General features: G+C 37.4%; 1 protein-coding gene across 1 annotated transcript; it reads right to left on the reverse strand.

Moving 5' to 3' along the window:
- Positions 1-418: 418 nt before the first annotated feature.
- Positions 419-58,947, reverse strand: LOC132550604 (uncharacterized). The gene is made up of 10 exons (XM_060214694.1): positions 58,790-58,947; positions 18,158-18,955; positions 16,813-16,891; positions 15,479-15,620; positions 13,027-13,139; positions 10,588-10,690; positions 9,714-9,824; positions 5,099-5,244; positions 2,883-3,023; positions 419-586 (listed from the first exon to the last, which is right to left on the reverse strand). The coding sequence occupies exons 1-10, from the start codon at positions 58,945-58,947 to the stop codon at positions 419-421; spliced, it is 1,959 nt and encodes a 652-aa protein (XP_060070677.1).
- Between the last annotated feature and the right edge of the window lie 13,142 nt (positions 58,948-72,089).

A 72,089-nucleotide genomic window follows, 5' to 3' on the forward strand; every position in this document is an offset into this window, starting at 1 on the left:
ATTATAAATGTATAGAGAATTGACCGTACACTGTCTATCCTGGTATTATGACCTTACACTGTCTTCACAGGCTGTAGGTGTTCAGTTTTCGTGTTTCTATCCAGATTTCCTGACAGGCTGTAGGTGTTCAGTTTTCGTGTTTCTATCCAGATTTCCTGACAGGCTGAAGGTGTTCAGTTTTCGTGTTTCTATCCAGATTTCCTGACAGGCTGTAGGTGTTCAGTTTTCGTGTTTCTATCCAGATTTCCTGACAGGCTGTAGGTGTTCAGTTTTCGTGTTTCTATCCAGATTTCCTGACAGGCTGTAGGTGTTCAGTTTTCGTGTTTCTATCCAGATTTCCTGACAGGCTGTAGGTGTTCAGTTTTCGTGTTTCTATCCAGATTTCCTGACAGGCTGTAGGTGTTCAGTTTTCATGTTTCTATCCAGATTTCTTGACAGGCTGTAGGTGTTCAGTTTTCATGTTTTTCAGGCGTAGCTTGTTGAGGATTTGAGCAGTGATCATGGCAGCTTGTTTGTCTCCTGCTTGTTGTTGTGCTTGTTGGAGATACAACCAGAATGGCATCATGTCTGGCTGTAATTCTGTACCCTGTCAAAAATACAAAACACAGAACATCATGTCTGGCTGTAATTCTGTACCTTGTCAACAATACAAAATACAGAACATCATGTCTGGCTGTAATTCTGTACCCTGTCAAAAATACAAAACACAGAACATTATGTCTGGCTGTAATTCTGTACCCTGTCAACGATACAAAAACACAGAACATCATGTCTGGCTGTAATTCTGTACCCTGTCAACGATACAAAATACAGAATATCATGTCTGGCTGTAATTCTGTACCCTGTCAAAAATACAAAACACAGAACATTATGTCTGACTGTAATTCTGTACCTTGTCAAAAATACAAAACACAGAACATTATGTCTGGCTGTAATTCTGTACCCTGTCAACGATATAAAACACAGAACATCATGTCTGGCTGTAATTCTGTACCTTGTCAAAAATACAAAACACAGAACATTATGTCTGGCTGTAATTCTGTACCTTGTCAAAAATACAAAACACAGAACATTATGTCTGGCTGTAATTCTGTACCTTGTCAAAAATACAAAACACAGAACATTATGTCTGGCTGTAATTCTGTACCTTGTCAAAAATACAAAACACAGAACATTATGTCTGGCTGTAATTCTGTACCTTGTCAAAAATACAAAACACAGAACATTATGTCTGGCCGTAATTCTGTACCCTGTCAACAATACATCACATCATGTCTGGCTGTAATTCTGTACCCTGTCAGCAATACATAACACAGAATATCATGTCTGGCTGTAATTCTGTACCTTGTCAACAATACATAACACAGAACATCATGTCTGGCTGTAATTCTGTACCCTGTCAAAAATACAAAACACAGAACATTATGTCTGGCTGTAATTCTGTACCCTGTCAACGATACAAAAACACAGAACATCATGTCTGGCTGTAATTCTGTACCCTGTCAACGATACAAAATACAGAATATCATGTCTGGCTGTAATTCTGTACCCTGTCAAAAATACAAAACACAGAACATTATGTCTGGCTGTAATTCTGTACCTTGTCAAAAATACAAAACACAGAACATTATGTCTGGCTGTAATTCTGTACCCTGTCAACGATACAAAATACAGAATATCATGTCTGGCTGTAATTCTGTACCCTGTCAAAAATACAAAACACAGAACATTATGTCTGGCTGTAATTCTGTACCTTGTCAAAAATACAAAACACAGAACATTATGTCTGGCTGTAATTCTGTACCCTGTCAACAATACAAAATACAGAACATCATGTCTGGCTGTAATTCTGTACCCTGTCAAAAATACAAAACACAGAACATTATGTCTGGCTGTAATTCTGTACCTTGTCAAAAATACAAAACACAGAACATTATGTCTGGCTGTAATTCTGTACCCTGTCAAAAATACAAAACACAGAACATCATGTCTGGCTGTAATTCTGTACCTTGTCAACAATACAAAATACAGAACATCATGTCTGGCTGTAATTCTGTACCCTGTCAAAAATACAAAACACAGAACATTATGTCTGGCTGTAATTCTGTACCCTGTCAAAAATACAAAACACAGAATATCATGTTTGGCTGTAATTCTGTACCCTGTCAACGATATAAAACACAGAACATTATGTCTGGCTGTAATTCTGTACCCTGTCAAAAATACAAAACACAGAACATTATGTCTGGCTGTAATTCTGTACCCTGTCAACAATACATAACACAGAACATCATGTCTGGCTGTAATTCTGTACCTTGTCAAAAATACAAAACACAGAACATTATGTCTGGCTGTAATTCTGTACCCTGTCAAAAATACAAAACACAGAACATTATGTCTGGCTGTAATTCTGTACCCTGTCAACAATACATAACACAGAACATCATGTCTGGCTGTAATTCTGTACCTTGTCAAAAATACAAAACACAGAACATTATGTCTGGCTGTAATTCTGTACCCTGTCAAAAATACAAAACACAGAACATTATGTCTGGCTGTAATTTGTTATGCCCAAAGTTTTATTTTATGTCATCTACTTTTGTAACTTTTATCCTTCGAAAAAAAAAAGCGACAAAAAAAAAAGAAAAAAAATAAATTCTTGAAATAATTGGTTTAAAACCTCTCGAATCTTTACCATGATTCTTAAAGCTGTCACATATATGATGAACAATTGAAGGCAAATTCTAAAGACATTCCAGTATCATCATTGTGTCCCATTACCTGAAGAAATGATTGAGCCATGAAGTGATGATCCCTAATATTTAAGATATCTGAAGGTATCTCCTCAAGGAAGTCATAGTATCAGACTAAATATATGTTACCCTTTTGAAGTGTGGAACAGCTTCGGCAGGGCGGCCATTTTGCAGGAAAAAGTCTCCCATGGCAGCATGGATATCCCAGAGGTCAGGGTTCAAAGCCAAGGCCTTTTTGTAGGCCGCTTCAGCCTCTTTGTTTTTCTTCAGCTATAAAATGAACAAATCAGAAATGCTGACAATGACAACAATCAAATATCAATACCATAACATGAAGGTCAATACAATAATGATAGGCTAACTAACAGCTACAAAGGTCATAAGTCAAAGGTCAAATGCAAAGGAAACAGGGCAATATAAAGGTCAACTAACAACCAAAGGTCAAATAAGAACATAGTCATCCTGATCCCTCGCCCATGTTCATTTGTAAAATATATACATTTAAAGTGAGAAACATGGAAAAATTGAAAAAATATCGGCCAATCAGGTCATAGCAGCCTCATTAAATATTCGCAAAATTAGACGATAATCAAACTTGAACAAGGGGTTAAGGTAACAAGTCTACCAAGCAAGTGTCAGCATAATTCATTTGTTCCTTCAAATGAAAAAGTGAGGAAAGCATTCTGTTAGAGTTCAGAAAGATATCAGCCAATCAGGTCACATAAAATATTCATAGAATGAACAAGGAATTAAGATATAAAGTCTCTACAAAGCAAGCTTCCTAAAAATCTTATGAATTCTTCATAAGATAATGTGCAGAAAGATTTCCCATAGAGTGATTAAAGAAATCCATTGACCAGTCCTTCAAACGATAACATGCAGAAAGAAGCAGCCGAGAGTGATTAAAGAAATCAGCCAATCAGGTCAGAGCAACTTGATTAAATATGTGTGAAAATTGCTGTTAATCAAAATTGAGCAAATAATTAAGGTAATGTAAGAGTTTAAACAGATTGATTTACATACAATACACATAAACAATCAATGAGGGTCCCTGTTACCAAACTACCGCTCACGAAGACCCGGAAGATTGGCCAAATGCTCAGATTTGACACACAAGTTTGTTGGTTAATAGATTTCACATCTGTACCGTTCGCTGGCTTGGGTCAAAAGAGGAAGATCATACCTCTCCCAGTAAGAGAGTCACAATCAGGAGCAGTAACTCTGACTGATAATCCAAACAGTAACACATATACCAACAATGTTTCACTTGAATCTGACAAGTCCTTCAAAAGATATCATGTGGAAAGCAAGCATCCGCAAGAAGGACAGAAGGATTGACAGACGGATCGAATGGCTGACAGACGGATGGAATGGCTGACAGACCAAAGAAACCAAAGAAAGGTCAACCAGTAAACAACAACAGAAAGGTCAACCAGTAAACAACAACAGAAAGGTCAACAAATAAACAACCAAAGAAAGGTCAACCAGTAAACAACCAAAGAAAGGTCAACCAGTAAACAACAATAGAAAGGTCAACCAGTAAACAACAACAGAAAGGTCAACCAGTAAACAACAACAGAAAGGTCAACCAGTAAACAACCAAAGAAAGACCAACCAGTAAACAACAACAGAAAGGTCAACCAGTAAACAACAACAGAAAGGTTAACCAGTAAACAACAACAGAAAGGTTAACCAGTAAACAACAACAGAAAGGTCAACAAGTAAACAACAACAAAAAGGTCAACCAGTAAACAACAACAGAAAGGTCAACCAGTAAACAAGCAAAGAAAGGTCAACCAGTAAACAACTAAAGAAAGGTCAACCAGTAAATAACAACAAAAAGGTCAACCAGTAAACAACAACAAAAAGGTCAACCAGTAAACAACAGAAAGGTCAACCAGTAAACAACAACAGAAAGGTCAACCAGTAAACAACCAAAGAAAGGTCAACCAGTAAGCAACAACAGAAAGGTCAACCAGTAAACAACCAAAGAAAGGTCAACCAGTAAACAACAGAAAGGTCAACCAGTAAACAACAACAGAAAGGTCAACCAGTAAACAAATTATCAACAATGACCAAATAGATAAAACTGGAAATCAACTATTTGTCATTTTGTCTACTTGTACAAGGTACAGAAACAATGTATAACATACTGATACTGCCCAACACAAGTGTGTCATTCATTGTTAAAAACAAAATTTCTAATTTCAGCTATGTCATATTTTTGTATCTTAGAGCAGTAACTAAAATTAACAATCAATCTAGCAAAAAGTTGACATTGAGAAGTTAAAAAAAGTTAATCTGTGTATTCCTTTCACTAACTGAGAGAAAGAATTATTCCATACCTGTGTAAGTATTTTGCCTTTGTTAAGATGAGCGATGACAAAATTAGGGTCAAGGTCAATAGCTTTCTGTGTATTTTCCAATCCATCCCGAAATCGCTGTAAATCAAAATACATCTGTCCTTGTTTCATCTTCACCTCAGCATTATCTGTAGAGTATAATAATGTCATCTATTGAAATTCTATCTCAGCCAAGTAGATCTCCACCACTACTGTGTCTCTCTCAGGTAGATCTCCACCACTACTGTGTCTGTGTCAGGTAGATCTCAACTACTACTGTGTCTGTGTCAGGTAGATCTCAACTACTACTGTGTCTCTGTTAGGTAGATCTCAACCACTACTGTGTCTCTGTCAGGTAGATCTCAACCACTACTGTCTGTGTCAGGTATATCTCAACTACTACTGTGTCTGTGTCATGTAGATCTCAACTACTACTGTGTCTCTGTCAGGTAGATCTCAACCACTACTGTGTCTGTGTCAGGTAGATCTCCACCACTACTGTGTCTCTGTCAGGTAGATCTTCACCACTACTGTGTCTCTGTCAGGTAGATCTCCACCACAACTGTGTCTGTCAGGTAGATCTCAACCACTACTGTGTCTCTGTCAGGTAGATCTCAACTACTACTGTGTCTGTGTCAGGTAGATCTCCACCACTACTGTGTCTCTGTCAGGTAGATCTCAACCACTACTGTGTCTGTGTCAGGTAGATCTCAACTACTACTGTTTCTGTGTCAGGTAGATCTCCACCACTACTGTGTCTCTGTCAGGTAGATCTCCACCACAACTGTGTCTGTCAGGTAGATCTCAACCACTACTGTGTCTCTCTCAGGTAGATCTCCACCACTACTGTGTCTGTGTCAGGTAGATCTCAACTACTACTGTGTCTGTGTCAGGTAGATCTCAACTACTACTGTGTCTCTGTTAGGTAGATCTCCACCACTACTGTGTCTCTGTCAGGTAGATCTCAACCACTACTGTGTCAGGTAGATCTCAACTACTACTGTTTCTGTGTCAGGTAGATCTCCACTACAACTGTGTCTGTCAGGTAGATCTCAACCACTACTGTGTCTCTGTCAGGTAGATCTCAACTACTACTGTGTCTGTGTCAGGTAGATCTCCACCACTACTGTGTCTCTGTCAGGTAGATCTCAACCACTACTGTGTCTGTGTCAGGTAGATCTCAACTACTACTGTGTCTGTGTCAGGTAGATATCCACCACAACTGTGTCTGTGTCAGGTAGATCTCAACCACTACTGTGTCTCTGTCAGGTAGATCTCCACCACTACTGTGTCAGTGTCAGGTAGATCTCAACTACTACTGTGTCTCTGTCAGGTAGATATCCACCACAACTGTGTCTGTGTCAGGTACTGTGTCTGTCAGGTAGATCTCCACCACTACTGTGTCTGTCAGGTAGATCTCCACCACTACTGTGTCTGTGTCAGGTAGATCTCAACAACTACTGTGTCTCTGTCAGGTAGATCTCAACCACTACTGTGTCTGTGTCAGGTAGATCTCTGTGATACTTCCCACCACTACTGTGTCTGTGTAACACTACTGTGTCTGTGTCAGGTAGATCCACCACTACTGTGTCTGTGTCAGGTAGATCTCAACCACTACTGTGTCTGTGTGTGTCTCAACCACTGTCAGGTACTGATCTGTCAGGTAGATCTCAACCACTACTGTGTCTCTGTCAGGTAGATCTCAACCACTACTGTGTCTGTGTCAGGTAGATCTCAACAACTACTGTGTCTGTGTCAGGTAGATCTCAACCACTACTGTGTCTCTGTCAGGTAGATCTCAACTACTACTGTGTCTGTGTCAGGTAGATCTCAACCACTACTGTGTCTGTCAGGTAGATCTCCACCACTACTGTGTCTCTGTCAGGTATATCTCAACTACTACTGTGTCTGTGTCAGGTAGATCTCAACCACTACTGTGTCTCTGTCAGGTAGATCTCAACCACTACTATGTCTGTGTCAGGTAGATCTCCACCACTACTGTGTCTCTGTCTGTCAGGTAGATCTCCACCACTACTGTGTGTCAGGTAGATCTCAACCACTACTGTGTCTGTCAGGTAGATCTCAACAACTACTGTGTCTGTGTCAGGTAGATCTCAACCACTACTGTGTCTCTGTCAGGTAGATCTCAACCACTACTGTGTCTGTGTCAGGTAGATCTCAACCACTACTGTGTCTCTGTCAGGTAGATCTCAACCACTACTGTGTCTCTGTCAGGTAGATCTCAACCACTACTGTGTCTGTGTCAGGTAGATCTCCACCACTACTGTGTCTGTGTCAGGTAGATCTCCACCACTACTGTGTCTGTGTCAGGTAGATCTCCTGAACAACTCGAACACTACTGTGTCTGTGTCAGGTAGATCTCAACCACTACTGTGTCTCTGTCAGGTAGATCTCCACCACAACTGTGTCTCTGTCAGGTAGATCTCAACCACTACTGTGTCTCTGTCAGGTCGATCTCCGGTAGATCTCCACCACTACTGTGTCTGTGTCAGGTAGATCTCCACCACTACTGTGTCTCTGTCAGGTAGATCTCCACCACTACTGTGTCTGTGTCAGGTAGATCTCAACCACTACTGTGTCTCTGTCAGGTAGATCTCAACCACTACTATGTCTGTGTCAGGTAGATCTCCACCACTACTGTGTCTCTGTCAGGTAGATCTCCACCACTACTGTGTCTCTGTCAGGTAGATCTCCACCACTACTGTGTCTCTGTCAGGTAGATCTCCACCACTACTGTGTCTGTGTCAGGTAGATCTCAACCACTACTGTGTCTCTGTCAGGTAGATCTCAACCACTACTGTGTCTGTCAGGTAGATCTCCACCACTACTGTGTCTGTGTCAGGTAGATCTCCACCACTACTGTGTCTGTGTCAGGTAGATCTCCACCACTACTGTGTCTGTGTCAGGTAGATCTCCGGTAGATCTCCACCACTACTGTGTCTGTGTCAGGTAGATCTCCACCACTACTGTGTCTCTGTCAGGTAGATCTCCACCACTACTGTGTCTGTGTCAGGTAGATCTCAACCACTACTGTGTCTCTGTCAGGTAGATCTCAACCACTACTGTGTCTGTGTCAGGTAGATCTCCACCACTACTGTGTCTCTGTCAGGTAGATCTCACTACCACTACTACTGTGTCTCTGTCAGGTAGATCTCCACCACTACTGTGTCTGTGTCAGGTAGATCTGTGTCTCTGTCACCACCACTACTGTGTCTCTGTCAGGTAGATCTCAACCACTACTGTGTCTGTGTCAGGTGTCTACTGTGTGTCAGGTAGATCTCAACTACTACTGTGTCTCTGTCAGGTAGATATCCACCACAACTGTGTCTGTGTCAGGTAGATCTCAACTACTACTGTGTCTCTGTTAGGTAGATCTCAACCACTACTGTGTCTCTGTAAGGTAGATCTCAACTACTACTGTGTCTCTGTTAGGTAGATCTCAACCACTACTGTGTCTCTGTCAGGTAGATCTCAACCACTACTGTGTCTGTGTCAGGTAGATCTCCACCACTACTGTGTCTGTGTCAGGTAGATCTCCACCACTACTGTGTCTCTGTCAGGTAGATCTCAACCACTACTGTGTCTGTGTCAGGTAGATCTCCACCACTACTGTGTCTGTGTCAGGTAGATCTCCACCACTACTGTGTCTGTGTCAGGTAGATCTCAACCACTACTGTGTCTCTGTCAGGTAGATCTCAACCACTACTGTGTCTGTGTCAGGTAGATCTCCACCACTACTGTGTCTGTGTCAGGTAGATCTCAACTACTACTGTGTCTCTGTCAGGTAGATCTCAACCACTACTGTGTCTGTGTCAGGTAGATCTCCACCACTACTGTGTCTGTGTCAGGTAGATCTCCACCACTACTGTGTCTCTGTCAGGTAGATCTCCACCACAACTGTGTCTGTCAGGTAGATCTCAACCACTACTGTGTCTCTGTCAGGTAGATCTCAACTACTACTGTGTCTGTGTCAGGTAGATCTCCACCACTACTGTGTCTCTGTCAGGTAGATCTCAACCACTACTGTGTCTGTGTCAGGTAGATCTCAACTACTACTGTTTCTGTGTCAGGTAGATCTCCACCACAACTGTGTCTGTGTCAGGTAGATCTCAACTACTACTGTGTCTCTGTCATGTAGATCTCAACCACTACTGTGTCTGTGTCAGGTAGATCTCAACCACTACTGTGTCTCTGTCAGGTAGATCTCCACCACTACTGTGTCTGTCAGGTAGATCTCCACCACTACTGTGTCTGTCAGGTAGATCTCCACCACAACTGTGTCTGTCAGGTAGATCTCAACCACTACTGTGTCTGTCAGGTAGATCTCAACCACTACTGTGTCTGTGTCAGGTAGAACTCAACCACTACTGTGTCTGTGTCAGGTAGATCTCCACCACTACCTTGTCTCTGTCAGGTAGATCTCAACCACTACTGTGTCTGTCAGGTAGATCTCCACCACTACTGTGTCTCTGTCAGGTAGATCTCAACCACTACTGTGTCTCTGTCAGGTAGATCTGTTTTATAAAACCTGTTAACATAAATACAGCCGGTGCAGTAATGAGTCTGACTAGCAGGAAAGATAAACAGCAAGACTTACCTGGTAGTAACTGTGCAAGTTTGCTGTAAATCTGAATTTTTCTTGACTCCAATTTCTTTTTTTTCTCATCTGAACTGGAAGTACCACCTAGTTCATTGGAGACTGCTAGTTCTGTGCCAAAATAAATCAATAATCAAAATGTTGAGAAGATGTGAACCTGTCTGTACAGGAAATCTTCAGTGTGGTATAGAAGAGACTATCTCTAGGGACATCATTGTATGTTATGTGATGAACAGAACAAGTGTCTGTAAATATAGGTCAAACATTCACATCATGTAACATCAGGTGTCAGTCAAGTCAGGTGACAGTTAAGTCAGGTGTCAGTCAGGTCAGTTGTCAGTCAGGTCAGGTGTCAGTCAAATCAGGTGTCAGTCAAGTCAGGTGTCAGTAAAGTCAGGTGTCAGTCAAATAAGGTGTCAGTCAAATCAGGTGTCAGTAAAGTCAGGTGTCAGTCAAATCAGGTGTCAGTCAAATCAGGTGTCAGTAAAGTCAGGTGTCAGTCAAATCAGGTGTCAGTCAAGTCAATTATCAGTAAAGTCAGGTGTCAGTCAGGTCAGGTGTCAGTCAAATCAGGTGTCAGTAAAGTCAGGTGTCAGTCAAATCAGGTGTCAGTCAAATCGGTGTCAGTCAAATCAGGTGTCAGTCAAATCAGGTGTCAGTAAAGTCAGGTGTCAGTCAAATCAGGTGTCAGTAAAGTCAGGTGTCAGTCAAGTCAATTATCAGTAAAGTCAGGTGTCAGTCAGGTCAGGTGTCAGTAAAGTCAGGTATCAGTCGAGTCAGGTTGCCTACAGTCAGATATAATAAATTTGAAGTAAGATGAAATCTTGTTGTGATGTTTACTGTTACATGTATGTTTGCTAGCCCAGTCTCTTACCCTCATAGAACAGACGCTCCTCCTTGGTTCTGGCTCGTTTCTTCTGTATACCTACAGCCACAGTGTCCCCCAAATTTATCGTACCATGATATGTTCCTTCCGGCTGATAATGAACAAATACTTCAATTATTGATAAAACATTAGTACCTTTAGTTTACATTACAAACAGAATAGCATTATGATATCAACACAGATAAAACTTCCTGGGGCAGAATTTCCTGTAAATCTTACTGAAATAAATGTATTTATAATAATTTGTAAATGTCAATTAGGACCAATTGAAACAAAAGATTCTGTGGCTCTAATTATTAATCACTTTCATGATTTTAAGTCCATGCAAATAAAAAATTGAAATCTGCAGCTTCTGAAATAAGGATTTATCTTGATACGGTGAAAAGACATTTGGTGTTTCCTTAATTTACCTGTACCTGACTGGCTCACATCCAGCCTATGATTGTGATGTCCCCAAGTTGTATCTGATTTACCAGGTAAGTTATTTCTTCTTGCCTGGGTAGCTGTTTACCTGTATGACTTACCAGGTAGACTATTTCTTCTTGCCTGGGTAGCTGTTTACCTGTATGACTTACCAGGTAGACTATTTCTTCTTGCCTGGGTAGCTGTTTACCTGTATGACTTACCAGGTAGACTATTTCTCCTGTCTGTGTAGCTGTTTACCTGTATGACTTACCAGGTAGACTATTTCTTCTTGCCTGGGTAGCTGTTTACCTGTATGACTTACCAGGTAGACTATTTCTTCTTGCCTGGGTAGCTGTTTACCTGTATGACTTACCAGGTAGACTATTTCTCCTGTCTGTGTAGCTGTTTACCTGTATGACTTACCAGGTAGACTATTTCTTCTTGCCTGGGTAGCTGTTTACCTGTATGACTTACCTGACAGACTATTTCTCCTGTCTGTGTAACTGTTTACCTGTATGACTTACCTGACAGACTATTTCTCCTGTCTGTGTAGCTGTTTACCTGTATGACTTACCAGGTAGACTATTTCTTCTTGCCTGGGTAGCTGTTTACCTGTATGACTTAACAGGTAGACTATTTCTTCTTGCGTGGGTAGCTGTTTACCTGTATGACTTACCTGACAGACTATTTCTCCTGTCTTTGTAGCTGTTTACCTGTATGACTTACCAGGTAGACTATTTCTTCTTGCCTGGGTAGCTGTTTACCTGTATGACTTACCAGGTATACTATTTCTTCTTGCCTGGGTAGCTGTTTACCTGTATGACTTACCAGGTAGACTATTTCTCCTGTCTGTGTAGCTGTTTACCTGTATGACTTACCAGGTAGACTATTTCTTCTTGCCTGGGTAGCTGTTTACCTGTATGACTTACCTGACAGACTATTTCTCCTGTCTGTGTAACTGTTTACCTGTATGACTTACCTGACAGACTATTTCTCCTGTCTGTGTAGCTGTTTACCTGTATGACTTACCAGGTAGACTATTTCTTCTTGCCTGGGTAGCTGTTTACCTGTATGACTTAACAGGTAGACTATTTCTTCTTGCGTGGGTAGCTGTTTACCTGTATGACTTACCTGACAGACTATTTCTCCTGTCTTTGTAGCTGTTTACCTGTATGACTTACCTGACAGACTATTTCTGTTTGTGTAGCTGTTTACCTGTATGACTTACCAGTTAGACTATTTCTCCTGTCTGTGTAGCTGTTTACCTGTATGACTTACCTGACAGACTATTTCTAATGTCTGTGAAGCTGTTTACCTGTATGACTTACCTGACAGACTATTTCTCCTGTCTGTGTAGCTGTTTACCTGTATGACTTACCAGGTAGACTATTTCTCCTGTCTGTGTAGCTGTTTACCTGTATGACTTACCTGACAGACTATTTCTCCTGTCTGTGTAGCTGTTTACCTGTGTGACTTACCAGGTAGACTATTTCTCCTGTCTGTGTAGCTGTTTACCTGTATGACTTACCTGACAGACTATTTCTGTTTGTGTAGCTGTTTACCTGTATGACTTACCAGTTAGACTATTTCTCCTGTCTGTGTAGCTGTTTACCTGTATGACTTACCTGACAGACTATTTCTAATGTCTGTGAAGCTGTTTACCTGTATGACTTACCTGACAGACTATTTCTCCTGTCTGTGTAGCTGTTTACCTGTATGACTTACCAGGTAGACTATTTCTCCTGTCTGTGTAGCTGTTTACCTGTATGACTTACCTGACAGACTATTTCTGTTTGTGTAGCTGTTTACCTGTATGACTTACCAGTTAGACTATTTCTCCTGTCTGTGTAGCTGTTTACCTGTATGACTTACCTGACAGACTATTTCTAATGTCTGTGAAGCTGTTTGCCTGTATGACTTACCTGACAGACTATTTCTCCTGTCTGTGTAGCTGTTTACCTGTGTGACTTACCAGGTAGTCTATTTCTCCTGTCTGTGTAGCTGTTTATCTGTATGACTTACCAAGTAGAGTATTTCCCCTGCCTCCTGTACACACTCCTGTGGTTTGAGAGCGTCATCCAGGTAAGGGTAAAGTTTTTTGTACCATTCATTTTGTGTAAACCCGGGGTACACACCTGTATCACAAAATAAACTGAGAACAGTATGCTCCAAGCACTGAATGCTCTAACTAAGCACAGAATGGTCTAACTAAGCACAGAATACTCTAAATTAGTACAGAATGGTCTAACTGAGTACAGAATGATCTAACTGAGTACAGAATGGTCTAACTGAGTACAGAATGATCTAACTGAGTACAGAATGGTCTAACTGAGTACAGAATGGTCTTACTGAGTACAGATTGGTTTAACTACGCACAGAATGGTCTAACTGAGTACAGAATACTCTAAGTTAGCACAGAATGGTCTAACTGAGTACAGAATGGTCTAATTGAATACAGAATACTCTAAGTTAGTACAGAATGGTCTGAGTACAGAATACTCTAAGTTAGTACAGAATGGTCTAACTGAGTACAGAATGATCTAACTGAGTACAGAATGGTCTAACTGAGTACAGAATACTCTAAGTTAGTACAGAATGATCTAACTGTACACAGAATAATCTAAGTGAGTACAGAATGGTCTAACTGAGTACAGAATGATCTCAGTACAGAATGATCTAATTGAGTACAGAATGGTCTAACTGAGTACAGAATGGTCTTACTGAGTACAGAATGATCTAACTGAGTACAGAATGATCTAACTGAGTACAGAATGGTCTTACTGAGTACAAATTGGTCTAACTGCGCACAGAATGGTCTAACTGAGTACAGAATGGTCTAACTGAGTACAGATTGGTCTAACTGAGTACATAATGGTCTTACTGAGTACAGATTGGTCTAACTAAGCACAGAATGGTCTAACTGAGTACAGAATACTCTAAGTTAGCACAGAATGGTCTAACTGAGTACAGAATACTCTAACTGTACTCAGAATGGTCTAACGGAGTACAGAATGGTCTAACTGAGTACAGAATACTCTAACTGTACACAGAATGTTCTGAGTACAGAATGGTCTAATGGAGTACAGAATGATCTCAGTACAGAATGGTCTAACTGAGTACAGAATATTCTAACTGGACACAGAGTACTCTAACTGGACACAGAATACTTTAACTGAACACAGAATGGACACAGAATACTCTAACTGGACACAGAATACTCTAACTGAATTGATCTAAAGTACACAGACTTCAGCTAACATTATACACTATATAAAGGTATATTATGGCTTTGATGTATTAACTACCACAACAAATCTATATTCAAACATATTCTAGAAACTGACATACACAAAGAAAGGTGTGTTATTATTTAAGAATTGACAAATTTGATGAATTTGACAAAGAAATCTTCAGCCCTCTCAAACTTTATGATGACTCATGATTAGGAGGTGGGGCAGAGGTGGGACAGAGGTGGGACAGAGGTGGGGCAGATGCGGGGCAGAGGCGAGGCAGAGGTGGGGCAGAGGCAGGGCAGAGGTGGGGCAGAGGTGGGGCAGAGGCGGGGCAGATGCGGGGCAGAGGCGAGGCACAGGTGGGGCAGAGGTGGGGCAGAGGTGGGGCATGTGTGGTATCACATCTAAAATATCACTAAGTACATTTTTATATCAGGGAAATTAATTAATTTATGACACATTTAATGTTTTCTATAGGGGTTTAAAAATGTTCAAACTGTGCATTAAAATATATTATAACAATATCAATATTTTGTTAGAAAAAATTTAATATTGATTTAACATTGTAAAAAAATATGTTCAGACAGTCTGTATCTCGACTCAAATACAGCAACAGAATCATAAAAATAAAAACACTCATTTTCATTCTTTAATGAAAGTTAGATTGACACCGTTAAAAGAATCAATATTTTGTCAGCCAGATAAAACAGCTGGAAATGTATAACTACAAGGAAAAATCCCTTCAGGCTAAATTGTCACTTTAAACAACATAGAAAAACTATGAATATTTCATTCTTCTTATCGACAGGTTGATGTAAGGCAAAATTACAGAGAAAAAGATGAAAGGAAAGATGTTTTAGTTCAATAAATGCTACACAAGCCGAGATTGTTTTAAGATCTCGTCAAATCACTCTCAATAACATTTCACTTCTCAGGGTTTTACTGAAGTGTTGTTCAAACACCTTGTGAGCACTTTCATCATATTGCCTTGAAAATGCTACAAAGTACATACAGCTGATGACAGATCCAACAGATGATCAAACTGATTTATAATAGACATCCTGTCTAATTCACAACCTGTTCATTCTGTTCCAAGCACAAAGATCATTTCAGCATTTATTTTTCTGGATCAAAATAAATTATGTACTTAGAAATAAATTTCCTATATTTTCTGTATATGTTCTACCTTACATAAACACATCAATTTCAAATTTTGAAATATAAATCATTTTCTTCTTTACCTCCTGGTGGTGTTTGATGAATGTCATACAAGAACCATCTCTTTCGGCCAAAGATAACACCATTCCAGGCATCAGCATGTTTGTGGAAACTAACACCACTGCTGGATGCTCCCATGAAAAATATACTGTCATCTACACCATCCTGGAGATTGAGGAAGAAAACCATATATGTATTTATAAGTCATTAAGGGGAGGTAACTCCATAAAACATATAAATAATCTATATAATTCATGGGGAGAAAACCATAAATTTATGCAAGTAATTAAAGGGAGATATTTACACACATAAGCCTAAGGTCTCACTATATACATTTCTATATAACCCTGTATAATCTGGGCACCTCTATAAACCAGACCTACACCTAGGTCCCTTTTGTAGACATTTCTATGTAACCCTGTTTAAACTGGACACCTTCATATAACAGAGCATAATTTTTATGATCACCCAGTATATACATGTTATCTTAAACAATAATAAAACAATTTTAACATAAGATGATCTCTGATAATCAGAAACTTAGACAACCTCAATAGAAATCTTAGTCAACGTGATGCTTGGCTTGGACAGACTTCAGTGCAACGTGACATTCCATTCAAGAGTCTTAAGGCATCTCCATCACATTTTATCTGCCTGCACTTGTACATGATACTTAAAATCTTATCTTAAGATCAGAATTTTAGCCAAGAACACCTTTAACTCAGAGAACTCTGAAGCTTAAAATGTATCAAAAATTCATAAAGCCAGCAGAATTTTACAGATGTACTACTACAGGAAACATGTTTCTTTTATCATAAACTTTCTCTTTGCCTGTACTTTGTAAATCAAGTTATTATGGAGGTTAAACCATGGCTATTTTCCAAACTTTATCAAATATTCATCCTAGATCTTTGACTCGCTACCTCAGTCTGAACAGTACATTTGGAGTTCAAAAAAGCTAAATTGTTACATATGAATGATTCATTTTCATAAAGTTTGGTAAAAAAAAAATTATATTTTGAAATTCCTGAAAATTACAAAATGGCTTAATTGATTTATCATGAAATAACTACAATAGTAAAAGATATCAATCCAACTTTTTGAATCTATTCCATGTGAATTATTATCTCCCACTTTGGAAACTTTGTACAGTAGTATAGCATAGCGCTTCAAAAAACAGGACCTCACAAATGTTTCTGATACCAGAGATGTTTGTAAGCCACTTCAAAAATACTCTGAAAACTTCTAGAAGGTGAAGTTTAATCTGCTTTATATATCGTGTAAATTTGTATCATAAGGTTGTAGATTCAACTTGTTTTCTGACAAAACATCTATAATGCTATATACACATCCTCACCTTGATTTCGAAATATTTTGGCGGTTTTAAAGTTTTCGGCAGAGTTGAATCATTGTAGAAACTTCGGTCAAAGATGTAGCTAAAAATAGATCAAAATTTATACTAATACAAAATCATAAGAGTAATTCATTCTAAAGTATGACAGAAATAACTGTCTTAATCTGCAGAACAATATTGTACCAAAGCATGCAGCTGTAGTATTGAATTGATTGTCTAGAATTACACATATGACAACATTCAGGATTTAACACATTAAACATAGATATGTATTGAACAAATTAGGAGAAATTTCAAGGTAAATTTTGATAAGATTTTTATCTCAATCAACACTTTTTACCCTAAATACTCAGAATGGCAGGCGATGGACCTCTGGTATGTTGTTCAGTGACGTAGCCATCAGCTACATTTACAACAAGGAAATCCTATCTCAAAATGATCCTGGCTGTTCACAGAGTGACAAACCCAGCCAACTGACAATCCATTGAGTCAGCCATTCAGTCATTTTCTAATTCACTACAATAATCTTTGTGACCCTGAGAAACTTTCCACATAATCATCACGGCTCTCTCAGATGATAGATACCAGTGGATGTAATCCATCACAGATGTAATTACACATATTTATAAAACAACACCAGATTTATTTCTATCTAAACACTTACATATTTGATCCATGCAACAGGGTCATTTTCTATGGTTTAGAGGACAAGAGACAAAACACACGTCAGTATTAAATGTTTGTAATGTCAGCGACCGATGTTGCCTGTCCAAGTGGAACATTCTACGGTTTTATTTTTGTATTTCTATCAATATAACTACTCTACTTACTGTGATTGTAGATCATCTGCTGACATATCTCTAGTACATTAGTTAGTGTCTGTCCTAAATACAGCAAAAAATGACTTGTTTTTTTTTAAACAAAAATTTAAAAGTCTAGAAAGTCTAGACAGTAAATCAAAAATTCAAAGTAAAAATTAGCTATTTTTCCAGGATTTTATATAAAAGACCACTATTTGTAAATTTTTAGGATTTTTTTTCTATCTATGCATATCTTTCTATCAATTTGCTAGGCTGGAATGAACTGTTTCACAGTTAATAGATAAAACTGTTTCAATATTCCTGTGAAACTTTTGCTTTTAAATTTTGACAAAATTTCCAGATATTTCAAGTTATCTTTTTTTTTTTTTATAATGTCACTTTCCTCAAACATAACTAAAAATAAAACACCTTGTAAAAAATCAATGTTTATCATATTTCTGAATTAAAGTTTCAAAAATAATCAAAATATTTGTAAATATGTTGACAGTGAATACTTAATCTACCTGCTGTTGGTATTTAATACTTACAAGGGATCTCCCATAGCATCTCTGTCCTTCATCAGCTTATCTACATAATCAGTAAACGAGGTAGTCATGTGACCATTTCCTCCCCTTCGTACTATTTCTAGTGAGTTTCCATACAGAACTGACCACTTGCCATACTCGCGTTTGAGACTCTTCACTGACCACCGGTCAGGCTGTGTCCAGTCCTTGGCTCCATTAGGAAAGGTCACTATTACAGGTTTCTTATATCTATAACTTCTCTCAAACTGCTCACTAGTAAGATCAAGAGCCGAAAGTCGGTCAATAGTACAAAGCGTGGAATCAAACTGACGATTGGTTTCATCGCTTGCCAACTGCCATCCACCTGTAGACTTGGATTTACCCGATGGTTTGTCAGACGATTTATCTGAGGAGTTCTGAGCACTTTTTTTTGTATGCGATGATGATGACTCTGTGGAGGGTTTTGATGATGACGCCGATGTTTTTTGTTGTGACGATGATTCAGGTGATGACCTTGATGATGATTTTGACTGTTGTGAGTGTTTAGAGTCTGGTGTAAAATGAGGCACTTCGGAGCTTTTTAGGTCTCCAGGAATTAAAGAAGTTAAGTATGATTCTGGGACATACAAAAACACAAGATAAGCGCCCACCGCAGCCACCAAGACACCTACTGTGGCTATCTGAAGATATTGTGGAACACCATTTGATGACTTTTTGTGTTTGGCCCGTGATGGACTCGGAGGTTTGGCAACATAGTCTTGGTTTCCATTGGTGCCATTAGACACTGGGCGATTCTTCTTTCCCATAGATAACAGGTTACATCTACAAATACAAATGTTCAGTCAGTGATAATGTCTAACATCATCAACAAGAAAAACATCAACATCATGACATCCTTGTGGAACACTTGTTTCAACAAAAAGATTTTCCGCAGTAATAATGACACCAGTCTTGAGTTTCAACCCCTAAATGTGAAAGCTTTCATAATTTCATTCAACTTTATACATGGAGGCCTTGTGTTTTTTGTTCTCGTTGATGAGGAACAGCTTCAACACCAGGTGTTGTGTGAGTCCTATTTAACAATTAACCAGAAATAACACTATTCCTACAGTGTTAGAAGATTTCACAGCTGTTGACCATTGGTTAGTACAAATGTACTGTTCATATAGACATATTGTAATATTATCTTCCAAAAGTTTGTAATTCCAATGTCTCCTCAGCAAATATAATGTTAGCCTGTAGAAACACTTTCTTTGATGTACAGAACAAGGTGTTCAAATGTTTATCACCCTGTCATGTCATTGTAGCGTGATAACATAACATCATTAACAAAATGAATTTCAAGTCTTTGAAAAAAAAGGAAGTGATTAAAATTTGGAATGAAAAAATATCTATTTAGAAAACTTGCTAAAAATGATGTCAAGTATTGATAAATTTAATTAACAGGTTGTTTATATCTGAAATAATTTTTTAAGCTCACAAGACAAAAACCTAGAACAAAATTACTAAGATGTAGATTTGCAGGTTTTTAAGATGAAGCCATTTAATTGTATCCATTTAGTAGAGTATACCTCAGTTTTCATTGGTTGGTATCAAAATCTCAGCTAGTCCTGTTATAACACATCAAAAAGGGGTGGGTAGCATTTTAACTGGAACATGATCAACCTCTGACCCATTGTGTTGTATAAAACCCACAGTAGAATGGAAATAAAGAGCTTATATCTTTCTCAAATAGAATAACACTCCAAACATTCTACATGGTTAAGTATACCATTCAAGTACTAAGCTGATCAGGTCACAATAAACACAATATTTCACTCTCTTAAACAGTCAGGCAGTATAATTCTATTATGAAAAAAAAACAGCTGACATTTCATTTCTCGTACCTAATATATCACTTATAGTAACACAGTGGTTATTTATGTATAAACATCTGGATATCAAAACACAAAATATATGTTCTATTATTATTTCACTGCTAAACTATTGCTGTCAAATTCTCCTAATTAATTACAGAATTTTAATAACTTTGTATAATAATATCTATAACAAAATTATTATTGTTACACACATGTAATATGCCATAGCTGGCCTGTGATTGGCTGATGGTTTCTGTGGTTTCCATGGTGATGTCATTGGATTTCTGTTTTTTTATTATACCAATTTCAACAATTTTGGCAATACAAACAAATTTAGACTTTAGAAAAGAAGTTCATATAGCATAAACAGTAGAAAATTGGAGTGTGACATTTCAATGACTAAATGGCAATCCTGATCGCTTTTTAGGCTAAACGTACTCAGTACGTAATAGCCTATTGCGACGGACTTTCAGACAAAATTTTTCTACCTTAGTGTACCTAGGACTACAGTAGTAGGTCGGTGTATGTCAGTTCTAGTCCACACCACACTGGTCATTTGTCTGATGAAGTTGACCGTGTAGATCTTGTACACTACGTACGTCAGTGCTAGTACACTCCACACTGGTCATTTGTCTGATGAAGTTGACCGTGTAGATCTTGTACACTACGTACATCAGTGTTAGTACGCTTCACACTGGTCATTTGTCTGATGAAGGTGACCGTGTAGATCTTGTACACTATGTACGTCAGTGTTAGTACACTCCACACTGGTCATTTGTCTGATGAAGTTGACCGTGTAGATCTTGCACACTATGTACGTCAGTGCTAGTACACTCCACACTAGTCATTTGTCTGATGAAGTTGACCGTGTAGATCTTGTACACTATGTACGTCAGTGTTAGTACGCTCCACACTGGTCATTTGTCTGATGAAGGTGACCGTATAGATCTTGTACACTATGTACGTCAGTGCTAGTACGCTCCACACTGGTCATTTGATTGATGAAGGTGACCGTGTAGATCTTGTACACTATGTACGTCAGTGCTAGTACGCTCCACACTGGTCATTTGTCTGATGAAGGTGACCGTGTAGATCTTGTACACTACGTACGTCAGTGCTAGTACGCTCCACACTGGTCATTTGTCTGATGAAGTTGACCGTGTAGATCTCGTACACTACGTACGTCAGTGCTAGTACGCTCCACACTGGTCATTTGTCTGATGAAGGTGACCGTGTAGATCTCGTACACTACGTACGTCAGTGCTAGTACACTCCACACTGGTCATTTGTCTGATGAAGGTGACCGTGTAGATCTCGTACACTATGTACGTCAGTGCTAGTACACTCCACACTGGTCATTTGTCTGATGAAGGTGACTGTGTAGATCTTGTACACTATGTACGTCAGTGCTAGTACGCTCCACACTGGTCATTTGTCTGATGAAGGTGACCGTGTAGATCTCGTACACTACGTACGTCAGTGCTAGTACACTCCACACTGGTCATTTGTCTGATGAAGGTGACCGTGTAGATCTCGTACACTATGTACGTCAGTGCTAGTACACTCCACACTGGTCATTTGTCTGATGAAGGTGACCGTGTAGATCTTGTACACTATGTACGTCAGTGCTAGTACACTCCACACTGGTCATTTGTCTGATGAAGGTGACTGTGTAGATCTTGTACACTATGTACGTCAGTGCTAGTACACTCCACACTGGTCATTTGTCTGATGAAGTTGACTGTGTAGTCATTGAAACATCACACTAAAATTGTCAACTGGTTGAGTTATGAGAACTTCTATTCTATTGACTTTACCAATCTCTTCTTAGACTTGTTTCATAAATCTGAATAAATATGAAATGAGAATTATCTCTTCTGTATAGATCACTTTAAAAGATTGCTCTGTTTAGATCTCTTAATGGTCTCCTCTGTCTAGATCTCTTAATGGTCTCCTCTGTCTAGATCTCTTAATGACCTCCTCTGTCTAAATCTCTTAATGGTCTCCTCTGTCTAGATCTCTTTATGGTCTCCTCTGTCTTGATCTCTTAATGATCTCCTCTGTCTAGATCTCTTAATGATCTCCTCTGTCTAGATCTCTTAATGGTCTCCTCTGTCTAAATCTCTTAATGATCTCCTCTGTCTAGATCTCTTAATGATCTCCTCTGTCTATATATCTTAATGGTCTCCTCTGTCTAGATATCTTAATGATCTCCTCTGTCTATATATCTTAATGGTCTCCTCTGTCTATACATCTTAATGGTCTCCTGTCTAGATCTCTTAATGGTCTCCTGTCTAGATCTCTTAATGGTCTCCTCTGTCTAGATCTCTTAATGATCTTCTCTGTCTAGATATCTTAATGGTCTCCTCTGTCTAGATATCTTAATGATCTCCTCTGTCTAAATCTCTTAATGGTCTCCTCTGTCTAGATATGTTAATGGTCTCCTCTGTCTAGATATGTTAATGGTCTCCTCTGTCTAGATATCTTAATGATCTCCTCTGTCTAGATATGTTAATGGTCTCCTCTGTCTAGATCTCTTAATGGTCTCCTCTGTCTAGATATCTTAATGATCTCCTCTGTCTAGATATGTTAATGATCTCCTCTGTCTAGATATGTTAATGATCTCCTCTGTCTAGATATGTTAATGATCTCCTCTGTCTAGATATGTTAATGATCTCCTCTGTCTAGATATCTTAATGATCTCCTCTGTCTAGATATGTTAATGATCTCCTCTGTCTAGATATGTTAATGATCTCCTCTGTCTAGATATGTTAATGGTCTCCTCTGTCTAGATCTCTTAATGATCTTCTCTGTCTAGATATCTTAATGGTCTCCTCTGTCTAGATATCTTAATGATCTCCTCTGTCTAAATCTCTTAATGGTCTCCTCTGTCTAGATATGTTAATGGTCTCCTCTGTCTAGATATGTTAATGGTCTCCTCTGTCTAGATATCTTAATGATCTCCTCTGTCTAGATATCTTAATGGTCTCCTCTGTCTAGATATGTTAATGGTCTCCTCTGTCTAGATATCTTAATGATCTCCTCTGTCTAGATATCTTAATGGTCTCCTCTGTCTAGATATGTTAATGGTCTCCTCTGTCTAGATATGTTAATGATCTCCTCTGTCTAGATATGTTAATGGTCTCCTCTGTCTAGATATGTTAATGGTCTCCTCTGTCTAGATATCTTAATGATCTCCTCTGTCTAGATATCGTAATGGTCTCCTCTGTCTAGATCTCTTAATGATCTCCTCTGTCTAGATATCTTAATGGTCTCCTCTGTCTAGATATCTTAATGGTCTCCTCTGTCTAGATATCTTAATGGTCTCCTCTGTCTAGATATGTTAATGATCTCCTCTGTCTAGATATGTTAATGGTCTCCTCTGTCTAGATATGTTAATGATCTCCTCTGTCTAGATATGTTAATGGTCTGTCTTGATCTCTTATTGATATCAGTTTACCACACATACCTTTTAACTGACATAAGAATATTCTTTCAGTAATCTGTTTGTAGGTTATTTGTTTAGATGTGTGTATAAATATATATACAACTTTTACAAAGTTGATGTTTAAAAACATGAAACTTTCCAGTTGCTTTGACCTTTGACTTAGTTTGACCTTATGGGTATTGAAATGGAGTAAAATGAAAGAAATGTATACAAAATTTTTGAGCACATGTTCATTGATAAATTTTGATTGTGTGATAGATACGCGAGATACAGCTAATAGTTTACAAAATCCTTATCAAATTATCAGGACATATACCGTAGTTAAATTTGTTGGTCAAATGTTCATGCTGAAGACATATTCACTCTGGAGAATCGTACAGAGGAGGAGAGAAAAAAAAATCAACATTTTAACTGATCTTTCATTGGACAATAAACATCCATTTCGTACAATTTTGTCAGACTGGATCAAGAGTATCAATAGCCATGAATGTGAAGTTTTTCAAGCGCACTCCAATAAATCAGCTCTTACTTAAGACATTATTTTGACCACTTTGTGCCTCCTCCCATCTCATTGTATACGAAGTGAGAGGTGTATTGTTGGGGAGTGACAATTGTTGATGTCCTGGTCTAGCTCTGGGCTCAAAGTAAATGTCACACGAACTGTACAGTATAGGTGTTATGATCTGAAGGTTGTTATCAAAGTGTAATTAGGTGCACCGTATGCTTTCAATGGGGAGAGGATTTTTTTTACCTGTGTAATACAGTGTCAGACAGACAGGCTTGGAACAGGTGTATATTTAACAGTTATTTTCTAAAACAGCAAGATACTTGTAGAAAACAGTTAAAAACTATAAACATTCCTCTATTTGTCAGTGACATGTGTACAGTTTCAAAAGAGATTCAGTGAAATCCATTCTCAATGAGAGGCTATCTCATACTAGGATTTGTTTTGGGATGTAAGGGAATTTAGACATCAAAACATGTTTATATGTGCATTGTATGATTGATGTTCTAAAGTGAAAAACAGTTTTTTTTTACATAAATGGATCTATTACTTTGATGTAAACTTGGAAAAAATAGTCGCAAGGTTACAAGTGTACAAAAGAATTGTCCGTGCTTTAACTTAACAAACATAATTCCCTGACTTAAACACGAGAGTAAACCCTCCTTAATCAGTCTACCATCTGAAGGTATAATCCTATAATTGTGTAATTATAATCGCACTGGTTACACACAATCTTACTGATGATGCTGGTAATTACTGTGTAATATGTCTGAAAGTCCTTCATATTTTGAGCAGTTCTCTGGAACAGAATTTTTGTCTCCGATTCAATAACCCTGCACTTAATGTTATTAAGAATTATCAAAAGGAACATAATCACCAGAAATTAATTAATAATTACATATATTAAGGACACTGACTTCATAATGCCCCTCTACATAAAAGAATTACACATCTGAAGGCCTGTAATGTATTCTCTATACAAAAGGATTACACAGTAAAAACCTATTACAACTACCTCACCAACAGCAATATTTATCAGAACTTGTACCCAATACAAAAGACTTACAGATTCTAAGAACAGTGATAAATTAAGCTTTCCTGAATAATGAGATATCATGAATCAAACCTTCATGATGAAAACACAAATTACAGGCAAAATTTACAGGATACTTTCTATTCTTAAGGGAGATAACTCTTTAACAAAAAATTACCATAATAATTGGTTAGATGCATGTCACATACATCAATAAGGAAGTTTGATAACGATGTAGATTTCATATATATTTTTATGTAAGATTGAAGATACATACTTAAGGTAGACAACTCTTAACTAAAACCGCAACTATAATATATATGGTACCATACACCCTTAAGGAAGTTTATTTCCTATACAAATTACACGCATAATTTGTGTAAGGTGGGATACATCCTTCAGGAAGGTTACTTTCATACAGATCACAGATGTGTTCAGTGTAAAAGGTACCATGCACCCTTAAGGAGGTTTAATTCTGATATTAATCACATATGTTATACAGATATCACACAGCAGATCAGTATAACATTAATATCCCATAATAATATCTATGTATTGGACAGAAACAAAACTAAAGCAACATGACAAATATATTGTACTGGCCGACACTACTCAACTGGTTATTATTATATGGAAAATAACGGACACTAACTGTCTCTGAGGGTTCGCAAACAGACAATGTAATAGTCTGTGTTTGTAGATGAAACGACTAGACTGTAATACTTTGTAATGCTGGCCTGATGTGTAGTTACTGTATAGGTTAAAGGACGGAATAAGGAAGTTGGAAGTGTGGATGTCAAGCACTTCAAATTTTCTGCATGTTTCTGGTAAATGTTAATGGACTTTTCCCAACTTTCACTCTATTCCAGATCAACATATTTTAACTTTCATCATAAAATTTGTTATTTATTTGTCATAAACAGAATCACAAATATGGAAATCAACAGTTCCAAAGGTTGACAGCTTTTTAGATGTTTGGTTGAAACATCATTTTTGCATAGTACCAATGTATCTCGCGTACCAATGTAGCTCGCGTACCAATGTATCTCGCGTACCAATGTATCTCACGTACCTGTATCTCGCGTACCAATGTATCTCGCGTACCAATGTATCTCGCGTACCTGTATCTCACGTACCAATGTATCTCACGTACCTGTATCTCACGTACCAATGTATCTCACGTACCTGTATCTCACGTACCAATGTATCTCACGTACCTGTATCTCACGTACCAATGTATCTCGCGTACCAATGTATCTCGCGTACCAATGTATCTCACGTACCAATGTATCTCGCGTACCAATGTATCTCGCGTACCTGTATCTCACGTACCAATGTATCTCACGTACCTGTATCTCACGTACCAATGTATCTTACGTACCTGTATCTCACGTACCAATGTATCTCGCCTAACAATGTATCTCACGTACCTGTATCTCGCGTACCAATGTATCTCACGTACCAATGTATCTCGCGTACCTGTATCTCGCGTACCAATGTATCTCGCGTACCAATGTATCTCACGTACCTGTATCTCGCCTAACAATGTATCTCACGTACCTGTATCTCGCGTACCAATGTATCTCACGTACCAATGTATCTCACATACAAATGTATCTCACGTACCTGTATCTCGCGTACCAATGTATCTCGCGTACCAATGTATCTCACGTACCTGTATCTCGCCTAACAATGTATCTCACGTACCTGTATCTCGCGTACCAATGTATCTCACGTACCAATGTATCTCACATACCAATGTATCTCACGTACCTGTATCTCGCGTACCAATGTATCTCGCGTACCAATGTATCTCACGTACCAATGTATCTCACGTACCTGTATCTCACGTACCTGTATCTCGCGTACCAATGTATCTCGCCTAACAATGTATCTCACGTACCTGTATCTCGCATACCAATGTATCTCACGTACCAATGTATCTCACATACCAATGTATCTCACATACCAATGTATCTCGTGTACTAATGTATCTCACGTACCTGTATCTCGCGTACCAATGTATCTCGCATACCATTGTATCTCACGTACCAATGTATCTCGCGTACCAATGTATCTCGCGTACCAATGTATCTCACGTACCTGTATCTCACGTACCAATGTATCTCACGTACCTGTATCTCACGTACCAATGTATCTCACGTACCTGTATCTCGCGTACCAATGTATCTCACCTACCTGTATCTCACGTACCAATGTATCTCACGTACCAATGTATCTCACGTACCAATGTATCTCACGTACCTGTATCTCACGTATCAATGTATCTCACGTACCTGTATCTCACGTACCAATGTATCTCGCGTACCTGTATCTCGCGTACCAATGTATCTCGCGTACCAATGTATCTCACGTACCTGTATCTCGCCTAACAATGTATCTCACGTACCTGTATCTCGCGTACCAATGTATCTCACGTACCAATGTATCTCACATACAAATGTATCTCACGTACCTGTATCTCGCGTACCAATGTATCTCGCGTACCAATGTATCTCACGTACCTGTATCTCGCCTAACAATGTATCTCACGTACCTGTATCTCGCGTACCAATGTATCTCACGTACCAATGTATCTCACATACCAATGTATCTCACGTACCTGTATCTCGCGTACCAATGTATCTCGCGTACCAATGTATCTCACGTACCAATGTATCTCACGTACCTGTATCTCACGTACCTGTATCTCGCGTACCAATGTATCTCGCCTAACAATGTATCTCACGTACCTGTATCTCGCATACCAATGTATCTCACGTACCAATGTATCTCACATACCAATGTATCTCACATACCAATGTATCTCGTGTACTAATGTATCTCACGTACCTGTATCTCGCGTACCAATGTATCTCGCATACCATTGTATCTCACGTACCAATGTATCTCGCGTACCAATGTATCTCGCGTACCAATGTATCTCACGTACCTGTATCTCACGTACCAATGTATCTCACGTACCTGTATCTCACGTACCAATGTATCTCACGTACCTGTATCTCGCGTACCAATGTATCTCACCTACCTGTATCTCACGTACCAATGTATCTCACGTACCAATGTATCTCACGTACCAATGTATCTCACGTACCTGTATCTCACGTATCAATGTATCTCACGTACCTGTATCTCACGTACCAATGTATCTCGCGTACCAATGTATCTCACGTACCTGTATCTCGCGTACCAATGTATCTCGCCTAACAATGTATCTCGCCTAACAATGTATCTCATGTACCTGTATCTCGCGTACCAATGTATCTCACGTACCAATGTATCTCACGTACCTGTATCTCGCGTACCAATGTATCTCGCGTACCATTGTATCTCACGTACCAATGTATCTCGCGTACCAATGTATCTCACGTACCTGTATCTCACGTACCAATGTATCTCACGTACCTGTATCTCACGTACCAATGTATCTCACGTACCTGTATCTCGCGTACCAATGTATCTCACGTACCTGTATCTCACGTACCAATGTATCTCACGTACCAATGTATCTCACGTACCAATGTATCTCACGTACCTGTATCTCACGTATCAATGTATCTCACGTACCTGTATCTCACGTACCAATGTATCTCGCGTACCAATGTATCTCACGTACCTGTATCTCGCGTACCAATGTATCTCGCCTAACAATGTATCTCGCCTAACAATGTATCTCATGTACCTGTATCTCGCGTACCAATGTATCTCGCGTACCTGTATCTCACGTACCAATGTATCTCACGTACCTGTATCTCACGTACCAATGTATCTCACGTACCTGTATCTCACGTACCAATGTATCTCGCCTAACAATGTATCTGACGTACCTGTATCTCGCGTACCAATGTATCTCACGTACCAATGTATCTCACGTACCTGTATCTCGCGTACCAATGTATCTCGCGTACCAATGTATCTCACGTACCTGTATCTCGCCTAACAATGTATCTCACGTACCTGTATCTCGCGTACCAATGTATCTCACGTACCAATGTATCTCACATACAAATGTATCTCACGTACCTGTATCTCGCGTACCAATGTATCTCGCGTACCAATGTATCTCACGTACCTGTATCTCGCCTAACAATGTATCTCACGTACCTGTATCTCGCGTACCAATGTATCTCACGTACCAATGTATCTCACATACCAATGTATCTCACGTACCTGTATCTCGCCTAACAATGTATCTCGCGTACCAATGTATCTCACGTACCAATGTATCTCACATACCTGTATCTCACGTACCTGTATCTCGCGTACCAATGTATCTCGCCTAACAATGTATCTCACGTACCTGTATCTCGCGTACCAATGTATCTCACGTACCAATGTATCTCGTGTACTAATGTATCTCACGTACCTGTATCTCGCGTACCAATGTATCTCGCGTACCATTGTATCTCACGTACCAATGTATCTCGCGTACCAATGTATCTCACGTACCTGTATCTCACGTACCAATGTATCTCACGTACCTGTATCTCACGTACCAATGTATCTCACGTACCTGTATCTCGCGTACCAATGTATCTCACGTACCTGTATCTCACGTACCAATGTATCTCACGTACCAATGTATCTCACGTACCAATGTATCTCACGTACCTGTATCTCACGTATCAATGTATCTCACGTACCTGTATCTCGCGTACCAATGTATCTCGCGTACCAATGTATCTCACGTACCTGTATCTCGCGTACCAATGTATCTCACGTACCAATGTATCTCACGTACCTGTATCTCACGTACCTGTATCTCACGTACCAATGTATCTCACGTACCAATGTATCTCGCCTAACAATGTATCTCACGTACCTGTATCTCGCGTACCAATGTATCTCACGTACCAATGTATCTCACGTACCTGTATCTCGCGTACCAATGTATCTCGCCTAACAATGTATCTCGCCTAACAATGTATCTCATGTACCTGTATCTCGCGTACCAATGTATCTCACGTACCAATGTATCTCACGTACCAATGTATCTCACGTACCTGTATCTCGCGTACCAATGTATCTCGCGTACCAATGTATCTCGCCTAACAATGTATCTCACGTACCTGTATCTCGCGTACCAATGTATCTCACGTACCAATGTACCTCACGTACCAATGTATCTCGCGTACCAATGTATCTCACATACCTGTATCTCACGTACCAATGTATCTCGCCTAACAATGTATCTCACGTACCTGTATCTCGCGTACCAATGTATCTCGCGTACCAATGTATCTCGCGTACCAATGTATCTCACGTACCTGTATCTCGCGTACCAATGTATCTCACGTACCAATGTATCTCACGTACCTGTATCTCACGTACCAATGTATCTCACGTACCAATGTATCTCACGTACCAATGTATCTCGCGTACCAATGTATCTCACGTACCTGTATCTCGCGTACCAATGTATCTCACGTACCAATGTATTTCACGTACCAGTGTATCTTAACTGTGTGTTTCTCACATTTCTTTTCCTCTGCACGAATGCATTTCAATTTTGAAGGAAATTAGACAAAAATTGACCAAGAGGAAAGAACTTTGTGTATAGCCTCATTTAAAATGAATTCAGTTATAAATTACATCTACTGGTATTCAGCTTTCTACCTGTATATTTTCTATAGAATCCGACCCATGGACAGAATATATTGCATCGGCTTCAAATAATAAGCAAGCCAGCCAACCATGTGCTGTTCACATAACTTGTTTCTGAACCCTTAAACATCTACATGTCATATATTTTCATGACATAAAAATTATTAATTGAATTTTAATGAAGAAGTGTGAATGAATTTTGAAATAGGTGTTTTTTGGATCATTAAGAAATGAAATTGATAAAATATGAAAAGAAATATCTGCTGTCTATATGTATATACTGGTGTGAATATTTTGATGTCAATTTCATATGAATTAAACCTTGATGATCCAAAGTAAGCTCTCAATTCCTGACAAGTTCAGCTCTGATTCATGGACAAAGTAAGCACTCTCAATTCCTGACAAGTTCAGCTCTGATTCATTGACAAAGTAAGCTCTGGATTCCTGACAAGTTTAGCTCTGATTCATTGACAAGGTAAGCTCTCAACTCCAGAAAAGTTCAGTTCTGATCCATTGACAAAGTAAGCTCTCAACTCCTGACAAGTTCAGCTCGGATTCATTGACAAAGTAAGCTCTCAACTCCTGACAAGTTCAGCTCAGATTCATTACAAGGTAAGCTCTCAACTCCTGACAAGTTCAGCTCGGATTCATTGACAAAGTAAGCTCTCAACTCCTGACAAGTTCAGCTTGGATTCATTACAAGGTAAGCTCTCAACTCCTGACAAGTTCAGCTTGGATTCATTACAAGGTAAGCTCTCAATTCCTGACAAGTTCAATTCTGATCCATTGACAAAGAAAGCTCTGGATTTCTAACAAGGTCAGATCTGATTCATTCCCAAGGATACAACCACATCAGCATGAGCTGGTTCTTATAAACACAAACTAGCAAAGGTACCTCTGATCTCTAAAATCCTCATCGGAGCTGAAGTAAAGGCCAGTGCTCTAACCCTCTGTGCTATTCCAGTTCTTCCTCAATTTGTTTATAACACTTACATTGTTTCTTTAACAATATAGTATCTAACTTCCTACACAGTGAATTAAAGGATTTATGTGATATCTCCTGTAATCCCTATTTTCCAATCCAAATGTGATATACTTTCCATCCTAGAAAAAATATATATTTACTAGTTCTGTAAACAATGCTTTTTGTCTCATTAGATGTCATGCCTCAATGATTTTATCTTGATTTCATAACACGACCATAACTTATTTAAAGTAACAATTGATTTGAGAAAGTAACATTTAACATTGTGATTTATCTAAGTCTCCTTTCACCATACAACATCACAAGGATAAAGTACTAATGTTTTTGGTATATAAACAATTTTAAATGTCAAACAGCCAGCCTTTCTGTCCTCCAGTTTTATCCAGACAGAAATAATCAATGAAATTAATCAGTGTTTTCACACCCACAGGCAGTATTTGTATAATAATCTGCCAGAATCCTGACACGCTGTTCCGCAGAAATCGTCAGCTGAGCACAGATCAGTGAAATGAAATTTTGTTTTCAATAAAGGACAAGTTTAAGAGAAAGTTTATACTGATAAGAAAGTATTCCAGCCTTAAGTCCTATTTGACATTACCCTCCTGTCTAACATTCTGACATTACCCTCCTGTCTAACATTCTGACATTACCCTCCTGTCTAACATTCTGACATTACCCTCCTGTCTAACATTCTGACATTACCCTCCTGTCTAACATTCTGACAATACCCTCCTGTCTAATATTCTTAACTAAACATGGCAATTTACAAAATAAGATTTTCAGTTATAAAGAGTGAAATGCTTAAAATTTGATAAGCTTAGATATTCAAGATTTTATCAACAAGCATTTTTTTAAGCTTTGTGATGTCAATATAATACAGAAAATTCACAAAACTTAATAAATGACTGTAATTGTAGCTTACCACAGAGAGGCAGATTGAAACTATTTATGACACTTGTCTAGAATGAACATGATTTTCATCATACTAGCACTTTTTCTACCTGTTTTATGATCTTAATCAATTTTACACATTTTGGATTTAGTTGTGTATATGTAAAGGTCGCAGCCATTAACCTTTATCTAGGAGAAGGTAATCTTTAATCCATTTCCTTCATTCATCGTCATGCTCATCACTCAGATTTTGATTAAAACCATTTATCAGGAAGTCTTCTAGTAAAACTGATATATTCATTCTAAAGTGATATTTTAACAAATTGCATGGACTAACTACCTGTACTCTGGTGCCTGTTATAGGTATGTACTCTAGTGTGTCTGTTATAGGTATGTACTCTAGTGTCTGTTATAGGCATGTACTCTGGTACCTGTTATAGGCATATACTCTAGTGTCTGTTATAGGCATGTACTCTGGTACCTGTTATAGGTATGTACTCTAGTGTCTGTTATAGGCATGTACTCTGGTACCTGTTATAGGCATGTACTCTGGTACCTGTTATAGGTATGTACTCTGGTGTCTGTTATAGGTATGTACTCTAGTATGTCTGTTATAGGCATGTACTCTGGTGCCTGTTATAGGCATGTACTCTGGTGTCTGTTATAGGCATGTACTCCGGTGTCTGTTATAGGCATGTACTCCGGTGTCTGTTATAGGCATGTACTCTGATGCCTGTTATAGGCATGTACTCTGGTGTCTGTTATAGGCATGTACTCTGGTGTCTGTTATAGGTATGTACTCTGATGCCTGTTATAGGCATGTACTCTGGTGTCTGTTATAGGCATGTACTCTGATGCCTGTTATAGGTATGTACTCTGGTGTCTGTTATAGGTATGTACTCTGGTGTCTGTTATAGGTATGTACTCTGGTGTCTGTTATAGGCATGTACTCTTATGCCTGTTATAGGCATGTACTCTGATGCCTGTTATAGGCATGTACTCTGGTGTCTGTTATAGGCATGTACTCTGGTGTCTGTTATAGGCATGTACTCTAATGTCTGTTATAGGTATGTACTCTGGTGTCTGTTATAGGCATGTACTCTGATGCCTGTTATAGGCATGTACTCTGGTGTCTGTTATAGGCATGTACTCTGGTGCCTGTTATAGGCATGTACTCTGATGCCTGTTATAGGCATGTACTCTGGTGCCTGTTATAGGCATGTTCTCTGGTGTCTGTTATAGGCATGTACTCTGGTGTCTGTTATAGGCATGTACTCTGGTGTCTGTTATAGGCATGTACTCTGGTGCCTGTTATAGGCATGTACTCTGGTGTCTGTTATAGGCATGTACTCTGGTGCCTGTTATAGGCATGTACTCTGGTGCCTGTTATAGGCATGTACTGTTATAGGTATCTGATGTTATAGGCATGTCTGTTATAGGTATGTACTGATGCCTATTATAGGCATGTACTCTGGTGTCTGTTATAGGTATGTACTCTGGTGTCTGTTATAGGCATGTACTCTGATGCCTGTTATAGGCATGTACTCTGGTGTCTGTTATAGGCATGTACTCTGGTGTCTGTTATAGGCATGTACTCTGATGCCTGTTATAGGCATGTACTCTGATGCCTGTTATAGGTATGTACTCTGATGCCTGTTATAGGCATGTACTCTGATGCCTGTTATAGGCATGTACTCTGATGCCTGTTATAGGCATGTACTCTGGTGTCTGTTATAGGTATGTACTCTGATGCCTGTTATAGGCATGTACTCCGGTGCCTGTTATAGGTATGTACTCTGGTGTCTGTTATAGGCATGTACTCTGGTGTCTGTTATAGGCATGTACTCTGGTGTCTGTTATAGGCATGTACTCTGGTGTCTGTTATAGGCATGTACTCTGGTGTCTGTTATAGGCATGTACTCTGGTGTCTGTTATAGGCATGTACTCTGGTGTCTGTTATAGGCATGTACTCTGATGCCTGTTATAGGCATGTACTCTGATGCCTGTTATAGGTATGTACTCTAGTGTCTGTTATAGGTATGTACTCTGGTGTCTGTTATAGGCATGTACTCTAGTGCCTGTTATAGGTATGTACTCTGATGCCTGTTATAGGTATGTACTCTGATGTCTGTTATAGGTATGTACTCTGGTGTCTGTTATAGGTATGTACTCTGATGCCTGTTATAGGCATGTACTCTGATGCCTGTTATAGGTATGTACTCTGATGTCTGTTTTAGGTATGTACTCTGGTGTCTGTTATAGGCATGTACTCTGGTGTCTGTTATAGGTATGTACTCTGATGTCTGTTATAGGTATGTACTCTGGTGTCTGTTATAGGTATGTACTCTGATGCCTGTTATAGGTATGTACTCTAGTGTGCCTGTTATAGGTATGTACTCTGGTGTCTGTTATAGTTATGTAGGTTTACAAGGTATTTGATATAACAGGAATTTTGAAGCCTTAGCTTTTGGTTTAGTTACTATTAAAAAGTTTCATGCAGGCCTTTCTCCTAATCCTCATTTCAACTTTAGAAGATGCCATGCTTTTTCCCCAAAACAAATCAGGAACAAAGGTTTAAAATAGCAAATAATATCAACTGGGAATTGGATTCATTACTGATCCCAAAATTCCTTGGAAGATGTCCTGTGATGTGATAATTCTTTTTATAACAAAGAAGTTTGTAAAATTGTTCTCACCAATCAGCACCATTACACCTAAAAGTTACAAAGTTCTAATATTAAGTTACTTCTGGTGTCAGTTACCATACAACATTCTATATCTCCATACATATATACCCTCATCATCAATGATCTTGTTTTTTGAAGAACTTCAACCCCTGTCTTCCATTTTGAATTTTTTTTGAACTCATGCATTAAAAAAATATATGTATATACATTTTTCCTTATTTATATCAAAATTATATAACAAAGCTCATAATTTATCTTAACGTGTCCACTAGGATTTTAACTTGTAACCTCTAGCATAGTATAGTCTTAAGCTCAACCAACAGAGCCAAGCAATCATCGGAGCTAGTGTTTACCAGGATTATATTAATTCTTATTTATAACACAAATTTCCATCATTTCTGGTCTGAAAAAGCTGTATAGAAATGTTGCCCCTTTTCCGTGACTGATTTCATCTTTTCTGAAGAAAACCATCTAAGTTATAACATGTGATAAAAGTACATGTTATTGTGTTTACATTGCGTCTATAAGTAAAGATAAACATTAAAAGAAAATAACAGATGATAGAAAAATAACAGACATTTCATTTAGAAACAGATTAAATGTCTAATAAAAAAATTATGCATCAGTTTGATCTTTGCCATAAAATATTTCAAAACCAACAACACTATTGATCTAAAATTAAAAATAAGAAAACTTACCTGTCATCCAATTGTACTACATCATAACAACCTTCCTGTCAAGTATTTCTTCCTTCATCATCACAGTTAACCACATGTGATGGATTTTTGTCAGTAGCCAGTTTTACTGTCACAACTCTGTCACGGCCTCACACAAACTATGTACACCTAATGATACTGAGGAGGCAAGTCTGACACCAGGGAGACTGCAGGCCAGGAGCTTCCCTCTGTCAGGACACTGAGTGGGATACATCAGGTGTACTTACTGAGTGGGACACATCAATACAGGAGACTGTTGTTGTCACTGTGTGGGACAGTAGTCTGTTGTTGTCACTGTGTGGGATGCATCAGTACAGGAGACTGTTGTTGTCACTGTGTGGGACAGTAGACTGTTGTTGTCACTGTGTGGGACAGAAGACTGTTGTTGTCACTGTGTGGTAGAGTAGTCTGATGTTGTCACTGTGTGGGATACATCAGTACAGGAAACTGATGTTGTCACTGTGTGGGACAGTTGTCTGTTGTTGTCACTGTGTGGGATAGTAGTCTGTTGTTGTCACTATGTGGGACAGAAGACTGTTGTTGTCACTGTGTGGGAGAGTAGTCTGATGTTGTCACTGTGTGGGATACATCAGTACAGGAGACTGATGTTGTCATTGTGTGAGACAGTAGTCTGTTGTTGTCACTGTGTGGGATACATCAGTACAAGAGACTGTTGTTGTCACTGTGTGGGATACATCAGTACATGAGACTGTTGTTGTCACTGTGTGGGATACATCAGTACAGGAGACTGTTGTTGTCACTGTGTGGGACAGTAGACTGTTGTTGTCACTGTGTGGGACAGTAGTCTGATGTTGTCACTGTGTGGGATACATCAGTACAGGAGACTGATGTTGTCACTGTGTGGGACAGTAGTCTGTTGTTGTCACTGTGTGGGATAGTAGTCTGTTATTGTCAAACTGTGTGGGATACATCAGTACAAGAGACTGTTGTTGTCACTGTGTAGGATACATCAGTACAGGAGACTGATGTTGTCACTGTGTGGGACAGTAGTCTGTTGTTGTCACTGTGTGGGATAGTAGTCTGTTTTTGTCACTGTGTGGGATACATCAGTAGATGAGACTGTTGTTGTCATTGTGTGGGATACATCAGTACATGAGTCTGTTGTTGTCACTGTGTGGGATAGTAATCTGTTGTTGTCACTGTGTGGGATACATCAGTACAGGAGTCTGTTGTTGTCACTGCGTGGGATTCATCAGTACATGAGACTGTTGTTGTCATTGTGTGGGATACATCAGTACAGGAGTCTGTTGTTGTCATTGTGTGAGACAGTAGTCTGTTGATGTCACTGTGTGGGATACATCAGTACAAGAGACTGTTGTTGTCACTGTGTGGGACAGTAGGCTGTTGTTGTCACTGTGTGGGAGAGTAGTCTGTTGTTGTCACTGTGTGGGACAGTAGTCTATTGTTGTCACTGTGTGGGATACATCAGTACAGTAGTTTGTTGTTGTCACTGTGTGGGATACATCAGTACAGTAGTTTGTTGTTGTCACTGTGTGGGACAGTAGTCTGTTGTTGTCACTGTGTGGGATAGTAGTCTGTTTTTGTCACTGTGTGGGACAGTAGTCTGTTGTTGTCACTGTGTGGGACAGTAGTCTGTTGTTGTCACTGTGTGGGACAGTAGTCTGTTGTTGTCATTGTGTGGGACAGTAGTTTGTTGTTGTCACTGTGTGGGATACATCAGTACAGGAGTCTGTTGTTGTCACTCTGTGGGATACATCAGTACAGGAGTCTGTTGTTATCACTGTGTGGGATACATCAGTACAGGAGACTGTTGTTGTTACTGTGTGGGACAGTAGTCTGTTGTTGTTACTGTGTGGGACAATAGTCTGTTGTTGTCACTGTGTGGGACAGTAGTTTGATGTAGTCACTGTGTGGGATACATCAGTACAGGAGTCTGTTGTTGTCACTCTGTGGGATACATCAGTACAGGAGACTGTTGTTATCACTGTGTGGGATACATCAGTACAGGAGACTGTTGTTGTTACTGTGTGGGACAGTAGTCTGTTGTTGTTACTGTGTGGGACAATAGTCTGTTGTTGTCACTGTGTGGGACAGTAGTTTGATGTTGTCACTGTGTGGGATACATCAGTACAGGAGACTGTTGTTGTTACTGTGTGGGACAGTAGTCTGTTGTTGTTACTGTGTGGGACAGTAGTCTGTTGTTGTCACTGTGTGGGACAGTAGTTTGATGTTGTCACTGTGTGGGACAGTAGTCTGTCAATAATCTATATCAGAATCTTTTCAATATATGACTGAATACCCATTTAGCTGATTGAGCCAGGCAGCAAAAATCAACGTTTTGTTTAAAGGAAATTTTTACTAAATTTCAGCATTTCTCGTAGAATTATTGAAATGATAACATTAATGTATTGTGCAGTGTGGATATATGAAGTGCCCCATTTCTATCTCACTAAAACTTCACATTCATTTTGCTGCATTCACAATTAAGATTTATTGAGCTGAACATTTTTGAAATGTCATCAGGTTTAGATATCCATATCCATAATTTTATCAAAAATATCAAATTTTCAGGAAGAATTGTCTTTGTGTATGAATATAATTGATACTTTTTAGAAATTTTGTGAAAAAGCGAATCATTGTTATCACCTATAGATATTGTAACAAACCATATCAGCAGAATGAAGTCAGCACTTACTTATTACAACATAATAGTACCAAGATTCCAGACGGTAGACAGTACCAGATAACTGCTGCATCATCCACTTGTCTACCTCCCATAAGTCTAATTGAGTCTGTACAGTTGACTAGAAAAACACACATGTCAAAACTGTGTTTCCTATCCATCACCGCACCAGATAAATATGTCTCCTGGTGTAACACAGATCTGTTATTCTTTAAACTATATGTAAAATCTGACTCGGATAAACTGATAGATCTGTCTATAATTGATAAACAAATGACTCAACCCCGACAAGGTGACATAAGAGGACTCGGGGATCAAGTTTCAATAACTTGTGGTTAAATTCTTTCATTGATCTACAACAAATAGCAACTTAAATAAGATTTAAACTAAATGTAAGAAAATCAAAATAATTATGCAAATGAGGTAATTAAGGATTTGATTGAAATGTCATTGATCTCTTAGGAAGTTATTAAAGCCATCAGAAAGGCTAACAATATTGTATAATATCAGATTTTACATTCAAGATGCTTTTTGACACCGAGATTTCAGAAATGTTTCTTACCGATTGGACTCCTAGGAGTATATCATAACTTAAAGCAACTGAAATCAGGAGAGGATCATAATACACCTCTATACCATGATTCTGTTTGATTTAATAAAACATAAACACACAAAAAAAAAAATAAAAAAGAAATATCGTAATTTTTTTTTTTGAAAGAACTTTGGAAAACTCTTTTATTTCAGATTGTAAAGGGAGATAACCCTCAAACATCAGATATAATATAGCATAAATGCAACCTTAAGGGAAAGCAATGAGAAAGCTGTAAGGAAGAGATCCCAGCTTAGTGACACTAGCAAATCCTCTCCTTTCTATAACACATCTTAGTGACACTAGCAAATCCTCTCCTTTTTATAACACATCTTAGTGACACTAGCAAATCCTTTCCTTTTTATAACACATCTTAGTGAGGCTATCATAAATCAAGTATAAAAAAGAACTGCTAGTGAGATATTTCTTCTATGTGTTCAAATAATGCTCCATAAATCGTGTATAAAAATGTCCAACAAACACATTAAAAAAGATGTATTTATGTTATAAATACATGTGAGATCCCCACAGTGAATAGTGTGGAAAAAAACAAGTGATGTCCATCAGCAGTAATTGATGGTGTCAAGTTGTGTAAAACAACTCAACCACACACAACCCTAGTTTTCTGTGTTACACAAATGTCACTTAATTCTACTGAACATTCAAGCTTGTAGTATTATGTGGACGGACAAAACTTCAGAAACAGTTAAGTATTATCCTATAAGAATTTGGTAATTTAGCAACAATACCCATCTCTATACATCATAACAGGGTGACAATGCTTCCTCTTGTACAGCTGGGTAGTATGTCTATATCATACAAGTGTTCATAGCAGACATTGTTCACAATCATTAAACTGTCTTCATCAAAAGTATTTTTTTTACTTCATAAACATCAAGTATATCATAGGCAAATAATTTCAATATGTTTTTGTATGAAAAGTTCCTGAAAATGATTAGGAATACTGTGAATTATATTTCCTATGATTGCCATATTAAACATTACTGGTTAATTATACTGTAGTTTTGACAAGTGCTGTGTGTCTATACCAGGCCCTGGTCACTCAGTTAACCAAGGGTAAGTGTGAAATCTCCAGCCGTGAAATGATAAAGAATTAATTTTGGTGGCTTTGTGTTTCACTAACCACTGGTTAATTCAAACTATCCACGACCACCCAAGGCCTGCTTGTTAAAATAGTTTAAAAACATTGTCTATAAATTTATGACTTTTTCTCCTCAATAAGAAACCATTGGCAGTTTTCTACCAAATTCATCTACATACAACGTTTTGATGCCTTGTATTCTATTAGATGAAGCAGAATCTTTTCCCATCACTCAGTATCATTCATTTATACATTTTTTTCTAATTAGAACAGATAATTATAATTATCTCCCTTTGTAGCAATAATTTGAGGTGGTTGGTGGACACAAGCAGAGGACATATTGATAAAATGTTCCAGATAAAATTTGTGTCTCATCTGTCACTACCTACATCATTCAAATTAACTATTGATGGATTCCCCATATGTATAAAAAGTTACCTTCATCCATCAGGTGTGAACCCGTATATCACTTTTCAAGTTATCTACCAATTTTGATGTTTTCAGTAAGTTCAGACACTATAGATACAATTTTCTGCGGACATTTTGTGGAAGTTATTATCCCCCAGTTTCTGGCCGTATTTGATCTCCACGGTGTCATTCTGTTCTAAGCATCATTAAACGTAAATGGTTTTTCTTTCTACTCTTTCTTTCTTTTCTTCGCTCAACTTAACCTTCCGTAAGCCCTTCATTTCACAGTTGAACTGAAACATTCACACCTAAACACAGTACAGCTGATTGATATTTTCAGGGGCACTATCTACAGGGAAAACTAACCAACTGTTTAGGACTTTTATCTGTAGAGCCAGGACCTCCCAGCATCATCTACAGCTAACTTGTAGGATTGTATAGGCCCCCAGAAATTGATTGAAATACAGAGAACTCTCAGTAAATTTATAGACAGCTCAAGTTGATGATTTTCTGCAACAAATCCTACATTTTTTTAACATATCATTCTGTACATTCTGCTTAAATCATACATAAGTAATCCTTTTACAGGTTAACTTAATATAAAGGTATCTTTATGTACAGGTGACCTTTGTATACAGGTGACCTTTGCATACATATTACAGGTGACCTTTGCATACAGGTTACCTTTGCATACAGGTGACCTTTGTATACATGTGACCTTTGCATACAGGTGACCTTTGTATACAGGTGACCTTTGCATACAGGTGACCTTTGTATACAGGTGACATTTGCATACAGGTGACCTTTGTATACAGGTGACATTTATATACAGGTTATGTTAAATACAAGTGACCTTTGTATACAGGTGACATTTATATACAGGTTATGTTATATACAGGTGACCTTTGTATACAGGTGACATTTATACAGGTTATGTTAAATACAAGTGACTTTTGTATACAGGTGACATTTATATACAGGTTATGTTGTATACAGGTGACCTTTGTATACAGGTAATCTTTATATATAGAAAGCCTTTTTATACATGTAACATATTAGTAAAATAAAGGAATCTCAACATCCAGGAACAATATGTTACATACATAACAAGGAACTCTAGTGAACACCACATGGTATCCATCCAGGAACATTGCCGCTTTCTTAAACTTCAAGAGTGTTGGTTCTCTCATCTTATCATGTTTCTCAATGTAACATTTCTATAACAGGTATTTTTATATTCAGGTAGTTTTTATAAGATGATTTTTTTTTACATAAGTAACCTTTGTATATGAGTAAAGCTTTATATAAGTAATCTTCATATACGAGTAAAGCTTTACGTAAGTAACCGTCATACAGATATACATATATATATATATATAAAACATATTCTTTATCATTTCCATATATAGGTAAAATTGACATACAAGTACAAAGTCAAGTCTTTATACTAGAAAGCTATTAAATAAGTCACCTGTACAGAAATTTTACAGTGGTGCATGTCTCAAAATAAAAACCTGCGGCTACTGTGATAGTACTTTGTTGTCCCTTAATTCTATGTCACTGTAAACTTCAGAGCATAAAAAATATTTAAAAGATATGTCAATATATTCACTGCACATGTAAGTAATTGTGGTATAGGTTTGCTCAGGTGTACCTGTCTGTGTAAATACCTAAAGCTTAATTTGATATGTATACCTAAATCTGACCCAACAAAAAAGGTATAACATGTATCGTTGCATACATGTTCACAGACAAACCCTGTCTCATACATAGCTAGTCAATTTTTCAAATTCAACCATACATCATTATTAGTGAAATCTATCTGTCTGTGGATCTACAAGTATCGTTAATTAGAAAAAGGTTTGTAGAATACAGGAACTTACATAAACTTTACAAATATAAATTACTTAATTATTAGTCACACTAGATCTTACCTGTATATAGCCCAAAGAAGAAAAAGTAAACGTTTCTTCCACACTGAAACTGGTGTGTGGTTCTGGTGGTAGATATAAATACAATAGTTGGTACATAAACCTCTTAAACCTGGCTATAAATACATAAAGACCTTACTAATCCATTGAACAGTGAAGATCACACATGACCTTTTTCTTAACAATTCATGCCCATTGTTTAAACATGACCGTTTGAGGAGATATAAATAACATGGATCCCAAACGAACAACACCTATTATGTTTCAATTTCTAAATCAAACAAGAACATATTTGTACAACAGAGTCCTCAAGTTAAGAAGCAAATATTTCATTATCTTTTTTTTATCCAGACAAAATTCTTCTATCACCCTGCACATAAAGGTATTCACTGTACACATTTGGTTTAATGACCGGCATTTTTGATGTAATGTTACACCCCCTTTCAGGTCCCCTTCGATAAGGACAAAACAGCACCTTTTAAATCTCTTTATCAAATTGAAAAAAATATAAAATAAGTAAGGAACTAGTTAAAACTGACGTAGGATTAGGGGAGAGACTTTATTGTGACACTGACACTTCTCATACTTGACCAATGTACTGAATATTTCTTACACTCCAATGAATTTTAAATAAAAACTTTTTGAAATAATGCTTAGAGATGAAGTGAATTATTGAGTGGCAGTTTTGTATAAAACCTTTTGAGTGTTGGGTGGTGTACGCCCACTTTGATGTTGAGTAATCGTCTTAGTGGAGGGAGGGTAAATATACACCACATGTAAGGCATATGTTCTTTTACAGTCCAGTGAGAACCTACAGTGAAACAAACACTTAGTGTGCCTTATCTCTTGTTAAAAGACAATATCTGGTGAGCAGGTGATATATATTTACATCCTACGATAAATTGATAAATTACAGTCGTGGAAATGTTTGTATTCTACTCACTAAGAAACAATAATTTGGAGCACGGACAGATTGATTATCTATTGATAAAGAGATTAGCATGAGTTTGGTGAGCACAAGAATAACAGGAGATCTCAGCAAGCTTTCTACTGATTAAGGGATACCTATTGATAATTATCTATAAAACTTAGAGAACTAGATGTGTCTGAGCAGTTGGAATACCTCCTGTATCAATCAGGCAGAAATTTGGACATTTTTCACTGGCTTTGTTAAAAGGTGCAATCCTGACTCACTAAACAAGACAATGTGGTGAATTACAGTCGCCCAGACATCAAGTAACGTAGCAGATACAACCCCGACTGTTTTTTCTATGTACGTAAAAGGTCAAAATATAGGTCAGGGTGACCTACCTTTGATACATGACAAACAACTTCACCAAGATGAACCCATAACTCCATGAAGTTCCAGTCATGCAGCTTTTTCAATGATGTCAAAATGGGGGTCACAGTGACCTACTTTTTATACATGACATACCACCTCACCAAGGTTTAACCTATACCTCCGGTATGAAGTTTCAGTGTAGGATAGTGTAGGAGAGCGAAGGAGAGAGTGGAGAAACAGAGACACAACACAAAACTATGGTTCCCCCAGTTCCTGGTGAGGACTAATGAAATTGAAATCCTTCCTGTGCAATGTATGCTGCTGAATCTGAAATAAAATTGGAGATCTACCAGTTTTTCTGTTCTTCTTTTTAAATTCCCATTGGAGTTAGGCAGGGCCCTAAAATACTGCTCTAGGTATTAACACTTAATAGCCATGATAATAGATAATAAACCATAAATTATAACAGAATGACAGACAAGGTGTCGGGCACGACCATAAATTATAACAGAATGACAGACAAGGTGTCGGGCACGACCATAAATTATAACAGAATAACAGACAAGGTGTCGGCCACAACCATCAATTATAACAGAATGACAGACCAGGTGTCGGGCACAACCATCAATTATAACAGAGTGACAGACAAGGTGTCGGGCAACAACCAGACAACAACCATAAATTATAACAGAATGACAGACAAGGTGTCGGGCAACAACCAGACAACAACCATAAATTATAACAGAATGACAGACAAGGTGTCGGGCACAACCATAAATTATAACAGAATGACAGACAAGGTGTCGGGCACGACCATAAATTATAACAGAATGACAGACAAGGTGTCGGGCACGACCATAAATTATAACAGAATGACAGACAAGGTGTCTGGCACGACCATAGATTATAACAGAATGACAGACAAGGTGTCGGGCACGACCATAAATTATAACAGAATGACAGACAAGGTGTCTGGCACGACCATAAATTATAACAGAATGACAGACAAGGTGTCGGGCACGACCATAAATTATAACAGAATGACAGACAAGGTGTCGGGCACGACCATAAATTATAACAGAATGACAGACAAGGTGTGGAGCACGACCATAAATTATAACAGAATGAGAGACAAGGTGTAGGGCAACAACCATAAATTATAACAGAATGACAGACAAGGTGTCGGGCACGACCATAAATTATATCAGAATGACAGACAAGGTGTCGGGCAACAACCATAAATTATAACAGAATGACAGACAAGGTGTCGGGCACGACCATAAATTATATCAGAATGACAGACAAGGTGTCGGGCACGACCATAAATTATGACAGAATGACAGGCAAGGTGTCGAGCAGGACCATAAATTATAACAGAATGACAGACAAGGTGTCGGGCACGACCATAAATTATAACAGAATGACAGACAAGGTGTCAAGCACGACCATAAATTATAACAAAATGACAGACAAGGTGTCGGGCACGACCATAAATTATAACAGAATGACAGACAAGGTGTCGGGCACGACCATAAATTATAACAGAATGACAGACAAGGTGTCGGCCACAACCATCAATTATAACAGAATGACAGACCAGGTGTCGGGCACAACCATCAATTATAACAGAGTGACAGACAAGGTGTCGGGCAACAACCAGACAACAACCATAAATTATAACAGAATGACAGACAAGGTGTCGGGCAACAACCAGACAACAACCATAAATTATAACAGAATGACAGACAAGGTGTCGGGCACAACCATAAATTATAACAGAATGACAGACAAGGTGTCGGGCACGACCATAAATTATAACAGAATGACAGACAAGGTGTCGGGCACGACCATAAATTATAACAGAATGACAGACAAGGTGTCTGGCACGACCATAGATTATAACAGAATGACAGACAAGGTGTCGGGCACGACCATAAATTATAACAGAATGACAGACAAGGTGTCTGGCACGACCATAAATTATAACAGAATGACAGACAAGGTGTCGGGCACGACCATAAATTATAACAGAATGACAGACAAGGTGTCGGGCACGACCATAAATTATAACAGAATGACAGACAAGGTGTGGAGCACGACCATAAATTATAACAGAATGAGAGACAAGGTGTAGGGCAACAACCATAAATTATAACAGAATGACAGACAAGGTGTCGGGCACGACCATAAATTATATCAGAATGACAGACAAGGTGTCGGGCAACAACCATAAATTATAACAGAATGACAGACAAGGTGTCGGGCACGACCATAAATTATATCAGAATGACAGACAAGGTGTCGGGCACGACCATAAATTATGACAGAATGACAGGCAAGGTGTCGAGCAGGACCATAAATTATAACAGAATGACAGACAAGGTGTCGGGCACGACCATAAATTATAACAGAATGACAGACAAGGTGTCAAGCACGACCATAAATTATAACAAAATGACAGACAAGGTGTCGGGCACGACCATAAATTATAACAGAATGACAGACAAGGTGTCGGGCACGACCATAAATTATAACAGAATGACAGACAAGGTGTCGGCCACAACCATCAATTATAACAGAATGACAGACCAGGTGTCGGGCACAACCATCAATTATAACAGAGTGACAGACAAGGTGTCGGGCAACAACCAGACAACAACCATAAATTATAACAGAATGACAGACATGGTGTCTGGCAACAACCATAGAAAGTAAGGTGCATCAAAATCTAGGGATCAAAATCATGGTTTGATACACTGTCATGCTGAAGAAAACGTAAACCATAAATCAGATTTTCTTCTAGTCCCAAATTTTCAACTCATTCCTGAATTTTAAATAATAACATTTTTGGAAAATGCCATTAGCTCCTTATGCCCTTAGACTCTCTAAAATTCTGCAGATATATATTGTCTGGAATGAAATTTCTTTCAAAGCAAGAGAGGTTTAAGTTCATTACAAACCTGATACTCCAGGGGTTACCATCATTTTCACTCGTAACTCCTGGAGTTAAACATTTTGGGTATATTGATACATCTCTATCAGTAGTTACAAGGAAAGGGGGAAGAGACCAAGAGATCAAGCCATTATTTCTGACAAGTCAGGAGTGGGCTTATTAAAGGACATTTCATTGTAAACTCATTGAACAATCATATACAGATATCAGACATTGTAATACAATAGATGAAAGAGGACAATTTTTGACTTACTTCCTGTCCAGGACATCAAATTACCTAACCTAGAAATTCAAAACTGCCTAACCATAACACCACCATGACATACCCAAAAATGGATATCTGTATATATTAGCAGTTTTCTAGTTCTGTTCCAATTTTACTATATATGGGAGGGCTTATTACGAGGCATGTCATATTGCCTGATAAATACGAAATATCTGAAGTTCTGACTACGGACCCTACTATACTATCCTTCACACTTTAGTAATATCACATACATGTGCTCCAATAAATTTATTCATATGTTTGTACACACAAAATTGATTCAACAAAAAGGATGGTGACATGGACTTCTCAAAGTTTGACAAACAACACATTCTTTCTATTTAAATCCCTTTCACTGATGTGTATTTCATTTCACTATCCCTGCATGAGTCTACAAAAACTGGCGCCAGACTCAGATTTAATTTATTGTCCAGGCAGATCTACTAGAGCAGGTTCTTGTGTCTACCCCAGCTATAAAAAATACAGCCTACAAGGTATGCATCAGAGGACAACTTAGTCTCATTACAGAAATACACGATATGAGGGTAAATTACTCCATCTCTGGCAGTCAGGTGTAAACTGAAGCATCATATTGAAGATCAACGAGATTTATTGTAACTCAGACTTGTGTCCTGCATATAAACTCGACAAAATTTAATATAAAGTCAGTTGTTATATAATGTTATCAGTGAAATTTCATCAATATGAACTTAAGAAACGTGCCATAAACTAACTGATGTTAAAGTCAGTCATATTTGTATCCCATTCAAATATATCTCTCACAACTAAATTTCATCATAACTTGATTTTATTAATTCATTTTTTTTGGAAACACAAGGATGTATTTTAGAACAACATGTACCGATAAATTGTAACAATATACAGGTATATATAGAAAATAAGAGATGTATACATTGTATAATCACAGACGCTTGGTAAAACATTCAATGTCCACATGTTTATTACTGTGGTAACAGTTCTACTAACGATGACAAATTAATAGAAACTTTGACTTTAACCTTATGTTATACCTGTGTATTTATGTTATACCTGTGTGTACTTATGTTATACCTGTGTATTTATGTTATACCTGTGTACTTATGTTATACCTGTGTACTTATGTTATACCTGTGTGTACTTATGTTATACCTGTGTATTTATGTTATACCTGTGTGTACTTATGTTATACCTGTGTACTTATGTTATACCTGTGTATTTATGTTATACCTGTGTACTTATGTTACACCTGTGTACTTATGTTATACCTGTGTACTTATGTTACACCTGTGTACTTATGTTATACCTGTGTACTTATGTTATACCTGTGTACTTATGTTACACCTGTGTACTTATGTTATACCTGTGTACTTATGTTATACCTGTGTACTTATGTTACACCTGTGTATTTATGTTATACCTGTGTACGCATGCTATACCTGTGTAGTTATGTTATATGTTACACCTGTGTACTTATGTTATATGTTATACCTGTGTACTTATGTTATATGTTACACCTGTGTACTTATGTTATATGTTACACCTGTGTACTTATGTTATACCTGTGTACTTATGTTATATGTTACACCTGTGTACTTATGTTACACCTGTGTACTTATGTTATACCTGTGTACTTATGTTATACCTGTGTACTTATGTTATACCTGTGTACTTATGTTACACCTGTGTATTTATGTTATATGTTACACCTGTGTACTTATGTTATATGTTACACCTGTGTACTTATGTTACACCTGTGTACTTATGTTATACCTGTGTACTTATGTTATACCTGTGTACTTATGTTACACCTGTGTATTTATGTTATACCTGTGTACGCATGCTATACCTGTGTAGTTATGTTATATGTTACACCTGTGTACTTATGTTACACCTGTGTACTTATGTTACACCTGTGTACTTATGTTATATGTTACACCTGTGTACTTATGTTATACCTGTGTACTTATGTTACACCTGTGTACTTATGTTACACCTGTATACTAGTGTACTATGTTTACCTGGTACAGAAAACATACATAGTCTGTCAGGATTAAAAGTCTGTATTTAAAAGTTAAACTTTGTGTAAGTTGGTGAATTTACACCGAGAAGAAGTTTGCATGATTGCTGTAACAAACACTATATATTAAATCAGCTCAGACATCTATAGCATCATAGATGTTATCCTCAATATTTCTACACAAAAATAAAAAGAAAATTAAATGTAATATTCACATCTTAAAAGAAACCAATAAACAATTTCAATTTCAGTTCAGAAGTTTTCTTCTTTTCATCTAATGTTGTGAATTCAAGGAGAGGTTCTCATGTACAGAATTAGTATAAAGTTGTTCTGAGATAGAACATATATTTTGTTTTGTTTTGTTTGTTTATTTTTTAAGGATGGGAGAGGAGAGAGAAGATATAGAGATTTTGGCAAATTTTGAATAACTTTATGTTTAGTTCCTAAAAACATTACAAGAAACACATAAAATGAATAAAAGAGATTAAACATGGTGTAAACCATTGAATTAAATGAAGCAGTACTGTTTGGACACTGACATGGATGGAGGGTGACCAACTACACACAACAGAGGTGAACAGGTCAGATCTCTTCCTGGAAATATTGCTAAGCTATCATTATACTGTCTGTCCACTTTACAGAGCACTGGTCTATTCTTGCCACTGGTCAGCTACCGGTCAACCACTGGTCTATTCCTGCCACTGGTCAGCTACCGGTCAACCACTAGTCAGCTACCGGTCAACCACTGGTCTATTCCTGCCACTGGTCAGCTATCGGTCAACCACTGGTCTATTCCTGCCACTGGTCAGCTACCGGTCAACCACTGGTCTATTCCTGCCACTGGTCAGCTACCGGTCAACCACTGGTCTATTCCTGCCACTGGTCAGCTACCGGTCAACCACTGGTCTATTCTAGCTAGTTTTCAGTTGATGAATCCAAGGTGTGTTTTGATTATTACTAGGATAATCTAAAATCCAGTCATGTTAACTAATATTGATGTATTAATGTTTAATGCCTTAAATTTAACAAACAAAACATGAGAGAATGTTTAGGACATTTACCGTACCTGACTTTTTAAAAGTAAGCTTGTAACCAATATCTGACAGTTAGAAAACACTGGTTTGAAAAGGGTATGATATAGTATCTGGTATTGGGGTAAATTACATTTAAGTATGGGGTAGTGATGACCAGGTATAAAAAGAGGGCGGCCACCTGGCAGTATAAAACACATACTAAAATACACGTCCACACCTCAGGAATAAAGATTTTCACAAGTCTTCTTTCTAGTGGAGGTTCTTACCAAACGTATCAAAAGAATTACATTCATAAACTAAGCCTGACCAAAGCAAAATCGTTTCTAAAAAAGATAGGTTTGACATTGTGAAGAAACACACATCAAAATAAACAGATAGTGACTAAATACATGGAAGGGGGAAATATTTACAAGCATTCAATACTTATAGACAGGTGGTAGATATAGATTAGTGGTAGATATAGATAGGTGGTAGTTATAGACAGGTGGTAGATATAGATTGGTGGTAGTTATAGACAGGTGGTACTTATAGACAGGTGGTAGATATAGACAGGTGGTAGATATAGATAGGTGGTAGTTATAGACAGGTGGTAGATATAGACAGGTGGTAGATATAGATAGGTGGTAGTTATAGACAGGTGGTAGATATAGATTGGTGGTAGTTATAGACAGGTGGTAGATATAGATTGGTGGTAGATATAGATAGGTGGTAGTTATAGACAGGTGGTAGATATAGATAGGTGGTAGTTATAGACAAGTGGTAGATATAGACAGGTGGTAGTTATAGATAGGAGGTAGATATAGACAGGTAATATATATACACAGGTGGTTGATATAGACAGGTGGTAGATATAGACAGGTGGTAGTTATAGACAGGTGGTAGATATAGATAGGTGGTAGTTATAGATAGGAGGTAGATATAGACAGGTAATATATATACACAGGTGGTTGATATAGACAGGTGGTAGATATAGACAGGTGGTAGATATAGACAGGTGTTAGATATAGACAGGTGGTAGATATAGACAGGTGGTAGATATAGATAGGTGGTAGATATAGACAAGTGGTAGATATAGACTGGTGGTAGTTATAGACAGTAGTATATATACACAGGTGGTAGATATAGATAGGTGGTAGTTATAGACAGGTGGTAGATGTACACAAGTGGTAGATATAGACATGTAGTTATAGACAGGTGGTAGTTATAGACAGGTGGTAGATATAGACAGGTGGTAGATATAGATAGGTGGTAGTTATAGACAGGTGGTAGATATAGACAGGTGGAATACATAGATAGTGGGCAGACATAGACAGGAGGTAGATACATACAGGTGGTAGTTATAGACAGGTGGTAGATATAGACAGGTGGTAGATATACACAGATGGTATATATAGACAGGTGGTAGATATAGACATGTGGTAGTTTTAGATAGGTGGTAGATGAAGACAGGTAACAGATATACACAGGTGGTAGATATAGACAGGTGGTAGAAATAGACAGGTGGTAGTTATAGACAGGTGGTAGATATAGACATATGGTAGATATAGATAGGTGGTAGAGATAGACAGGTGGTAGATATACACAGGTGGTAGATATAGAAAAGTGTTAGATATAGACAGGTGGTAGAAATAGACAGGTGGTTGTTATAGACAGGTGGTAGATATAGACAGGTGGTAGATATAGATAGGTGGTAGAGATAGACAGGTGGTAGATATAGATTGGTGGTAGATATAGACAAGTGGTAGATATAGACAGGTGGTAGTTATAGACAGTGGTATATATACACAGGTGGTAGATATAGATAGGTGGTAGTTATAGACATGTAGTAGCTATAGACAGGTGGTAGATATAGATAGGTGGTAGTTATAGACAGGTGGTAGATATAGAAAGGTGGTAGAAATAGACAGGTGGTAGTTATAGACAGGTGGTAGATATAGACAGGTGGTAGATATAGATAGGTGGTAGTTATAGACAGGTGGTAGATATAGACAGGTGGTAGAAATAGACAGGTGGTAGTTATAGATTGGTGGTAGTTATAGACAGGTGGTAGATATAGATTGGTGGTAGATATAGATAGGTGGTAGTTATAGAGAGGTGGTAGATATAGACAGGTGGTAGATATAGATAGGTGGTAGTTATAGACAAGTGGTAGATATAGATAGGTGGTAGATATAGACAGGTGGTAGATATAGATAGGTGGTAGTTATAGACAGGTGGTAGATATAGATAGGTGGTAGTTATAGACAAGTGGTAGATATAGATTGGTGGTAGATATAGATAGGTGGTAGTTATAGACAGGTGGTAGATATAGACAGGTGGTAGATATAGATAGGTGGTAGTTATAGACAAGTGGTAGATATAGATAGGTGGTAGATATAGACAGGTGGTAGATATAGATAGGTGGTAGTTATAGACAGGTGGTAGATATAGATAGGTGGTAGATATAGACAGGTGGTAGTTATAGACAGGTGGTAGTTATAGACAGGTGGTAGATATAGATAGGTGGTAGTTATAGATAGGTGGTAGTTATAGACAGGTGGTAGTTATAGATAGGTGGTAGTTATAGATAGGTGGTAGTTATAGACAGGTGGTAGATATAGATAGGTGGTAGTTATAGACAGGTGGTAGATATAGATTGGTGGTAGTTATAGATAGGTGGTAGATATAGATAGGTGGTAGTTATAGACAGGTGGTAGATATAGATAGGTGGTAGATATAGACAGGTGGTAGATATAGATAGGTGGTAGATATAGATAGGTGGTAGAGATAGATAGGTGGTAGTTATAGACAGGTGGTAGATATAGATTGGTGGTAGTTATAGACAGGTGGTAGATATAGATTGGTGGTAGATATAGATAGGTGGTAGATATAGACAGGTGGCAGATATAGATAGGTGGTAGTTATAGACAGGTGGTAGATATAGACAGGTGGTAGATATAGATAGGTGGTAGATATAGATAGGTGGTAGTTATAGACAGGTGGTAGATATAGACAGGTGGTAGATATAGATAGGTGGTAGTTATAGGTGGTAGTTATAGATAGGTGGTAGATATAGATAGGTGGTAGTTATAGACAGGTGGTAGATATAGATAGGTGGTAGATATAGACAGGTGGATATAGACAGGTGGTAGTTATAGACAGGTGGTAGTTATAGACAGGTGGTAGATATAGATAGGTGGTAGTTATAGACAGGTGGTAGATATAGACAGGATATAGATAGGTGGTAGATATAGATAGGTGGTAGTTATAGACAGGTGGTAGATATAGATAGGTGGTAGATATAGACAGGTGGTAGATATAGATAGGTGGTAGATATAGATAGGTGGTAGATATAGATAGGTGGTAGTTATAGACAGGTGGTAGATATAGATTGGTGGTAGTTATAGACAGGTGGTAGATATAGATTGGTGGTAGATATAGACAGGTGGCAGATATAGATAGGTGGTAGTTATAGACAGGTGGTAGATATAGACAGGTGGTAGATATAGACAGGTGGTAGATATAGACAGGTGGTAGATATAGACAGGTGGTAAATATAGATAGGTGGTAGTTATAGACAGGTGGTAGATATAGACAGGTGGTAGATATAGATAGGTGGTAGTTATAGACAGGTGGTAGATATAGACAGGTGGTAGATATAGATAGGTGGTAGTTATAGACAGGTGGTAGATATAGACAGGTGGTAGATATAGACAGGTGGTAGATATAGACAGGTGGTAGATATAGACAGCTGGTAGATATAGACAGGTGGTAGATATAGACAGGTGGTAGATATAGACAGGTGGTAGATATAGATAGGTAGTAGATATAGACAGGTAATATATATACACAGGTGGTTGATATAGACAGGTGGTAGATATAGACAGGTGGTAGAAATAGACAGGTGATAGTTATAGACAGGTGGTAGATATAGACAGGTGGTAGATATAGATAGGTGGTAGATATAGACAAGTGGTAGATATAGACTGGTGGTAGTTATAGACAGTAGTATATATACACAGGTGGTAGATATAGATAGGTGGTAGTTATAGACAGGTGGTAGATGTACACAAGTGGTAGATATAGACATGTAGTTATAGACAGGTGGTAGTTATAGACAGGTGGTAGATATAGACAGGTGGTAGATATAGATAGGTGGTAGTTATAGACAGGTGGTAGATATAGACAGGTGGTATACATAGATAGTGGGCAGACATAGACAGGAGGTAGATACATACAGGTGGTAGTTATAGACAGGTGGTAGATATAGACAGATGGTAGATATAGACAGGTGGTATATATAGATAGGTGGTAGATATAGACTGGTGGTAGATGAAGACAGGTAACAGATATACACAGGTGGTAGATATAGACAGGTGGTAGAAATAGACAGGTGGTTGTTATAGACAGGTGGTAGATATAGATAGGTGGTAGAGATAGACAGGTGGTAGATATAGATTGGTGGTAGATATAGACAAGTGGTAGATATAGACAGGTGGTAGTTATAGACAGTGGTATATATACACAGGTGGTAGATATAGATAGGTGGTAGTTATAGACAGATGGTAGATGTACACAGGTGGTAGATATAGACATGTAGTAGCTATAGACAGGTGGTAGATATAGATAGGTGGTAGTTATAGACAGGTGGTAGATATAGATAGGTGGTAGTTATAGATAGGAGGTAGATATAGACAGGTGGTAGATATAGACAGGTGGTAGATATAGACAGGTGGTAGATATAGATAGGTGGTAGTTATAGACAGGTGGTAGATATAGACAGGTGGTAGATATAGACAGGTGGTAGTTATAGACATATGGTAGTTATAGACAGGTGGTAGATATAGATAGGTGGTAGTTATAGACAGGCGGTAGATATAGATAGGTGGTAGTTATAGATAGGAGGTAGATATAGACAGGTGGTAGATATAGATAGGTGGTAGTTATAGACAGGTGGTAGATATAGACAGGTGGTATATATAGACAGGTGGTAGTTATAGACATATGGTAGTTATAGACAGGTGGTAGATATAGATAGGTGGTAGTTATAGACAGGTGGTAGATATAGATAGGTGGTAGTTATAGACAGGTGGTAGATGTACACAAGTGGTAGATATAGACATGTAGTTATAGACAGGTGGTAGTTATAGACAGGTGGTAGATATAGACAGGTGGTAGTTATAGATTGGAGGTAGATATAGACAGGTGGTAGTTATAGATTGGAGGTAGATATAGACAGGTAATATATATACACAGTTGGTTGATATAGACAGGTGGTAGATATAGACAGGTGGTAGATATAGACAGGTGGTAGTTATAGACAGGTGGTAGATATAGACAGGTGGTAGTTATAGATTGGAGGTAGATATAGACAGGTAATATATATACACAGGTGGTTGATATAGACAGGTGGTAGATATAGACAGGTGGTAGAAATAGACAGGTGATAGTTATAGACAGGTGGTAGATATAGACAGGTGGTAGATATAGACAGGTGGTAGATATAGATAGGTGGTAGATATAGACAAGTGGTAGATATAGACTGGTGGTAGTTATAGACAGTAGTATATATACACAGGTGGTAGATATAGATAGGTGGTAGTTATAGACAGGTGGTAGATGTACACAAGTGGTAGATATAGACATGTAGTTATAGACAGGTGGTAGTTATAGACAGGTGGTAGATATAGATAGGTGGTAGTTATAGATAGGTGGTAGATATAGACAGGTGGTATACATAGATAGTGGGCAGACATAGACAGGAGGTAGATACATACAGGTGGTAGTTATAGACAGGTGGTAGATATAGACAGGTGGTAGATATACACAGATGGTATATATAGACAGGTGGTAGATATAGACAGGTGGTAGAAATAGACAGGTGGTAGTTATAGACAGGTGGTAGATATAGAGATATGTTAGTTATAGACAGGTGGTAGATATTGATATGTGGTAGTTGTAGACAGGTGGTAGATATAGACAGGTAATAGGTATACACAGGTGGTAGATATAGACAGGTGGTAGATATAGACAGGTGGTAGATATAGATAGGTGGTAGTTATAGACAGGTGGTAGATATAGACAGGTGGCAGATATAGACAGGTGGTAGATATACACAGGTGGTAGATATAGACAGGTGGTAGATATAGGCAGGTGGTAGTTATAGATAGGTGGTAGTTATAGACAGGTGGTAGTTATAGACAGGTGGTAGATATAGACAGGTGGTAGTTATAGACAGGTGGTAGATATAGACAGGTGGTAGATATATACAGGTGGTAGTTATAGACAGTAGTTATAGACAGGTGGTAGTTATAGACAGGTGGTAGATATAGACAGGTGATAGATATAGAAAGGTGGTAGATATAGACAGGTGGTAGTTATAGACAGGTGGTAGATATAGACAGGTGGTAGATATATACAGGTGGTAGTTATAGACAGTAGTTATAGACAGGTGGTAGTTATAGACAGGTGGTAGTTAGAGACAGGTGGTAGATATAGACAGTTGGTAGTTATAGACAGGTGGTAGATGTATACAGGTGGTAGATATAAACAGTTGGTAGAGATAGACAGGTTGTAGATATAGACAGGTGGTAGATATAGACAGGTGGTAGATATAGACAGGTGGCAGATACAGATAGGTGGTAGATATAGACAGGTGGTAGATACAGATAGGTGGTAGATATACACAGTTGGTAGATATAGACAGGTGGTAGTTATAGATACAGAAGGTTCTTCTGGCAATCCTTCAGATTTGATTCTGTGGGTATGTGTTTGTTAGTGCTATTTTTCCAGTAATATTCTAACTTTTTCCTCATAACTATGACTTTGGCTTGAAAATATTAATTAATCTGATAATTATTTCACTGTAATTAATCCCCAATCTGCATCACTGACAATATATTTACAATGTAAGATGGTTGTTTTATAAAACTAGAACTTTGTGAATTTTGTTCCACGTTTTAGTCATTACTGCAGGTTATCAAAGACATGTGAGCGCGGATGAAACACTGATTTTATGTTCTGGATCTTAGAATTAAACAGCACATTGATTTAGCCCACTTAGTTTTGGGCCATAAAAAGTAAATAACAAAAGAGACCCTTATAACAGTGTGAGACAATTCAATTATCGAGAATGAAATTTGCCACAAAAACTGGCAGATTATCATTAAGCAATTCAAAAACAGAAATTTGATACAGGGTGCAATTTCTGTTTGGCAGTTGACAGATTAAAAACCAATAAAAACACCTCAAGAAATAACATACAGTTTTATCTGATTTTGTTCACTTGACAAAGAACTGAAATAATAATATCATTTTTGTTGTGTTGACAGCCCGGAGACAAGTCTGTTAATTTATATAGTAACCCTAAAACATCCATGTTTTATTTCTTTGAAGAAATAAAATGGGAATTTAACTCAATTGTACCATATCCTAGTACATATTAATACTGTGTTTTGTTTATTGTTGTAAGATTGTATTTCTCAATGATAGAAAAACAAAAAATTACTGAACATCAACTCTCATATCAACTACTACATATGAACACCCTGAAAAACACCTCAGCTTTACCGTTCAGTATCAATGATTTCATCATTTTTTTTAAAATTTCAGACAACAACTAGTATATCTTCAGTCTTCAGTTCTGAATTTTATGTACTTAGTCTACAATAGTCAACACATGAACAAAAAGCTTGGCTTTGACTTTATTCTTATAATTGATGACTTGTTTACAAGACAAACAAGTCAAACATTACAACAGGCATAAAGCATTGAATACTGGTTACTAACACTTAATGATGGTAAAATTCTTAATCAGTTTGCTGACACAAAGTTTCAATCACACCTCAAAGGTAACATAAGGGAGACAACTCTGACATTACAGGTAAGAAAAATAAACAAAGGGAGTTTTTTAGATACATTAGAGATTTGCAGACATACAGTACAGATATGCAGACATACAGGTGAGATAGGAATACATACAGTAGAGACAGGCAGACATACAGGTGAGAAAGGCAGACATACAGTACAGATATGCAAACATACTGGTGAGATTTGCAGACATACTGGTGAGATAGGGATACATACTGGTGAGATAAGGAGACATAAAGGTGAGATAGGGAGACATACTGGTGAGATTTGCTGACATACAGTGGAGACAGGCAGACATACAGGTGAGATAGGCAGGCATACAGTGGAGCTGGGAGACATACTGGTGAGATTTGCTGACATATGGTAGAGATATGCAGACATACTGGTAAGATTTGCTGACATATGGTAGAGATATGCAGACATACAGGTGAGATAGGGATACATACAGGTGAGATAAGGAGACATACAGTAGAGACAGGGAGACATACTGGTGAGAATTGTAGACATACAGTAATGATAGGGAGACATACAGGTGAGATTTGCAGACATACAGTAGAGACAGGCAGACATACAGGCGAGATACATTGTAGGCAGACATACAGTAGCGATAGGGAGACATACAGTAGAGACAGGCAGACATACAGGCGAGATACATTGTAGGCAGACATACAGTAGCGATAGGGAGACATACAGGTGAGATTTGCAGACATACAGTAGAGACAGGCAGACATACAGGTGAGATTTACAGACATACAGTAGAGATATGCAAGCATATTGACAATTCAGAGTGTTACAAGAACATGTAAAACTTACCTGACAAACGTGCCACCATTTTGACGAGGTTGCCGAGAGAAGCAGCCATCACTATTTCTCACGTGATAACCTTGTGTGTTCGACACCTGAATGTCCCCTGTCACGTGGCGCCTGCATCTCCCCGTGGTTCTGCACTTGAGTGTCGGAGCATACGGCATAGTTGCAATCAACAGTGAGCATTCCAAAATACAGGGTTTTTTCAGTTTTTTTTTCTTCTTTGAAAATTAATATCGCTGACAATACCACAAATTCACTGACATTGAAGTTTGTCAATGAGATTCAGACAAAATCATAATACACGACTAGCTGTAAACTGGGTCCGTGTTTGAATGAAACTCTTACGTTCATTTTGACGCAAACCCACTCCTTTGTTTTCAACATCCTCAAAAAAGTGTTATTTTCCATGTGGCAGAATTTTCATTGCTGATGATGTCGCTGATGAGAAAATACAGAGTGTTTATTTATTTCTGTTTTTCCTCTGTGTAAATTGTTTTGTAACAGTGACCTGAAAAATAACAAGTCCGGGTTAATCTTTCTGATTATAAATTCGCGTACAGTTTTAACATTATCTACATTTAATTTTGAAAAATATATATATTCATGGGGGAGGAAGGAGGGGGAGGGATCTCCAGAGGGATAGTGCAAAATGTGTTGGAAAGTTTTGGTATTTCAGTTGAGTTTTTCTTCTTTTTTTGTTTTGTTTTTGTTTGTTTTTGTTTTTTTTTTTCAAACACTGCTCTGAACAAATCCTCTGGAAAGATATAGCCCGTCTAACCGACAAGGGACGGTACCGCCTGCGAGTTGTAGGTATATTTGTACCTATCCTCACCGTCGACTTGTTTATAACATTACCAGACTTGAGGGAAAGGCACCAATGCTAACATTCGATCAGAGACATATATAACACATGTGATATATACGTCTCTGATTCGATACAAATAATCACTGCACCAAAGAGTTTCGAATAAAATATTGGTATACTATTTCAAACGTCTTACTATTGTATTTCATTGAATATACGTCCCACTTCTCTATACTACTAAACAAATTCTCAGGAGTATGATGTTTAGCTGAATACAAATTTCAAAACTGTTGCAAAATGGTATTATCTTAACTTCCGGCAAATATGTTTTCCATAAATTACGGATATCAATAGAGCGACCGTGATGTCGGATATCTTGGATTACCGGCAGACATGTCTGACACTTTCGGCGGAAGTAGTTTGGTGACTTTCCTGATTGGATATTACAAAAAGAAAGAATATTCTTTGCTGATTAAAGACATGCCAATTTAATTATTCAATTCTTGATTAATTTAAAGTGTATAACTGGCTCCATTCCTGTCCAGTTATCAGTTAATTGTTTTACGCCGTACTATCAGTCTCACATTTTCTATGAAATAGGTATAATCGTTACTAAGGCTAATCCTGGGATTAAACAATGATTACTGGCTTGTCACATATAATTGAATGAAAAATAAACAAGTTCATTGTAGTTTTTTATTACGTTTTACTGTCTGGAGCTGCGGCCTTATTCACTTGCATGTCGGCTACTTCTTGGTGAGTGACTTAAAATTCGCAGAAACAAGAGTTTGTTTTAAGTATACGACAAGGATTTGCTAGAGTCACCAAGATCAGTAACAGACTGATTGTCTATTTAGACTTGAAACCATTATTGTCAGGTAGCTCTCTATTAGATACAAATCTGTGATATACTGTGAACGGCGGGTGTACTGGAATTACTGCCGCTCGTTACCTTGAGGACTAGGAGACATAAGTCAATTTATTGTCAGTTCCATACCTACATTTACAACAATATGACCGAACACAGATGGAATGTCCCTACACTATTCTTCTCATTCGGTTCCAGTTATCGAAGGTATACGTTTTCAAATAGGTGGGATATTTCATTACAAGATCTCTACACATTTTACTTAAGATTTTAGCAGTTATTTCAGCATGGAAGCCGACAATATTTAGCTCAGTGTATACCATACTGATTAAATCTTAGCAAATATAATTGTACGTATCTACAGGAGCGATATTCTCCATGGGGAAGGTATCCTAACATGTATCTTGTCCATACTGTAATTTAAATTTATTTTGTCGCTACTTTTTAATGATAAGAAATCTGCTTTTAGGTTCCGGTTTATTGATTTTGCTATTTTTCCAAAACGTTGTCAATCAGAATATTGAGCAGATTCTGCTATCGTCACGTTTTAATGAGCAAGCAATGTACAACTCGAAAGCGGACTACATCAATGCAAGGAAACAGCGACCAGAAACATCGTAACACCGGATATAGCTACACGCAACAGCGACTAGAAACATCGGAACACCGGATATAGCTACACGAAACAGTGACCAGAAACATCGGTACACCGGATATAGCTACATGAAACAGCGACCAGAAACATCGGAACACCGGATATAGCTACACGAAACAGCGACCAGAAACATCATTACACCGGATATACCTATACGAAACAGCGACCAGAAACATTGGTACACCGGATATAGCTACATGAAACAGTGACCAGAAACATCGGTACACCAGATATAGCTACACAAAACAGCGACCAGAAACATCGTTACACCGGATATAGCTACACGAAACAGCGTTCAGAAACATCGTAATACCGGATATTGCTACACAAAACAGGGACCAGAAACATCGTAACACCGGATATAGCTACACGAAACAGCGACCAGAAACATCGTTACACCGGATATAGCTAGATGAAACAGTGACCAAGAACATCATTACACCGGGTATAGCTACACGAAACAGTGACCAGAAACATCGGTACACCGGATATAGCTACACAAAACAGCGACCAGGAACATTGTTACACCAGATATAGCTACACGAAACAGCGACCAGAAACATCGGTACACCGGATATAGCTAGATGAAACAGCGACCAGGAACATGATTACACCGGATATAGCTACACGAAAAAGCGACCAGAAACATCGGTACACCGGATATAGCTAGATGAAACAGCGACCAGGAACATGGTTACACCGGATATAGCTACACGAAAAAGCGACCAGAAACATCGGTACATCGGATATAGCTATACGCGAAGCGTAAAAGCAAAAAAACAAGACGGTGACTGACAGTGTCTCAATAAAGCCCTGTCTATAAGAGGGTTAGACAATTGTAATTATATAAACAGTGTCTCAATAAAGCCCTGTTATATTAGACAATTGTAATTATATAAACAATAATAAAGCCCTGTCTATAAGAGGGTGAGACAATTGTAATTATATAAACAGTGTCTCAATAAAGCCCTGTCTAAAGCCAATAAAGCCCTGTCTATAAGAGGGTGAGACAATTGTAATTATATAAACAGTGTCTCAATAAAGCCCTGTCTATAAGAGGGTGAGACAATTGTAATTATATAAACAGTGTCTCAATAAAGCCCTGTCTATAAGAGGGTGAGACAATTGTAATTATATAAACAGTGTCTCAATAAAGCCCTGTCTATAAGAGGGTTAGACAATTGTAATTATATAAACTGTCTATAAGACAGTGAGACAATTGTAATTATATAAACAGTGTCTCAATAAAGCCCTGTCTATAAGAGGGTTAGACAATTGTAATTATATAAACAGTGTCTCAATAAAGCCCTGTCTATAAGAGGGTTAGACAATTGTAATTATATAAACAGTGTCTCAATAAAGCCCTGTCTATAAGAGGGTGAGACAATTGTAATTATATAAACAGTGTCTCAATAAAGCCCTGTCTATAAGAGGGTTAGACAATTGTAATTATATAAACTGTCTATAAGACAGTGAGACAATTGTAATTATATAAACAGTGTCTCAATAAAGCCCTGTCTATAAGAGGGTTAGACAATTGTAATTATATAAACAGTGTCTCAATAAAGCCCTGTCTATAAGAGGGTTAGACAATTGTAATTATATAAACAGTGTCTCAATAAAGCCCTGTCTATAAGAGGGTTAGACAATTGTAATTATATAAACAGTGTCTCAATAAAGCCCTGTCTATAAGAGGGTTAGACAATTGTAATTATATAAAGTGTCTCAATAAAGCCCTGTCTATAAGAGGGTTAGACAATTGTAATTATTATATAAACAGTGTCTCAATAAAGCCCTGTCTATAAGAGGGTTAGACAATTGTAATTATATAAACAGTGTCTCAATAAAGCCCTGTCTATAAGAGGGTTAGACAATTGTAATTATATAAACAGTGTCTCAATAAAGCCCTGTCTATAAGAGGGTTAGACAATTGTAATTATATAAACAGTGTCTCAATAAAGCCCTGTCTATAAGACTGGTGAGACAATTGTAATTATATAAAGTGTCTCAATAAAGCCCTGTCTATAAGAGGGTTAGACAATTGTAATTATATAAACAGTGTCTCAATAAAGCCCTGTCTATAAGAGGGTTAGACAATTGTAATTATATAAACAGTGTCTCAATAAAGCCCTGTCTATAAGAGGGTTAGACAATTGTAATTATATAAACAGTGTCTCAATTGTAATTATATAAAGTGTCTCAATAAAGCCCTGTCTATAAGACTGGTGAGACAATTGTAATTATATAAACAGTGTCTCAATAAAGCCCTGTCTATAAGAGGGTTAGACAATTGTAATTATATAAACAGTGTCTCAATAAAGCCCTGTCTATAAGAGGGTTAGACAATTGTAATTATATAAACAGTGTCTCAATAAAGCCCTGTCTATAAGAGGGTAAGACAATTGTAATTATATAAACAGTGTCTCAATAAAGCCCTGTCTATAAGAGGGTTAGACAATTGTAATTATATAAACAGTGTCTCAATAAAGCCCTGTCTATAATACTGGTTAGACTATTGTAATTATATAAACAGTGTCTCAATAAAGCCCTGTCTATAAGAGGGTTAGACAATTGTAATTATATAAACAGTGTCTCAATAAAGCCCTGTCTATAAGAGGGTTAGACAATTGTAATTATATAAACAGTGTCTCAATAAAGCCCTGTCTATAAGAGGGTGAGACAATTGTAATTATATAAACAGTGTCTCAATAAAGCCCTGTCTATAAGAGGGTTAGACAATTGTAATTATATAAACTGTCTATCAGAGGGTGAGACAATTGTAATTATATAAAGTGTCTCAAAGCCCTGTCTATAAGACGGTGAGACAATTGTAATTATATAAACAGTGTCTCAATAAAGCCCTGTCTATAAGAGGGTTAGACAAGTGTAATTATATAAACAGTGTCTCAATAAAGCCCTGTCTATAAGAGGGTAAGACAATTGTAATTATATAAACAGTGTCTCAATAAAGCCCTGTCTATAAGAGGGTTAGACAATTGTAATTATATAAACAGTGTCTCAATAAAGCCCTGTCTATAAGAGGGTTAGACAATTGTAATTATGTAAACAGTGTCTCAATAAAGCCCTGTCTATAAGAGGGTAGACAATTGTAATTATATAAACAGACAATTGTAAAGCCCTGTCTATAAGAGGGTTAGACAATTGTAATTATATAAACAGTGTCTCAATAAAGCCCTGTCTATAAGAGGGTTAGACAATTGTAATTATATAAACAGTGTCTCAATAAAGCCCTGTCTATAAGAGGGTTAGACAATTGTAATTATATAAACAGTGTCTCAATAAAGCCCTGTCTATAAGAGGGTAGATTATATAAAGCCCTGTCTATAAGAGGGTTAGACAGTGTCTCAATAAAGCCCTGTCTATAAGAGGGTTAGACAATTGTAATTATATAAACAGTGTCTCAATAAAGCCCTGTCTATAAGAGGACAATTGTAATTATATAGACAATTGTAATTATATAAACAGTGTCTCAATAAAGCCCTGTCTATAAGAGGGTTAGACAATTGTAATTATATAAACAGTGTCTCAATAAAGCCCTGTCTATAAGACGGTGAGACAATTGTAATTATATAAACAGTGTCTCAATAAAGCCCTGTCTCAGACAATTGTAATTATATAAACAGTGTCTCAATAAAGCCCTGTCTATAAGAGGGTTAGACAATTGTAATTATATAAACTGTCTATAAGACAGTGAGACAATTGTAATTATATAAACAGTGTCTCAATAAAGCCCTGTCTATAAGAGGGTGAGACAATTGTAATTATATAAACAGTGTCTCAATAAAGCCCTGTCTATAAGAGGGTTAGACAATTGTAATTATATAAAGTGTCTCAATAAAGCCCTGTCTATAAGAGGGTTAGACAATTGTAATTATATAAACAGTGTCTCAATAAAGCCCTGTCTATAAGAGGGTGAGACAATTGTAATTATATAAACAGTGTCTCAATAAAGCCCTGTCTATAAGAGGGTAAGACAATTGTAATTATATAAACAGTGTCTCAATAAAGCCCTGTCTATAAGAGGGTTAGACAATTGTAATTATATAAACAGTGTCTCAATAAAGCCCTGTCTATAAGAGGGTGAGACAATTGTAATTATATAAACAGTGTCTCAATAAAGCCCTGTCTATAAGAGGGTTAGACAATTGTAATTATATAAACAGTGTCTCAATAAAGCCCTGTCTATAAGAGGGTTAGACAATTGTAATTATATAAACAGTGTCTCAATAAAGCCCTGTCTATAAGAGGGTGAGACAATTGTAATTATATAAACAGTGTCTCAATAAAGCCCTGTCTATGTTAGACAATTGTAATTATATAAAGTGTCTCAATAAAGCCCTGTCTATAAGAGGGTGAGACAATTGTAATTATATAAACAGTGTCTCAATAAAGCCCTGTCTATAAGAGGGTTAGACAATTGTAATTATATAAACAGTGTCTCAATAAAGCCCTGTCTATAAGACGGTGAGACAATTGTAATTATATAAACAGTGTCTCAATAAAGCCCTGTCTATAAGAGGGTGAGACAATTGTAATTATATCAATAAAGCCCTGTCTATAAGAGGGTTAGACAATTGTAATTATATAAACAGTGTCTCAATAAAGCCCTGTCTATAAGAGGGTTAGACAATTGTAATTATATAAACAGTGTCTCAATAAAGCCCTGTCTATAAGAGGGTGAGACAATTGTAATTATATAAACAGTGTCTCAATAAAGCCCTGTCTATAAGAGGGTTAGACAATTGTAATTATATAAACAGTGTCTCAATAAAGCCCTGTCTATAAGAGGGTGAGACAATTGTAATTATATAAACAGTGTCTCAATAAAGCCCTGTCTATAAGAGGGTTAGACAATTGTAATTATATAAACAGTGTCAATTATATAAGATTGTAATTATATAAAGCCCTGTCTATAAGAGGGTGAGACAATTGTAATTATATAAACAGTGTCTCAATAAAGCCCTGTCTATAAGAGGGTTAGACAATTGTAATTATATAAACAGTGTCTCAATAAAGCCCTGTCTATAAGAGGGTGAGACAATTGTAATTATATAAACAGTGTCTCAATAAAGCCCTGTCTATAAGAGGGTGAGACAATTGTAATTATATAAACAGTGTCTCAATAAAGCCCTGTCTATAAGAGGGTTAGACAATTGTAATTATATTAACAGTGTCTCAATAAAGCCCTGTCTATAAGAGGGTTAGACAATTGTAATTATATAAACAGTGTCTCAATAAAGCCCTGTCTATAAGATAGACAATTGTAATTATATAAACAGTGTCTCAATAAAGCCCTGTCTATAGACAATTGTAATTATATAAACAGTGTCTCAATAAAGCCCTGTCTATAAGACGGTGAGACAATTGTAATTATATAAACAGTGTCTCAATAAAGCCCTGTCTATAAGAGGGTTAGACAATTGTAATTATATAAACAGTGTCTCAATAAAAATTGTAATTATATTATATAAACAGTGTCTCAATAAAGCCCTGTCTATAAGAGGGTTAGACAATTGTAATTATATAAACAGTGTCTCAATAAAGCCCTGTCTATAAGAGGGTTAGACAATTGTAATTATATAGTGTCTCAATAAAGCCCTGTCTATAAGAGGGTTAGACAATTGTAATTATATAAACAGTGTCTCAATAAAGCCCTGTCTATAAGAGGGTGAGACAATTGTAATTATATAAACAGTGTCTCAATAAAGCCCTGTCTATAAGAGGGTGAGACAATTGTAATTATATAAACAGTGTCTCAATAAAGCCCTGTCTAGGGTAAGACAATTGTAATTATATAAACAGTGTCTCAATAAAGCCCTGTCTATAAGAGGGTAAGACAATTGTAATTATATAAACAGTGTCTCAATAAAGCCCTGTCTATAAGAGGGTTAGACAATTGTAATTATATAAACAGTGTCTCAATAAAGCCCTGTCTATAAGAGGGTTAGACAATTGTAATTATATAAACAGTGTCTCAATAAAGCCCTGTCTATAAGACGGTGAGACAATTGTAATTATATAAACAGTGTCTCAATAAAGCCCTGTCTATAAGAGGGTTAGACAATTGTAATTATATAAACAGTGTCTCAATAAAGCCCTGTCTATAAGACTGGTGAGACAATTGTAATTATATAAACAGTGTCTCAATAAAGCCCTGTCTATAAGAGGGTAAGACAATTGTAATTATATAAACAGTGTCTCAATAAAGCCCTGTCTATAAGAGGGTGAGACAATTGTAATTATATAAACAGTGTCTCAATAAAGCCCTGTCTATAAGATAGACAATTGTAATTATATAAACAGTGTCTCAATAAAGCCCTGTCTATAAGAGGGTGAGACAATTGTAATTATATAAACAGTGTCTCAATAAAGCCCTGTCTATAAGAGGGTTAGACAATTGTAATTATATAAACAGTGTCTCAATAAAGCCCTGTCTATAAGAGGGTTAGACAATTGTAATTATATAAACAGTGTCTCAATAAAGCCCTGTCTATAAGAGGGTTAGACAATTGTAATTATATAAACAGTGTCTCAATAAAGCCCTGTCTATAAGAGGGTTAGACAATTGTAATTATATAAACAGTGTCTCAATAAAGCCCTGTCTATAAGAGGGTGAGACAATTGTAATTATATAAACAGTGTCTCAATAAAGCCCTGTCTATAAGAGGGTTAGACAATTGTAATTATATAAACAGTGTCTCAATAAAGCCCTGTCTATAAGAGGGTGAGACAATTGTAATTATATAAACAGTGTCTCAATAAAGCCCTGTCTATAAGAGGGTGAGACAATTGTAATTATATAAACAGTGTCTCAATAAAGCCCTGTCTATAAGAGGGTTAGACAATTGTAATTATATGCCAATTCCAATTCCGGAACTTTGTGCCCGTTTACGTTTCTTTAGTTGTATAAACACGCGGTGCAAATCAATTCTGTATGGACAAATGCCAACACGATTGATACAACCGTTTAGAAATTGAAAAGTATGTAATCGATTTCTGTGTGTACTATTGGTGTTATCTACATGTCAGCCCCTAAATCTTGGCTGTAAATCGATATTCAGTTACTGAGTGTACATGGCTAATACAACCTCCTGTATGTCAACAGTTACATATCTACAGTTATCCCCCTTGACAATAAAAAAGTTACATAAACATTACGTTACTATTTGCGTTAACTGAAATTTCCATAAGACCAATATCTACAAACATTACAGATAATTCCTTTTACAGCTAGTGATAGACATGCATACATTAGATTAAGGTCTGCTGAAGAGTTATCTCCCTTTTCGGAATGTACAACCTAACACTATTATTATTTGTGTTGGACACCATTGATCAACAGTATGACAATAAACCAAGGAGACACGCACAAAGAAAGAAAGAAAGAAAGAAAAAGAATACACACGACATACAAATTCTCAAATGTTTGCGCAACTTGACGATATGGCAATGTTTAGTCAATCTAGGGAAAAGGGGCGGGGTGTGTGTGTGTGCTATTCCCTAGACAAATGCTGAAGGAGAACAAAGGGTCGTTACTCTGCATGGAGTTGGAAAGACGGTCTTAATTTTGCGGCGAGACTCCCCAAAGCAATAAAATGATGAATCACATGACTCAATCCGTCATTATATCCTGTGTCTTAATCGCCTCTATATAACAGCCCGGGACCGTTTGGGGAAAAAAAAGACAATCACCAAATCCAATTGAAAAAATCATAATTCTTTTCGGTGCGTTTAAGTACCTCCTAGCGTTAACTTTGTAAATCAGGACAGTTAATATGTATGTACACTAGGGAGCCGAACGAATCAAGTCAGGTTTATACCTTCTTAATTTTCAATGTAAATTCCAGAGCATTTTCATTCTTTCCTACTCAGTAGACATTAGTTTTGTCTTTTTGGAAATAATAATTAATAAGATTTAATCGCTGATCTCTTGAAATCTGCAATACAATGTATATATATGAGATTATATAGAGATTCTACCCCAGCTGTTACCACCAACAATCTAACGATACAATGTATATATATGAGATTATATAGAGATTCTACCCCAGCTGTTACCACCAACAATCTAACCATACAATGTATATATATGAGATTGTATAGAGATTCTACCCCAGCTGTTACCACCAACAATCTAACCATACAATGTATATATATGAGATTGTACAGAGATTCTACCCCAGCTGTTACCACCAACAATCTAACGTTACAATGTATATATATGAGATTGTATAGAGATTCTACCCCAGGTGTTACCACCAACAATCTAACGATACAATGTATATATATGAGATTGTATAGAGATTCTACCCCAGCTGTTACCACCAACAATCTAACGATACAATGTATATATATGAGATTGTATAGAGATTCTACCCCAGCTGTTACCACCAACAATCTAACGATACAATGTATATATATGAGATTGTATAGAGATTCTACCCCAGCTGTTACCACCAACAATCTAACGATACAATGTATATATATGAGATTATATAGAGATTCTACCCCAGCTGTTACCACCAACAATCTAACGATACAATGTATATATATGAGATTGTATAGAGATTCTACCCCAGGTGTTACCACCAACAATCTAACGATACAATGTATATATATGAGATTATATAGATATTCTACCCCAGCTGTTACCACCAACAATCTAACGATATAATGTATCATATTTCAGTCCCTCCGTTAGGATTCAGAAGCTGAGAGTAACTAGGCTTACGTCCAACCGAAAGAGCATTAAACATTGTTATGACGTCATTGAGTACATCTACACTCAAACTAAACAGATTAACGTTCGACAGGGAAAGAAATTGAAATATATTTTATAAGACCATGTTCGACATATTGTTTGGCTATGAAAACAATATCAATGTTTCAAACGTGTTCAACTTTTGTCTCTGCTGAGTGTTATATTTCTTTGCAAAAAAACCCCAAAAAAACAAATATACTATTAAAAGCACAATTCGTAGATTTCTGAGAATCATTTACGGATTTAAAATATATGACATTCTGTAGCAACTGGAATTGTGATCGATGCCTGGAGTTGGGTACACTTCTGAATGACGTCATCATTACAAATATGAGAAGGCGAGTCCTTGGATATTATCGTAAACCTAAAAAAATATGTCCTGTTTTTCAGGAAAAAATGAACGTAACACAGTCATTATCAATGATAAATTGGAAAGTGTGGAAAGTCTATACTGATTGATGATAGAGGGGTGGTAATGGCGACGACAACAATACCAAACTAAGAACTGCCAGTCAGTGTTATATTTATGACATCGATGCTTAAAGTGTCAACAGCTATATTTAGCTGACAAAGGATCACTTGCGCGATTGACGTCATCGACATCCGAAGATTGTACAGCTGTCAAACTTTAAGTGAGAGCAATCTGTTCAGAGACAAGTTTTGTGTCTGATGAGAAACACTAGACATGTTGAGATTTTATCTAAAGAGAACAATGAAAATTCAATAAAGAATCTGGTCAAAAATATGATAAATTTATTTTGTTCAACATATAGTGGTTTCATTGTTATCTCTATTTGTGACAGAATCAAAACTTAATCAAGAATCCAAGAGAATAGACCTAAATGAAAACTATTTATTTACTATAAAAATGCAGTATTAAGACCTCTACACATAAAGTAAAGAGGCACATAGGACCTGTGTCGCTCGGCTACTTACGTTCGCTAAAACATTGTCCAAGCCAAATGAAAAACATTTAAAAGATTTTGAAAAAAATAATTAAGCATATAAACAGACGTAGGCAATTTATTTCAGATTCCATGGTAAATTAGCTTAACTTGAAATCAATTTCCAATATAAATCACAGGAATCATGGTATCAACAGGCCTACATATTGTCATATGTTTATATCAGTGGAAATGATGACGATGTGACTGCAGTATCAACAGGAGTTGCTTCTAAGAAGAAGATGGTAAGATGTTTATAAATCATTAAAATTCATTGTTTAAGCTCCAAAAGTACAGGAGGGATTTTAATGAAACTTCACACAAATGTTCAGCACTCCAGTATCTTGTAAGATCAAAGTGCTGTTACATTTAAGGTCTGCTAATTGCTTGTCAGTATTTTTGGTAGGCAGCCATTTTGAAAATTCACTTTTAGAAACAAGATTAAAAGCCACGTGCCGTTATTGCACCATCAAAAAACTATTAACTTTTTGCTCATGTGTCAATGACCTATTTTAATCGTTCTTCATTTGGTATCTTATGTTACTTAACCATTTACCTTTAAACTTCTTCAGAATCACAAAATTGGTTGACTTAAAACTCGGTATATATGATTCAAAAATCCAAGATGGCCTTTTTAGGAATCACTGAGCCAAAAGGTCAGGGTGACCTATAGTTATCGTGTTCGTCCGGTGTCATGTGTCGTCTATAAGCCTTTCATATTTTGTCCTTCTTAAAGTCTACCCATGGGATTGAGCTGAAACGTGCCTGAAATGATTCTGAAATGGTCCTAACCAAGTACTTATTTTAGGTCTGTCTAAAATCTCTAAAATGGCAACCATGGCAGCTATAGTTTTTCAAGGTCGCATAGCTCAATATGTTAAAATCTTCAAACAACTTCTTTTCAATAACCAAAAGGCACAGGGTATTTATATTGGGACTTTAACATGCTGGGATGAAGGGCTACCATGTTTGTTCAAACTAATCACCTTGTACTGCTTTCAAGGTCACAGGGATCAAATATGTTAGAATTTTCTACCAACTTTTCTTAATAACCATGAGGCCCAGGAAACTGTTACTGAATCCATAGCATCATATATGTTAAAATCTTCAAACAACTTCTTCTCAGTAACCAAAGGCTAAGTATACAAGTTTTTAGGCCTGTAGCATGCTGAGATGAAGGGCTACCAATTATGTTAAAATGTATGTTCATGACCCAAATTCTAGGTCACCCTACTCGAATATGTTAAAA

Source organism: Ylistrum balloti, unplaced genomic scaffold (genome assembly GCF_031769215.1).
Source record: "Ylistrum balloti isolate Yb309-2 unplaced genomic scaffold, AGI_CSIRO_Ybal_v1 Utg370134, whole genome shotgun sequence".
NCBI classification, from domain to species: Eukaryota; Metazoa; Mollusca; class Bivalvia; order Pectinida; family Pectinidae; genus Ylistrum; species Ylistrum balloti.

What these genes read in the sequence shown, in the direction of transcription:
- LOC132550604 (XM_060214694.1), bottom strand. Translation starts at nt 58,947, where the DNA reads ATGCCGTATGCTCCGACACTCAAGTGCAGAACCACGGGGAGATGCAGG. An exon ending in GATGCTATGGGAGATCCCTT is followed by an intron (nt 16,892 to 18,157) that starts GTAAGTATTAAA and finishes ATCTATTTTTAG; the next exon opens with CTACATCTTTGACCGAAGTT. An exon ending in TCATCAAACACCACCAGGAG is followed by an intron (nt 13,140 to 15,478) that starts GTAAAGAAGAAA and finishes TTTGTGATACAG; the next exon opens with GTGTGTACCCCGGGTTTACA.